This window comes from Fragaria vesca, linkage group LG2 (assembly GCF_000184155.1).
Source record: "Fragaria vesca subsp. vesca linkage group LG2, FraVesHawaii_1.0, whole genome shotgun sequence".
Lineage (NCBI taxonomy): Eukaryota > Viridiplantae > Streptophyta > Magnoliopsida > Rosales > Rosaceae > Fragaria > Fragaria vesca.
In genome coordinates, this window is record NC_020492.1 from 5,537,505 (window position 1) to 5,607,337 (window position 69,833).

The window sequence follows — 69,833 nt, forward strand, 5'->3', positions numbered from 1 at the left end:
TTTAGCAATGCAAGAGTACCTAAAAACTAGAACCACACTCCTGTATTGTAGAGTTAGGCCGTTTTCCTAAATACCACACTTATGTACCACAAAACTATGATGTTTCATTTCCTGTAAGTTTTGGAGAAAAGAATGGTTACCAATTGCATATGGCTTTGCTATGTATCTGCCATACTCTAAGTTTGGACAGAAGAAACATTGGTACCACTTGCATCTGCCTGTTATATGTATCTATCATTTTATTTAGTTTGATCTCTGAGAAATGTTTCAAGAGAAAATTATCATCTACGTGTTTTCATTCTAGGAATATCTCATATATACAGTTCGTTTTGAATGATAAAATAGAGGTCCTTCGAATGAAATACTGTGTATTACCATAGTTCTAGCGGCATTATGCAAAGTTGCACATGTAAAACTTAGTTCAGAGTTTAATATAAGAATATATGAACTTACCCCTGGTTATTCAAATATGACTTTCAGAGGAATTCAAAATATCCAGATTTCAAACACAGAGACACTGGAGAGGCCTTGTGGATTGAAGGCCGGAACAATCCACCATGGGTGAAGTCCCAGCTTGCTATACTAGATACTAGAATGGGTACCGCTAATGATCAAGACAATAAGACGCATTCAAACCTATTTACTGATGATAATTTTTTTTAAGTGCTGGAAGAGCTAGCTATAGGAAACAGTTATGAAGGGGGGTGATTGTTGTATATTATCACTTTTTGTTCAAGATACTGACAATTTTCGCTTTGGTTCTGTAGTATGTAGATTTTCCAATTACTCCATGTTCTGATAATTGGTTCTGTTGTACTAATTGAAAGTTTGGGGCTTCACTTAGGGTGAGGTTCCAGATCATTTCCAAGTGTTGTGGTTCTTATGCTAATCTTAATTGCTCAAACATATGATCTTTCAACCTCTGACAACTATACATTGTTATTAGCTTATGATTAACAAGGACCTAGAACTGAAATTTGTAGAAGGGTTTGATGCATTTTGAATACTGATTCATGCATGATATAGGAGTCATAGTACAATTCTTGATTGGGAAATCAGATATTCTAGGTACTCGATCTTCTGTATCGTCAATGGTGGTGAACTGGCCTCAAGGGAAAGTCTGGGCAACAACTAATGACATTAAGAAACATACATTTGCATGTATTTGAAATTTACACAAAAATTGATGTGTATATATCATATCTTATTCATACATAAACTTGGAAAAAGAGCGTACATGTAAAATCCTCTGTACAATTGGATCTCAACTATATATGTTTCTCTTTTTTCCTTTCAGCATTTCTTACAAACATATATTGAGTTTGAAACGGAAAAAATGAAACTGTATTCTGAACTAAATATGTGTTTCTTTGTTTTTGTGTCGTAAATCTCGAATTCTCGGCAAACTTGGTGGAGAATTCGAGCCAAACAAGGGAGTCTTGAGCGTCCTCAATGTGTTTGTTCTTTGGTAGTTTTGTGTTACTTTCAGAGACAAGCCAGTCCTCTAGCTTCAGATCCTTTCATGATTCTCAGCCTTTTGCAGGAAGAAGAAAACATACTCCATGGCACATCTCCGACTAGCATCCAGTCACCATCTTTGTCTTGATAAGTAGGAGCAAACTCAGATCCATTGTAGCCTTCTCTCTCTGAGTAGCTACCAATAGTCAGCTTGAACATTTCCTCTAAGGCCTTGAGGAGTTCCGGGTAGCTCTTGTAAACCTTGATATCAATCTTCCTCAGGTAAGGAGCTCCGTCTACGCTTACTTTCACATACGCTTGCATAGCGTTTTTCCGGTAAGATCTGATCGGAGGCCATCCAACAACTTGTGTCCTGCATAACATTAACATAAGAGAATTAGTCATCTGCTTTGGAGCATTTATATAGAGCATCTCAGATTAAGAACGCTAAAGCCTTGCGTCACAAGAAATAAGATATGGGGCATACTTGGATGGACGGGAAGTCAAATCTGGTGTCTCATCGTCGGTAGTAGACGACCTGCACTCCTCATTATCGGCCGAGTCTTGCTCCGGTGAAGCCCTCTTCTTAGTACTAGGAGGAGGTGATGCAGCTGATTCTTCAATGCCGCTTCCGGGCAATCCCAATCTGAGCTCAGTTGCCTTGAAGTTGAGCTGCTCGTCATGGCTTTCATAGCTCACCGACCCTTCCATGTTAATCGATTTGGTGTTATACACAAACTCTTTGTTCACCAAACAGCACTAGGAGAATAATTACGATTGAGAGGAATGAGAATTGAGTTCTTGTGTTTGTATGTTGTGGAGTTGAAGTTTTGGTTGAAGTTGTTTGTGAAGAAAGAGGTGATGGTGCTCAAAGTTTTATAGGATGGAGGTTATGATTGTGAGGGAACACTATTTTAGGCAATAGGATTTTATTTGCAAAGGTGCGTGGCAACATGAGATTCACTCATTAGAAATCCTGACACCACATCTTGTCTCCCACGCGTTACTTCAATGACCAACCAGAGGTGGACAGTTTGGCCAGAGAAGAATTTCAAGCGGGGTCCTACTCCACGCTCATGAAAAATGATTTCTTCTTTTTTCTCATTTCGGAAACCCGAAATTTCACTCAAAACTGCTTTGTTCAATCTTGTAGAAGAATATACTAGCAAACTAGCTAATCAGTTCAAAGAGAAATTTAACACCTCATTCCCTTAGAAATAAATCAGGTTTAACATCAACTTATACTTGAGACAAGGACAAGAAAATGTCGTCGTGCAATTTTGAACCATTTGGTCATTGAATTAGTCTGACAGTTAAGTAAGTGTACGTCTAACGAGTAATGAAATATTCGTGAACAAAAGGCTACCGGTTCGCGTCGTACTTAATAGTAATATTGATTGTCTAGTTTTGCCATTATGCAACTATGTAGCTTAAAACATTAAATTTCCAATTCAAATGATGATGAGCATTTTCTCATTATTCTGTAAACTTTTTTTTTTAAACAAATACGGACATATAACCCATTGTATGCCAAACTTGTGTAGCACATTCCATAACAAAATATCTGATACTCACCTAATATAAAATCAATAGGTTTGATACTGAATATTATGATTTAGATATGGCTTAACACACTGTCATCTGAATAGGGTTCTCTCTTATTCTAATCTATTTCTTGATCTGGAGCTGGGACAGATGCAGATACGGATGCCACTGACCCGAGGAACACCGTGCAGTCTGGTGCCCAACGGGAAGGGGACAAACCAGGGACAAATAAATAATCCCACGGTATTGAAAGACCGTGGACCGATATTGGACGGTAGAGATGAGCCTTTCGGTTGCGAAGAGTGAATCCAGGAGCGTTGGATCTCGACGACCGGGACGGGAACAGTCCATGTGACGGCACGGTCCCACGTGGATCATTGATTGGGGTTGGCATGGCCATGTGGGTGGGAGCTGATTCCATTGGCCTGTGGCTGCATGCCATGTGGACTTCATGTGGGTATGGTCAGCTTACTATTCCCTCCCAAAACCCTAATCGTTGACTGTCGATTTCATAAACCAGTTCATAGCAAAACACATTTAGATTCGAAGTAATCGCAAGTTAGTAAAGAAACAATTTGTTCGACTGACTTCTTATAGAATCTCGTAGACTTGGTCATCGGACTTGGTTAAAGTTAAATAATAGTGAAGAAGTTATCGGTTATACAGTTTATGTCATATTCTCGGTTTTTAGATTAAATGTAATGGCGTCGGATACCGAAGCGAAAGAGTATCATTGACTTAAAAGAATCTCTGGTCATATCACATGGAAGGCGTGTTGACTTTACATTGCTGCAAGCATCCGATGAACATATATATCACTATGAAAATTGGATCTGTTCAGTCTACGAATAGAGTGTTCTTATAAATATCATCTAGTTGAGTTCTTGGTACTTGAGTAATTGAAAAGGAAAATATAGAGTCAATGTATTATAATTAAGATGGTAAGGGTGGTCGATCTCGATCTTATACGTTAATACGTGCATGTATTTAAGAACACTAAGTAGCTAATTTAGCTTCTCGAGTTTTTGATATTCTTCTTCAATATATTCAAACAATGTACAGAATTAAATTTTGATTACAAAGAAATTAGGAAAGTAGAAATTTGTCGTGTATGTGAAGAAACCTTTTCATGCATGGATCTCTATTTCTCTTAGTTAATTTTCAAAAGTTTTAAGTCGACATTTAGCTCCAAACCCTAGGTATATATATATATATCTAGCTACGTACATACGATCATAAATGTATATATAGTTATACAATATACTCAAATCATATGATACGGCACAAGAGTTGGACGTACATGCATGATAATGCTTAGTTTACTGTAGATTGAATCTGATATGTAGCTGCAGGGGTTTTAGAGAACAGCGCAGTTTGTCCATGAGGCTAAAGAGATACAGATATACAGGAAACCCTACAGACACCAACGTCGAAAACTAGCTAAGCTTGTCTTGCTTAATATCAGAGCGCAACTTTTCAAATTGGCCGGTCAAATAAGTTCTGCGTTTTGAACAGCTTGCGAGTTGCGAGATATGAACATGCACACAGCAGGAGACAACTCACAGCTGAGAGAGCCATGGCCATATGCGAAAGGAAGAAGCTAAACTAAGCAAGATATGCCAGCAACAGACAAATAGAAGTGTCGACACAGTACGATCGGGTCATCGAGGGTGCCTCACCCTAATGAATTATATATCTTCTTGCAATAAAACCATGACATTGAGGGCCATGAATGTGCATGGATGCATTGTTCTATGAACAGTGAATCATGCCGCCCCAGATCACAAGCTAGCTAGCTCGATCGACCTTGCTTAATAATTTTTCCAAGGACCACAGACATGAACATAATGATCAAAGGGTCTACCACCTTCCATTATATGAAGCTTCAAGGACTCGGGACATTCGATCATTTCTATGCTACTATGTATGTCTCTGAGTCTCTCTGTCAAATCTCTATGCCCTTGTTCATTCTGATCGATCGAGAAGTTATCTGACATATCTGATCGATACACGTAGCCGAATTTGGTGCATCATTTCAATGATTTCTAGTTACCTACCTACGTTTTATTTTGAAAAACAGTAAATTAAACCCTTGAATATTTAGAACTGTAATCTTACGGAGGTATGATCCATCACGAGCCGAACTAACTCTAAGCATTAAGGTACTCATTTAAATCTTAAGCTCGAGTCGAGCTTAGATCATTTGGGATATATTAACGTGATATTAAGTTATTTAGTTATTTAACAAGTTAACATATATATGCAAAAACTTGAGGTCGTTTTGTTTTATACTTTATGATTTCTAGGTTGCACTACTCCTTTATTCTTCAAGATTATATTTTTGTACTTCTTATCTCTCATATACTACTCTATCTAATTATTTAGCAGAAAAATAAATTAGCATTGATAATTCTAGCTACACACCCATTATACAGTACAATTTCACGAGTTCTACAAATTGAGCGCATATGAACAGCAAAAGTCACACACGTTGTGTGGCCTTTAGATGTGTTGTATTTTTTCAAAAGTGGGGCAAGTGAGGATATTAGTGGAGTATGAAAAGGAAACACCACACGTGTGAATTGCAACACCTCTAACCATACATATTGTTGTAGTGGAAAAAGCTCAAGCTTGAATTTTCTTCTTATAACCCTAGCTATATATAAACTCATGATCTACTACATCTATCTCTCACGAGCTTACCAAACCGAGCATAACAAAGCTCAAGCTCAACTTTTCTTCTTATAACCGAACATAACCGAACATGGAATATGAATAACTGCTTTAAGCCAAACAAGTGCAACATCATCCTTATACACCACCCTGGCTGGCCACCTTTGTTTTGTTGACAGGACCCACCCCGAATTTCACCCTGAAACCCAAGGTAAATCCTGCGGGGTCCACATTCAAGGAAAATTTACCGAAAATTCGGCATAACCTTCCCTGAAAATGGACAACCCTTACCTGAAAAATCCAACTTAACACTTCTATAACCAAACAAACCAGCCTCAACACCTGGAGCCTTCCTGCTCCCCAAGATCAACACATCTCCCAATAACAATTACTCAACTCTAATAATCCCTCAACCAAATATAAGGACTATTAATAATTTACTATTGGACTTTCAGAGCATATCTAAAGTTGAACGAAAAACAACAAATAAAAAATATGCGGAAGCAGCCTCTGACTATGCCTCGACTCCATGTACGCTCGACCTCACTTAGACTGAGCCTGCAATCTGGGCATTTAAAACCAAAGGGCCCAGGGGAAAGTAATTTAAAAACGTTAGAGTGAGTGGACGAAAATAAACATAAGATAAGAAACCAAAATTTAAATACTTTCCCACTTTCCAATATGCCATAAATTCGTTGCATGCAAGTGTTAACAAAAATCTTTCATAAAGAAAATCCCAAGAAAACGGACTAGCCCCGCTAGTCAAATTAATGACAAAGATAAATAATAACCTTCATAGAAGAAGGTACCAAAACAAGGGACTAGCCCCGCTAGTCAAATCAACAACAATAAATAAGAAAGAGATATAGCCATACAAGTGAGTCTCCCAGACTCGGTTGCCTCCCAGGCAATAGTACTCTCATACTCCCTACACCTTCAGGTTATGATAACAGAGAGGATGTAGGGCTTGCGTGATGTCGTCGACTACATCACATCACCCGAAGGCGGAAAGGGCTTGAGTAACCCCACTTAAAACGTGGAAGTTACATCGCCTCGAAAGGCGGAACAAAATGCTAGCATGAATAATAACGATCCAAGAAGTATGGTATAAATAAAGAAACATAAATCCATATGAGTTTCCCCGAAACTCATAATTAAAGCATAAGTACAATTCCCAACCGTACTCAAAGAATTCATAGAGCAAAGAAAATAATTAAATTCAATGACGTGTCCCACATGTTAAAATGCTCAATGAAATAAATAACTTAAATAATTATCATCTTTCAAAAACCAGACAATATGCAAATCTGTATGAAATCTCAAATCTCATATTATTAATCCGAGCTCAAGTCCATAAATTATAACCAACAATTAATCCATGCATCAAACTCAAATAATTTCCAAGATCATTTCATAAGCCGAAGTTATACTATAAGCTCGATAAAAATGATAACGATAACTTATAAAGTCATGCATGCATATTTAATAAAAACCAAAATGTCCACTCACAGATTTAGGCCTAAGCCTGACGAATTCCGAATCACTACTCAAGCGAGGTTCCCTTCGTATCCTGGCACAATAAATATGCTTAGGACCAAACTTAAATTCTGGAAAATTAAACATTTGAAAATAAACACCCAAATCTCTTCCGCTTCACCCACTACTCTAACTAGGGTTAAGCTCACCGGATTTCCACCAAACTCCACCATAACCTTAATTCCTCAATTCTAACATTTTAGAATAAATACCGAGGAAATCCAACGGCCGGATTTTCATTCTAATAACCGGCAAAAACCTTAATCTTTTAAAATCCCAAACCTTAACAAAACTCCTCCAAAAATTCCAAACTATACTTCATTAGACTCCTCTCACTAAAACAAACCCAAAAACCTGAAAATCAACCTCTAAGTGGCGGCGCCGCCGCCTGCTCCGCCGGCAGCGGCGGCCAGCGGCTGTACTCCGGTAACGTCCAATGCCTCCCAAAATTTAACAGAATAATCCTCTCATCAAGCACAACAACTTTCATAACTAGCATTTAGTCCAATTCTAAGCTTAACTAAGGTAATCGAATCAAAACATCCAAAAATCCCCCAATTCAAACCCTAGCCCGAAAATCCTCTAACACACTTCGAATTGGATCATTACCTTCTAGGGAATTGTTGCACACGGAGAGCTCTTCCTAACAAGACCCGAATCACCGATGATGGCGGCCGGAGGAGCGATTTCCGACGACCGGACTCCACAACACAGTCGGAGCTTCCGGGCGCTCTCTCTCCCTCATGGCGGCACTAGGGCGTCTCCCACCGGTCCAAGAAGAGAGTTAGGTCGACGGCCGACCGTTCGGGACCGGTGCGGTGGTCTGTGGCGGCCGGACGGGACTGGGTTATCCGGCGGGTCGGGAAGAGTTCGGGAGAGAAAGGAGAGAGAAGGGAGAGAGGGAGAGAGAATGGGGTTTGGGCTCTCCAAATCCTACCCGGTCCAACTTAAAACCCACAACAAATAAAACCTACTAGAATTTACCTCATTTTACCAACATAGAAACTTTCGTTATTAGACCATAACTTCTTTATACAAACACCGTTTTAAGCGTGCCGCATGTCCACGAACTCTGTTTAACGTCCTCTACAACTTTCATGAAGAAAGTTTTCCCAAATTCCAAACAGAAGAAAAAGTCAACTTTAGGGTCCTTAAGTAGTAAACGGTTACTCAACACGGTAAAAGCCAAAGTAATACCAAGAGTAAATAACCGTAAAATAACTCAAGAACCGGGGTGTGACATTTGTGCCCCAAAAAACAAGGAAAAATGGTTGAAACAGTGTCCGACATTTTAGGAAAGCTAACTTTTAGTATCTTTACTTTCAAAAATTTCAAAACGATATCCCACATTTTTATCCTGACAGAAGAATGGTATACAGAACTGTTTCCTTCGTTAGAAACACTGATTGTAGAGTTATTTTATTGTAAAATGACCAAATTAGCCTTTACTTGTTGTTTTTCAATGTTTTTTTTGGAAAGCTGATTCTCAGATTGAGCAAAATGATATCGATCTTCATATTGACCAAAAGTTAAATGTATACTTTACTCATCCCCACAAACCAATTATGCTAATGAGTTAATTCCATTATTTACAGCTGCATATGATTGATCCAATTCCATTATCGCTGATTAATCATCAGCACCACCATGATGGTTGTTGCTCCGCCGCCTCTCGTTTTCTTCTTCATCTTTATACTGGGCTTTTGTTTCAACCCGACCCATCAGAAGCCTTTGGTGACGCTAAACACGAGGAGGTTTTCCAAATCCAACGACTTGGTTCTAATGGTCCAACGTAGACTCGCCATCCATGCTCGAATGCCTCGGCATCTACTCGTTGTCGTCCTCCTGTAACCACCACTTCCTCGGGTACAAGTACCTCTCCTCTAGCCCCAGCCACCTGGCAATCCAGTTGGGCTCCATATAGCTCCCCTTAATCAACCTTTGATCCTACCATTCTTTCCGTCCGGATCTTTCGCTGGTCGTAGTCCGAGGTCAGTCTCGACCACCACGACCACGATAACAACCCATTCCCCGGCATCAAACATTTGCTCGCCACGTCGCCAGTGTTGGCGTGAGTCACGCACCCTTGTGATGCTAGGAAAGTAAATATTATATTAGTAATATTAGTTTCCTAATAGGTTACTATGTATCTTTCCTAATAGGTTACTATGTATCATGTAAACCTATTCTTAGGGATGAATGAATTATCAAGAAATTCCAATCACTTCTGTTATTTGTGACTTGGTATCAAAGTCAAGATCATCTCGGACTCGGTTTGTTTTTTCCACTGTGAATTTAGTTTTTTTGTTGATTTGGTCCTTTTGATTTGGTTGGCGTGGTTCGTTTGGTCAAGTTGGTGATTTGGTTTCTTGAAGAAAAAAAAAATAGTAGAAGAAGAAAGATGGTGGACTTGAAGATTATCGATGGTTTAGAATCTGACGTTACTTCCAACAAATCTGGTTGGAGAGGAAGCAATAACATTGAAGGACATGGAGGTCGTGTTGGTCCAAGTGACAAAGCGGCAATTCGATTGGTGCAAGAACCTAATTTCGGTGGCATTAAAAGGCAAGATCCTTCAAACGGGTAATGTTTCCTTGACTAAGGAAACTCGAGGTAAATTTGATGTTGCTTTACATGTTGCTATCTTTACTGGTGGAGATACATGGATTATTGATTCCAGTGCGTCAGACCATATGACCAATGATAAATCTTTATTTGTGTCTATGTCTTATCCTCTCATTTCTCATGTCTCTAATGCAAATGGTGCATCTTTTCCGGTCTTAGGTATTGGGTCTATCCAGGTAACACCGTCCATTGTTTTACATGATGTCCTTTATGTATCCTCATTGTCTCATCATCCATTATCAGTATCTCAGTTGAGTTCACAAAATAAGTGTTTTGTGACCTTTTATCCAATGTATGTTGTTATTCAGAATCTGTGCACTCGGGTGATCATTGGCAAGGGAGACCTAAGGGGGAGACTGTTCACTTAGATTGCATATATGCAAGACAAGCACAAGCACCAGAACAACCTTTGGCCCTGACATTGAGTTCTGATCGGTTGAGTGAGTTATGGTTATGGTGCAGGCGTCTGGGACATCCATCTTTTGGGGTAATGAAAAAGTCCATGCCTTTGTTGTTTTTTGGAGTGAGTGAGTCTAGTTTGCATTGTTAAACTTGTGCTTTGGCTAAGAGTCTTAGGTCTAGCTATCCTTCGAGTTTTCATTCTAGTAGTTCTCCGTTTGAGTTAATCCATTCTGATGTGTGGGGTCCTTCCAAAAATTCTACTCTTTCTGGAATACGATACTTTGTGTTATTGGGTAGTTTTGCTCAAGTCGAGAGCATCTGTTTTCTCTGCCTTTACAGCATTCCATAACCTTGTTCGTACTCAATATGATGCACATATTAAGGTCTTTCGTTCCCATAAGTGGGGGGGGGGGGGGGGAGTTTGTCAATCATTTTTTTCGTGAGTGTTTCCAACACCACAGCATAATCCATCAAATTTCATGTCCACAGACACCTGAGCAAAATGGGGTGTCTGAATGGAAAAATCGTCACCTTCTGGATATGGCTCAGTCTCTTTTGCTAAGTGCTAATATGCCGAAGTACCTTTAGGGAGAAGTTGTTTTATGTGCTTCTCATCTTATTAACCGCCTTCCCACTGCCCCTCTTCAAGGTCGTGTCCCACTTCAGGCCTTGTCTAACTATGTTTCTATCCTTTCTTAAACATCAGTGTGGTAAGGTGACAGCCTTAATTATTTATGTAGATGATATGGTTGTGACAGGTGATGATAGTGAGGAGATACAGAGGTTACAAGTACAATTGTCTTCTGAATTTGAGATGAAGGATTTGTGGTAAGGTGACAGCCTTAATTATTTATGTAGATGATATGGTTGTGACAGGTGATGATAGTGAGGAGATACAGAGGTTACAAGTACAGTTGTCTTCTGAATTTGAGATGAAGGATTTGGGTAGTTTAAAGTACTTATTGGGAATTGAAGTTTCTAGTGGAAAAAATTGCATTGTTTGAGTCAACGAAAGTATGTTCTAGACTTGTTAGCAGAAATAGGTATGTTTGCCTGCAAACCTGTTGATACTCCTATTGAGCAGAACCATCGGTTAGCAGAGTATTTATATCAGGTTCCTATGAATAAAGCAAGATATCAAAGGTTAGTTGGTCGGTTGATTTATTTGTCTCACACTGGACCAGACTTAGCCTATGCGGTTAGTGTTGTCAGTCAATTCATGCATAATCCAAGTGAGACTCATATGGATGTTGTGTTTCGCATATTGCGGTTTTTGAAGTCTGCTCCAGGGAAAGGATTGATCTTCTCCAAACATAGTCACTTGGATGTTTCTGGGTACACAGATGCAGATTGGGGTGGTAACATCACATATCGTCGGTCCACTTCTGGTTATTTTACATTTGTTAGTGGTAACTTGGAAGAGTAAGAAACAAAATGTGGTGGCTCATTCTAAAGCAAAGTATAGAGGGATGGCTAGAGGACTGTGAGATGTTGTGACTGAGACATTTGCTGAGAGACTTGGGGTTTAAACAGAGGAAGGCTATGCCTCTGTATTGTGATAATAAAGCTGCAATTGAAATTGCACACAATCATGTGCAACATGATCGTACTAAGCATGTGGAGATAGATCGACACTTCATTAAGGAGAAATTAGATGGACAAGTCATTTATTTCCCTTTTGTCCATACAGAGGAGCAGTTAGCTGATATTCTTATAAATGCTCTCTCAGCTAAAGCCTTTCGTGACTTACTTGACAAGTTGAGCATTTGCGATTTGTATGCGCCAACTTGATGGGGAGTGTTGGCGTGAGTCATGCACCTTTGTGATGCTATGAATGAAAATATTATATTAGTAATATTAGTTTCCTAATAGGTTACTATGTATCATTTATATTAACCCTATTCTTAGGGATGAATGAATTATCAAGACATTCCTAATCACTTCTGTTCTTTGTGACTGCTGGAGCTCACCTTTGAATCGGGTCGGATCCCGGACTAGATCCACTTATCCTACACTGATCGCCTATACGAGATGCTCGTCATGTTCGTTGCCTCGAACCGTGCCGGCTTCCCTCCATCCACACCGAAGACTTCCCCAGCTCCCACTCAGCCCACACTGATCGTGTACGTGTAGCGCCTCGGCGGAGTCTGGGTTTGCTGGGCTTCACCGGAGAGAGTAGAAAAATAACAAAAAAGATGTTAAAGTATGAAAGGACAAAAATACCTTTTATTTGTCAATGTTTTTAACAGATGAAACGGTTATAGATACTATTCTTCGGTCAAGATAAAAATGTCAGATACCGTTTTAAAGTTTTTGAAAGTTGAGATTTTAAAAGTTAGATTTTCTAAAAGGTCGGACACTGTTTCGACCATTTCAAGAAAGAAGAAAAAAAAAAGAAATAAACAGTCCTGCCGGTCACCTCAGAAGCCTACAGGCAGATAGAGCAGGATGAATTGGGATGGGACTGAAACCGATCAGCAATGTGGACACACGTGCGAGTCTGTGACACAATAACAGTGATGTTGAGATGTGGGCCTGGGGCAACATGCACGTGGGTGCAATTAAAAGTTGGGGAATTAGTTTTGGACTTTTGGATCTACAAGGCCCATTAAGCACAGGAGTTGTCTCCATGCCAACTTAACTTGCCAGTACTTATACAGTACCTCTACTCCTCCTCCTGTCTTTGTTTCCCATGTATACACATACTGATTGCTACATGCCAACTCCCTATACCATCATGCATGCTTATCCTGCTTCATGCCCATCATACAATATATACACTGAATATATATATGTAATTCTATATCATCACTCAATACATACATACATGTACATAACATATCGGGTAAAGCTATATCTATCCATATGTCTAGGTATAGGGCCACACTTAGACAATGTATTGAATGCCAATTTGTACATTACAATGCGAACACACTATTGTTAAACGTGTTCACAATTTGTACCAATTATTTTTATTAATGATCAACATACTATAGTGATTATTTGTCGAATCCAACGAAAGATTCAAGCTTTAAAATGTCTGTTGTATTGTGTTAACATATAGTCGAAACTCGGAACGACCTTCACTTATGTCTGCTCTTCGTACATCATTTTAATTAAGATACTTTTAGGGTGGTGTTAGTAACACACTTTTTTTCTTCTGTTTTACATACCTCATCTATCTTTCTATTCTTTTATAATGAAGGATTGTGTTATTAACACCATTTTTCTCTATTCACATACACCATATAAAGAATAAAACACTTGACATACAGGATATGTGAATAGAGATTTTTGGTGTGTTAATACTTAATAGCAACACCCTCTTATGAACATTTCTGCTTCTCTTCAGCTTTTTAACCAATTAATTAGCCACACATAGAACTTGAAGTTTATCTATGATTTTCTAAGATCATTTGTCTACGTATGCCTCGATACATTCGCATGTATTTGTATACTTACGACGAGTGTATGAAAGAGCATTGGCAGCTGCATATCCACCTATATATCCATTTTCTTGTCAGAAACTAGCTAGCTAGGACGAGGCATTTGCTACCAAATATACGAGTGATTTGCAAATCTTATATTTTGGCATGTTAAACAATTGCTTTGATATCCACAAAAGGTCTAGCAGGCTCCTCTCTAGATATAACTTAAAAGCAAAAAGTGGGATTTGTTTACATTGTGTCGAGCTTGTTGTTTACCATGCCCTTGCTGCTCTTGTTGCTCCAAATTAAGAGCATCTCCAACAGTTTTCTTAAAATTTTTCTAAAATGGGGAAGCAAGAGCTAAAATCTCCAAAAAAATTATGATCAAAATCTAGCAGCTTCTCCATTTTGGAGATTTCAGCATTTAATACAACAATAAAATATAATATATCATCATTAATTATAACAAAAAACATTATATATTTCATTGTAACAATAAACTACCCAATAAAATATTTTATTGTTGTCTTAAATTCGTTGGAGCACGTGAAGAATTTAATTTTGGGGAAGGAAGGCTTTGCTGCAAATTTGGGGAATGAAGGCTTCTTTTCTTCTTCATCTCCATTTTGAGGAATGGGATGGAGAAACTGTTGGACCTAAAAATAGCTCTATATTCCCCAAAATTGAGAATTTCAAGAAAATGAAGAAGCTGTTAGAGATGTTCTAACCCCAACATTATTTGACTTCTCTTCTTTAATCCCCTAACAGAACACCACCGTCCAATAATGTGCCCATCGATCAACTAGTTCTGAATCTTCTAAAAATTTAAAAAAAAAAAAAAAAAAAAAAAAAAACTAGACTTAGACTAAGAACTATATCTATGATTCATAATCATTGCAACAATCAAACTAGACCAGTATAAAGAAGAAGAAATCCGATCGATGATTGGCCTATAATGATTAACCCTGAGCATTTTGGCAGATGGGGCTCAATAATCTCAGAAATCATATTCTCTGCATGCAGAAACCCAGATCTTGTGAAGGTTCTCTTCTCTTCTCTCTCATGGAGCTTCGTGAAGAATCGAAGGAGGGTGATATGCATGGGTCAAATAGTCAGACGAACCATTTTACCGGAGTAGAATAATTGAAGGGAAGAAAGGTCAAGGCGGGTGAGTGGGATGCCCTGCAGCGCCGCACATGGGATCGGGTTTGACGCTTAGGGCGACACCACCCAACACCTTCACATGGTGGCTTCCGTGGTGGCCCGCTTCCAATATCAAATGCACGAGCCACCCTAGCTATCAATCTCACTACAACATGCACTGCCCCTTTGGTCCCAGATTCTCTCTCCCTCTCTGTTTAATTAACCATCTGCTATAGCTTCTCGATCTCTCTAAGTTCCAGACTGAAGTTAACCAACCGAACCAAGAAGAAGACCGCGGCAAAACCCTAGCTAGTCTTCGTGGGGTCTGATCATGCTCGACTTCGTTTTCTCTCAATATTTATGCTCGATCGAGTACTAGTAGATCTGCAAAGTTTCTACTTATTTCTCAGCAATATATGACTGCTGTAATATAGTTCGTTCGACTCTTTTACGCACAAGAAAATCACTCACAAGAAAATCACTGGTCGACAAAGCAGTAATGTTACTTGGTCGACAAAGCAAACTAGTCCTTACGATCAAAGAGGTTTCATACGGTCATCACTAATTGCACCGTCAATTTAGATATTCATCATGTTAGCAGTGACAACATGAATCTCACTGGTCGAACCTTAACATGGTGTCTATTTTTTCTTTAATTTTTCTTTCATTTTCGAGATCATTTGGTTGCCCTAAATATTTTGACATTGTACTTAAGAAGCAGAAAGAGAAGGACGAAGAAGAAAAACAAATTGTGGCCAGCATTGTGTGCATACAAATTTGGAGTAACATCAGACAGATCAACACCAGAAAGACAACAGATATGGTGACCAAGCCTTTAACAACAAACAGTTAAGAGTGCCTGTCAAATAATTGTACAAGTTTTATTGCTTTTTATAGCTTCCAACATTTCGTTTGGTGAAGTGATATGTATACTCATCATAGTCACACACACTGCAAAAGGGTACAACCCAACATTTACTTTTAGCATGTTTCACTACCACAATGGTCGACCATATATAGGAAACAAACTAATACCAGAGCATGGTGGACGGTGGTGGTGTTGGTGTTGGTGGTGGACTGGTGGTACTGTGTACTGAAAATTTGATAATTTTGACAGAAAATTTGAGTATTTTCTATTCCAAATTCATTATTGGAATTGATCTTATGGTGCTCGATCGCATTGATGTATGGTTTTGTCCCAAAATTAACCATTTTATTGGTGGTGCTGAATAAGTTAGACGTCTACATAAATTCATAGCTAGCACACATTTAATTTGATAAGCATTCTTCTGGCTAGAATGGCAGAATTAATCTCTTTCTTTCATTCTTCCTATGAGCTAGGGACCGCGAATGAACATTAATGAATTTACGAACAGTATGGTTAGAGATCAAAACATACATCCTTTGCTAACCATCAAGACATATATAGATGGAGTCGTCACTTATAAATGTGGGTTTAATTAGATATGGAATTTTGGTTCAATCATTAGAAAAGGAAAAGAAAGAAAACAGAATATCCGAGTAGATAAACAAAAAAAATTAATAATAATGAGTATGATCGATCGAGATGAATCTGAAACCACATCGATCATTTTCACTAGAAGTCTAGAATACTCTTGTATTCCAAGAAAGAGTATTGCACTCGTGGAAAAAGTTAGAGAGGGTGCGTATGAGCCTGAAGGTTTTCTCAAATTGGTATTTGATTGAAATGTGATTCCAAAAGCTCATCAACAAAGATAGTGTCAAATCCTCAAAAGTTGGGCAAAAGAAACGTTTAGGGTTAGATAATTCTTTCTGGCTAGCTAGTCTTAATTAGTAATTTATCCCTAACAATTTGTGAAACCCAGTTGGCTCTCCCCTCCCGATAAAGAGAAGAATTAGATTTATATATATAAAGTGGTGAAAAGTGAATTTCTTGAGCTCTGAAACTTACCGATCCGATGCTCTTGCACTACTTATTGCACGGATCATGGACTTTGTACACACTAGCTAATTGATCACCAATATCAATCTTGGGTGAAGCCACCCTCTATGTACGTAGCTCACGAATCATCACTCAGTCATCAGCTTAGTTTCCTTAAATATTTTTAAGATTAATTCATTCTTAGCACCAATAACATACAAGATTAATTATTCTTTTTTTATTTAAGATTGCGGTATCCCTAAGGCTACGTAGGCCTAATGACTAATCCGCTGAGGGCCGGACAGCCAACAGGGCATTGCAGTCTCTCCTCTGACCACTTTTGACAGTGTAGTGATTAAGATTAATGATTCAATAAAATCTATAATCTGACCACTTTTGAAAGTGTCGTGATTAAGATTAATGATTCAATAAAATCTATAAAATTGATCAATTTTTAATTTGATTTAAATCTAGCAAATATGAAATATGATTCCGCAAATATGCTAAGCCAGTTTGATCAAATATTTTCCAATTGAGTAATGATCATATCGAAAACACATCGTACCGAAACAATCCAATGAATCTATATCAAATCCGAAAGCGTAGCAATCTAGTCATGAACCATGACCCCAGTATTAGGTATAGCTATAGCCAACTCTTACGTTTCGAATTTTAGACGAAGCAGGAGGAGAAGATGGGTAGGGGACTAGGATCGCAACATGAAATGTAGTAGTGAAAATGGGGAAGAGAAGCCAATGACGTACAAACTATAGGGGAGGTGTCCCCAAACTATTCCACTCCCTCTTCCACACAACAATCATAGGATAGATAACATCACCCTGTCGTCACAAACCCCAGCAAGGCTGTACATGCCAGCCCATTCAGTCCGGCCACGTGTCACTCTCCAACTCCCTGCCTACAGTAGAGTGCATGCACCCATTCGCATATTAATACCCGCCCAATCCCACATTATAACCCTCCTTCCTTCCTTCCCCTAACGTCGTGTCCATATCCTCCCACTATTATTAGTATTGCACTCAAAGCTATAAGCAATAAGCTAGAGAGATAAAGATAAAGAGAAAGAGAGAGAGTTTTAGAGAAGGAACATAGAGTTGTAGAGACAGAGAAAGCATCGAGATGGAGACAGAGCTCAGGCTAGGGTTGCCCGGAGGAGGAGGAGGAGGAGGAGGAGGAGGTGGTGGTGAAGGAGGAGGAGATCAGGTGGTGGTGATGATGAGGAAGAGAGTCTTCTCTGAAACCGAGAGTCAGATCACTACTGATGATGAGAGCAGTGCTTGTGTGGATTTGAAGCTCAATCTTTCATCCAAGGATGGTAGCAGCACAGCTGAAAAGTCCAAGAGCTTGATGATGAACAAGAACAAGGAGAAGAACGTGGATCTCCCCGCCGATCCGGCAAAGCCTCCGGCCAAGTAAGTTGATGATCTTGATCGAGATGATATATCATTTTTGTTTGTATACATGAGTGCATGTGTGGGTGTGTGGCCGTATAGATATTTATGGAATTAATAATAGGTCTCTGTGAATTATTGAGCACATGAATGAGATATATAATTGATGCCTTGTATAACATGTTGTCATATTATAGGCTTTAGCCTCATTTGGTTAATAATTAGTTTTCCAGAGTATAAACTTCTAGCTCAATCCACCTCTTAATTGGCTAATATTCCTACTCGCATAGACATTTCTCATGTCTGACTATAAATCTTAGAGGCCAAAAATAAAAAGCCTTACTTTTCAGTATGCATGTCTATATAAACTTTCTCATGATTTAGAATTTAGAAAACAAAAGCAACAAGAACACTTGTCTTTCAGATTTGGCTTCAAGTATGTAAGTTCAGCTAATTTTACTGAAGTAATAGGCAGCAACGGATCACCTTTGAATGAAAATTCAGAAATTAATCAGAACTAGCTTGCACCAAATGAATTATTACAAAGCTAATTTCTTCATCATGCAACAGGTTACTAATTTTAAGCTACTTGTCATAATTTCTGAGGATTAATCATCATTGTTTACACAATATTAGGGCACAAGTAGTGGGTTGGCCGCCGGTGAGATCCTTCCGAAAGAACATGTTGAGCGCACAGAAGAGCAGTACTACTGATGAAAGCAAGGCTGGAGGGAATGCAGCTTTGGTGAAGGTGAGCATGGACGGTGCGCCTTACCTCCGGAAAGTCGACCTGAACATGTACAAGACTTACCCTCAGCTCTCTGACGCCCTAGCCAAAATGTTCAGTTCTTTCACCATTGGTAACTTTATAAAAACCTAGCTAGTACTACAGTGTTCATAACTCTATCTGATCTGCGAGGGATGGAACTTAATCATCGAATTGAATTCCTGAAGGTAACTGTGGATCCCAAGGCACAATTGATTTCATGAATGAGAGGAAACTGATGGATCTTCTGAATGATTCTGATTACATCCCCACTTATGAAGACAAGGACGGTGACTGGATGCTTGTTGGTGATGTCCCATGGGAGTAAGTGTTTCATCTGTTATTTCCTCATTGTATGGAAAAAAAAATATACTTGAATAAATACTAATAAAATGTTTCTATTTTATTTTTGTTTTCCAATTACTTTTGTCTCATGAAATTTCCAGGATGTTTGTTGAATCATGCAAGAGACTGCGTATAATGAAGGGCAAAGAAGCTGTTGGACTTGGTGAGCATCTCAGATAACTAGTACTACAATTACTTAAGTGATCGATAAACTGATAATCTTAATTCTAGTTTCTAACTATGTAAAATTTGCAGCGCCAAGAGCCATGGAGAAATGCAAGAACAGAAGCTGAAGAACTAGCAGAATGAATCTCCACAGCCTGCTCCTTTGATCTCGTCGCGGTGGATCTATCGTCACGCGCAGATGGATTGAGCAGGTTGTTTGGATGCATGTTTGATTATTTTCCACGTAATATTTGTTTTCATATGGTTTGATATATGTAAGTAATTAAAGTGAGATACTTTTGAGTTCTTAGTTTTTATCATGGACATATTTGCATCTTAAGTATGTTTGAGGACGTCTTGGTCTTGCTTTTGTTCGATCAGTGCTAATGGCTTGCTTAATAAGCACAATAATGTATGGACCATTTAATAATTTGTTGTATTTAATGTGTGTTTTTCTTTTTTTATATTTTTAAACCCTGAGATTATTTCTTTACACATGATTGGTTATATATATGATATATATCTTTTCCTTCCGGAATCTATAAACAATGGTTTACGGTCACGATCATTTGGTCTACTAACATAAGTATTCTTCAATGTATAATTTTTTTTTCGACCCTAATAGTTGTCTATCAATTGTTGTATGATAAAAGAATAAGAGAAAAACATTTTCTATGTATTGTATGTTTCTTTGTCTAATCACGAATTCACGATTCACATTGAACTTGAAGAGATTGAATCTTCAAAATTTATGGTCAGTTTCTGGCTTTCTGCGTGTTTGAAGGGAGTGAAAGGAAGTATTAATTGTGAATGCTACATGACATGTTTGATTGAGGGAACAAGACTACAGTAGCATGTGCATTTCAATGTAGCATTTATATATGCATGGCCATTTTTTTTTCCTTCCTGAAATTGCTGGATTTATCATTCCAGCCTTGAATAAAATGATTGCTGTTGTCCAGCTCAATTGATACAACTTGTGAAGGAAAGACAAAAAAGAAAAAGAAAAAAGAATGAAAATAGATGAATCGTTTGCTCATTTAGATGATCACTGCAAACTCATTGAGGAAAAGGTGGGGGAAGTCTTTGCAGCCTGTAATCCTCATTTTATTCCGTTTCTTCATAACCGCCAAGCAAAATTGAGTTTTTCAGTAACTACATATATACAGCAAAACTGAAGCGAGGCCTTCGTTTCCAGCAGGGTCACCTTCAGAAGTCGATGGATTTGATTATCAAATCAGCATTCTTCTTTGATTTAATTATGGTCTCTGCATTAGGCCGGTCGTTGTGCTCAATCTGCGGGATGGATTTCAGGTCAGAACTCAACTTACTACTAACCCACCCAATAAGAAAATTTGGGGATCAGAACAGGAATGAAGCTTACCCGCCATTTAGCAACATCTGGGGGTTTCCCTACAGTTCAGAAATGAAAAATACAATCAAACACGCATGTCTTTATATCTTATATATCACAAGAAGCTGATCGAAACTTCAAATTCAGGGATGGTATACCTGTTGCAATATGTCTCTTGAGAACTCGTTGCATGGATTTGTCAATATCGACCTCTATGAACCTTTTAACAAAAAAGAAACATCATGAAATAGTATCAAGTGACACCTCCCACAATCGAAATTTCCAAAATCAGAAGAATAAATTACCAAATTGGTATGCATCTCACACATAGGCTAGTCACATATCAGAAGATAAACAATCACCATTCCGAGAGGCAACACTTTTTTTCGGGAATCTACTAGTTGGAACCTCAAAGCCTTTTTTTATGAGTCTTTGCGATAAGATTTAATAATTCTATTCCATGATAGATCCTATTCTTAAGCAGAATCTAGTCCTACATCTCTGAAAAAGCCAGGTGCACGTTGTATATGCAATTCAATTACCATGTTTGAACTTTGTACACTATGCCAAGTAAGAGCTACCAAGTCAGCCTTATCGGAGAAACCAAATCTATCCCAATAAACTGACCATATCAGGAAGTACATAACCTCAGTAAAATGCAAAGCATGACATGTTTTCTCAACATTGACATCTGCTCCGATGAATATAGCAGATCAGACAATTCCATTACACTGACATACAATTTTGCATAAAAATAGCCAAGGTTCAAAGCATGACATGTTTTCTGAAAGTACATAATCTCAGTAAAGTTCAAAGCTGACATGTTTTCTCAATATTGACATCTGCTCCACAGGCACCAATTATTAAATGGATATAGCAGATCAGACAATTCCATTACACTGACATACAATTTTGCCTAAAAATAGCCAAGGAGAACATAACTTACCACTTCTCGTCAAACATAGACGATATTTCATTCCACACCCCATCATCCAAGAACAAATAATTTCCTTCTACTATGACCACTTTATTCCTGCAAAGAAGAAATTAGAGAGTTACCTCCATCCGTGAAAGATGCCAGAATCAAAACTTCACAATTTTTGGACTGGCATTACAGCTTAATGTCCTTGGCACCCTAAATCGTTCATATCAGCTCATTTGTTACTTATAGATACTCCTGAAATAGCTAGTAGCATTTACTAATTTCAGTCCACTAATGGCAAACAATCCCACCATCAAACTAAAATTTGGCGGATACAAAAGATAATATCTTCCTGACCTACTAAAACCCCGTTAACTTTCATTGTTAATATTGTTCTCATACATAGTCGAGTTCCCAGCTTTCTTTTATTTTCCAATCAGATATGTTTCTCTAAAACATGCCCTATATTTCTAAATGTTTAGCTAGTAATATTCAATTAATCATGTGAAAATGACAGATTACTCACTGAATGCTCACGAAGATATCATCTTCTACTGGATCTCCAACGCCATGGTCAAATGAAGGTGCATATACTGATCCCTGCAACAATCTTTTGTTTAGAATGTATCACAGATCACTAAATTCTTGACAGAGACAAGTAATCATTAGTGAGCATCAAATAATCACCTGACTTCTCAGAGTCTTCAATGACTTGAGTAGTAGTTCAGGGTTGAAGGTCCACGGAGCTGATTCACCAATTCATAACATCAAAGGTTTTTAATGCATACACAAGGTTTCAAAGTATCACTCACAAAATAAAGAAACCTCACCTCCCCTTCTTGCATGAGCTTCCTCAGGATTCTAATATGCAAGAAAATTATAGCAAATTAGAATCACCCCAAAGATGTTCATCAACATAAACGTTCACTTAGCATATTCACATACAGCATTATTTGTCGAAATCAGTGCCAAATTGCTAACCATGTCGTGAAGAAAATAAATGTTGCTTCCAACAAATTTGACTTTTTAACTTGCTAGTACATCACCCAAGAAAAAAAGCACCATGCCATGATAAACTTCTCAAATATTATTGATTTTCACTGTGTATAATCTTATTGATAGGATCAGTATATATACAAGTATGAGAGCTCCAATTTAGGAGTTCAGATCCTTACTCTAAGCACAGCATTAACATAGAATATCCTACTGATCTTCTATACTTAATAGCCTAATATACTGCTATACATAATAGCCTAGTAATCTGCTATGCTAACATTTAGTGAGAGAATCATGGAGGAGGTTTAATAGCATACATTACAGTATATCAACAGTTGAGCATCTCAGCTTCAAGCTGATACACAATCAAGGATGACTGCTACAATAATAAGACTTGGAGCACTTCAAATTTGGTAATTTCTATGAAGACAGGTTATTCACAAAGTGGTTACTTTATATTTAAACAAAATCATGTTTTGTGTCCCAAAGAATATGTTATGAACTTATTTTAAAAAAAAATGGTATGAACTGCCCGTATATTCCTCAGCTTGACTAGATATTTCAAAAAAAAAAAAAAAATAATATATATATATAGATAAATAACAATGCTAGGACTACCACCCGCAAACCCCGAGCAATGCAGATGAAAAAAACAAAATTAATAATATCAGAAGGAGGGCTAACCTCCATTGCATCCAGCTGAGAACGGTAAAGATGATACCCATCCATGGGAAGAACTGCAGCCACCTCTAGAGGCGTAACTTGGGAATCCAATGAGGAAGCTTTCTGAGGCCATAACTTGTTTACACGTCGTACTACTTCAGATGCAAGAGTACTCTTTCCAGCTCCAGGAGGACCAGCCAAACCCACAATATGCCTACACAGTACCTCGGCCAGATGGATAACTTTGAAGAGTAACAATGCAAACCCACATGATAATCGAATACAAATTCAAATCGAGTGTTGTTGCTTTTCTACACTCACATAAAGAGTGAAAATGATAATAGATTGACATTATAGGACTGTTAACAACAACTCCAATCCAAAACGATAAAACTCATACCAATACCATGCCAGGTAACCAAAGAAAGGGATTATAATAGTATAATTGTGCAGTTCATGGTCCCGATTATAAAAATTATAGTATTGCATATTTGCATAGGAAAGACGAGAACCACAATTAACTGAATTAAGCAACATCTGAAAACAGATGCATTCAGAACTTTCTTTACCAGATTGGAAGTGATAACTTACTTCAAATTCGGATTTGACATTGCTGCTGCTGTAGGAACAAGGCGTTCAGCCAAAGCATCATACACTTCTTCTATACACCTTAGAGGAAACAGAAGCAACCAGTCAAACAATGAGATAAGGACACAAACAAAAGAAGTAAACTTTCAGTTCAACCATGAGGAGCTATAGCCATTACAAAACACATATAAAGAAGAGTATGTCAGACATACCTGCCCTCTACTACAGGAGCTTCCCTTTTTTGAGAACATAAAACCTGTAGAGGGAAGACAAGGTATCAACATGAAAAACCCATTGCATGGAAAATTGCAAACGTTAAACCCTTAAAATCCAAAACACAAGGAGCCATTTGCAAACCTTCAGAGAGTTACTCTTGGCAGAGGGAGCTCCAGTTCTAGCAACCAAGGGTTGTCCAACTGTTCTGATGGAAGAGAGGGACAGTGCAGAACAATCCCTATTAGGAAATTTTACTCTTTTGAGAAGCAACGGTTCTGCAAATCAAAAAGAAAATTACTAAGTAATATGAATGTAATCTTGGCACAATAGAGGTCAGTAGCGATTGAATTTGCTTTTGCAACCACGCTTCCTGAATGAAATTTTGATTTCACACCAAAATTTTGAAATTAATTCGAAGTTTGCAGACATTCATAACAGAAACTAAGGGAAAGAAGACCGATTGAGCTCCAACTCGTAGATTCCCAACCATTAGAATCATGCAAGTAACCACAATCCATGGAAAGGAGATGAAAGAAGGACCTGGTGAAAACTGATATAGATAACTCCTCGAGGTTGCTGAAGACAGAGAGACCTCCATGGACGGGTTGCTGCCAAATCGAGAACCAAAAAGAGACACCGGAACTGAGATTAGAAAAGAAACACAAGTCTGTTTCCGTTTTCTCCTCACCGAACTACAAGTGCAAATTCCGACCAGATCACCCCAAGGACTATCTTCTTAAATACTAGAGTCCATGTCATGTTCCCAAACCTCATCAGTTACTGAGAATAGAAATCATCACGCTGATTTTTACAATTTTACTGTGTCAGAATTTTGGTAGGATTCTAATTTCGGTAAGAGGACGAGGATAATATAACCGTAAACAAACATGATCATGTCACGTATTTCTTATATAGTTGTTTTTTAAAAAAAATCCGATACTTTTTTTTTTCTCAAGAAAGAAATTCAATACAAAAGAAAAATGATCCGAAACATGAAATAGTCCAGCTTCTACTGAAACCAAGCTGGTGGGAACATCTCGGATGCACTTACAATTCAGAAATCCAAAGGGTTGAAATATAAAAGTGATACAATTTATTTGAATTGAGTTTATAAATTTTAAGTCTGATATCTAGGGATCTAATGTTTACCTAATTTTGGAACACTAGTTTGAAGCTACAACACAGTTCAGTTTCCACGAGGTGAATGCTATTGTACAATGCACCAGCTTCCTGTAGTGATTAGGATCGAGTATGACACTTCGGCTTACGGAGAAACAAGGCCTGGTGCACCATGTTTAAGGTATAGGAATGTCCCGATGGCATGCGATGATCTAGAAAAGCACATTACAAGGCCGCCGTTCAACCCTTCTTCGCTTCTTATCATCCTCGTATGACTGCAAACTCTGCATATGGATATAAAAACAAAATGTTACAGAGATATAAAGTATGAATCTCTACTACTCTACTCATCTAAGCCTTCGTTCTGCAAGAAGCATGAACGGAGATTTTTCAACAGCCCACAAAAGAAAGGTTTGATAATTACCTGTTCCATCATATAATGTGGAACCCGAATCCTCTTGGAGCCACTGGCTAGACGCTTGCATGGTAATAATAGGCTTTCCATAGTAGCAGCAGTATTATGGAGCTGCAATCAAATACAACCAAAATGTCAGTGTACAATATCCAATGTAATTTGAATCAAAAGCCGGAACGAAATGCTGAAGACCATTTAGTATCAAACTATCAATAGAACAGTGAAAGACATGCAGTGTTGCGAAGCAGTAGGCAAGTTCCTTGGGTAAGTTTCCTAGGTTAGTTATCCAAAATGCCTATATAACCTCTATATATTTAGTTAACATGTTGATAGCGTAATTTGGAGAAGCTCACAAGGAAAATAATATTACCTGACTGTGAATGGCTCCAATCAACATCCGTTGACAACCTGATGCATGCACCTTTTCTAAATTTGGGCACTGAAGTGACAATCTCTCTGGATAAGTGCATACAATAGTGAGTAACTTGAGAGAAACCTTAAAACTGCAAAATTAAACTGCCAAAGAGGACACCTAATATACCTGGATGCAAATTGTTACAAGAATTTAAATTTAGATCACTGAGTTCTGGGCAGCTTAAAGATAGAGCCTGCATTCATATTCAAAAAAGATTAGATCCCTAAGCAAAGAAACTATGAGAACACAATCAAAATTGTTGAGTCTTACATCTAAGCCAGTACAGCCCCACAAGCTAAGTTTTTTTAATCGGCCATGTTTGATTATCAGATTCTGGCAAATGAGGTGTGCTTTGGCTTTTGATGTCATTGATAATTGAAAGTCACTGCTTTCTTCAGAGGTAGGATCTGAAGCATTGGGATCGCATATCGTCATGCCACAGTCCATCAGCTCGAGAAGAGGCAGTTGAGTTGTGGCAAATACTATACCCACTGAAATTACAACCAGCCAGTCAACTAAAGTTTTTGGGAAACTAGGAAATCATGAGCTTAAAACTTGGACTAGGTGAAGTGATTACTTGTAGTGATATTGGGACAAAGAGCAACAAGTAGCCTTGACAGAGTTTCAGGAAACACATTGCAAATGATCTGAATGCCACTGTCACTGATACTAGATCTGAAATCAAAGGGAATCAAGAATTAGATCTTAAACAATACAGAGAAGCTATCAAATTAGATCTCTGTAACCATGCTCTTAGAGATAGTTCAATTTCTGCTTTCTTTTGAAAAGGCCTACATTGTCGATTCATTACATCTCACCTTAACTCCTGTAAAGTCATAGATCATGCCCAAATCATGGCAACTCATCTGAAGTTTGATTAGTCAGTCTATTAACTTTCTAAGAGCAGAGTCTCTAATTTAAGATTCCATAAGCTTACTTTTCTCTTAATCCTAAGCAGAATGGTTAACCTTTTAGGAGTCAGAACCCGGAAGCATAATGTCCTGCAGTATTAAAGTATAATCACAGTACTCATGCAGTAAAGTGCAGTCCTATACTTGAATGCAATACTAGAAATGCTTCTTTATCTTACATGTTCTTAGACTAGATTTACATAACTATTGACATGAACTACTCTTTAGATTGAACTGCACTTAACTGTTGCATTTAGGTAAACACACAAAAGCACAAGGACTACAATTCATTTCAACATGAGACTAACACATACCCGCTCAGATCAAGCAATTCTAAGTAGGGATAGGTTGAAGCTACAGCAGCAACTGATGCATCAGTGATTTGAGATCCAAGAACAAGAGACAGCATTCGCAAATCCCTGAACAATATAGCAATTAAAGAACAGTAATGAGACTTATTAGTCAAGAGTAATTCACTCAATGAGAGTTATTTCAGCTATCATCATTATGTGAAAAAATGCTGTAAGTTGCAGAAGTCTAGTCAGATGAAAGAAAACCTTAATTGAGCATCTGTAAGGGCGAGGACAACAGCATGTGAAAGCCGGACTGATGCAATGTGTATGTTTTGAAGCCTTGGGCAATTCCTTCCCAGACCATCAACCATTGTTATGAGATCAGTATTGTCATTTCCTTGGCGAGAAAAATCAATAGAAATCTCTTTCAAATTAGGGCAGTTGAAAACCTGTGGGAAGTGGATTGAATTAGTGAAAGGGAATTCACTTCAGTTTAAACCAAAAAACAAGAACTAATGAAATAGGCAACTACATGAGAGACAAACGAAAAGAGAGGAAAAATCACCATCTTAGAAAGGGAATGAAGACCCGAAAGCCAAAGTGTCAATAGACTTGATGAACAGAGAGCAAAGCCGCCTATATTAGAACAACCTTCCATCTTAAGGCTTTTCAGTAATCTTCTATCAGCAACAAATCGACTCAGTTCATCACTGCATTTTTTAAAATCACAGGTCCAATTATCAGTCAATACTCAATTTGTTTTCACATTCAGTATTAATCACCACTATCATCCCGTACACACCACAAAACAGTAACAGAAACACACTACACAGTCTACTGATAGCCTAAATCGCAATTGCATAGATCAAAAGCCAGCAAACATTGGAATATAGAAACTGAGAAGAAGGAGAGTGTAAAACCATACCCGGTAATCCGATTGATTGCCTTCCCAGTAGTATAGATCTCCATAGATTCAAGATTTGGGCATGAAAATGCAATACACTCTAGCATTGTCGCATCCACATCACTGCAATAAACAAATTAATCAATATCAATAACCACGACCAAGAGCAATGCATTATCAATAATCATGTGTGAACACAGAGTATTGTAAATGATAATTGCGATATCAATACTGCGTGGATCAAAGTCCCTACAGATCAAATCCTACAGTATAACGTCATCATCTGCATTTCCTTTCAGCTCGGTTAAGAATTAGATTCAAATCCTTGGTTTTTAGAGTGTTTGATTTATAAATCTCATTTGCATATACAGATCCGTTTGATTCCGTTTGCTAAAGCCCTAGATCTCATCAAAAGGCAATAATACCTTTCAATTGTGAGAGAGAGGCTAACGAGGTCGTGGCATTTGTGCAACACCAATCGAACAAACCGAACCTGAGCCCTCGCCGGAACCCTAAGCCTCAGGGACTCCGCTGCCTTCCACAGCCTCCTCGTCGTCTCCCTCCATCCCCGGCACACCATCGCCGCCGATAACAGCCCCGGCGGCGGCAGCCGCCTCAGAATCTCCCACAGACAGCTCATCGGAAGCCCGCCCCATCCCATATCCCAATCCATCTCCGTGTCCTCGATCTCATCCAAGTCCGGATCCGGATCCGGAGCATCGGAGTCTCCGTAACCGGAGCTCTCGACGTCGTCGAAGGACAAAGCTCGGCGGAGGTTGGAGTAGGGCTGACGTGGAGGCGGGGGAGGCAGCAGCGCCGGGGTTCGGGTGATGGAGATGGGAGTGTCGGGGTGAGAATCGGCGCCGGATTCGGCGGCGGCGACGCGGACGTGGCAGACGTGGCCCTTCTTTGGCTGGCCGCATCGGCCGCAGGTGTAACTGCCGCGCGTCTTGGGGCGCTTGTGGCCGTAGCTGGCGGTGGATCCGAACGGGGTGGTAGACCCGGCGGAGGAGATGTGGGGGTGGTGGCGCTGCTCCATAATAGTCTAGGGAGATTGAGAGAGAGAGATTAGGGATTTGAGTGAAGGCTGAGATAAGCGAAGAAATAGAAGATGGGGAAAATGAGAGAGAGAGGAGACAAAGGCGCGGGTGTGGGGTCCACTGGGGAGAAAGCGGGAGATGAAAGAAGGTTTTGGCGCCCTGGGTTTTTAAACCATTAAAATAATAGAGAGGGAGCCTCTGTTCTGCTGATGCGGCGAGCTTTTTTATATGATATTATTGGGGTTAATGACGGGAATGCCCTCACGTGGTTCGGGTGGAGAGTGTGACTAATGTTGGTCTGAATTGGAAGGTGCTTCCCGCGTTTTGAAATTTGTTGCCCCGCCAGAAATTTTCCTTTTTCTTTTTTTTTTTGGGATTATTTTACTTATTTTGGCGTGCGGGGTGGGATTTGAAATCCGGACTGAGATGGTAACAAATGTGTCACCATTTATGACTAAATAAGGATGCTTGTAGTAATTTTTGAATGATTGTTCTTGACTGATTCTAGGAATTGAGCTTTATACAATGGATCGTGAACTCGATTTTCTGTGTGTAATCTGCATTTGTTGAGTTTTGGAAATAATGATAAATATAGAAGATGTCGTTAGGGTGGATGGATCGGTCTTGAATTGTGTACAATGGATCGTGGATTTTGAAGAATGGTAGAAATGGAAGATGGCAATTCAAGGTTGGTTACAAGGTTAGCTTTAATGTCAAGGGCAATGACAAGACTTAAAACTCGGGTTGTTCTCACCCTAAGCATCAAAGTTAATTTGTTTTATTACTTATTTCGTAAACTTATTATATGTACATCAATTGAGGTTTTAGGCAACTAATATTTTGTTCTAGGGAGTTAGGTTGTAAGATTTTTTATTTTCTTTTGCTTCGGGCTCTGTATGATCTTATCTATAATCAACAAAAGTAAATGTCATGGTGCTTGACAACCTCCCTTAACGTATCGGCATATGATGTAAGTGCCTTTTGCTATTGATGAAGTAATACAATTCTCTCCTTTTTTTCAAACAAAAAAAACCACTTATTACTTCTTTTTTGGATAAGGGACGACCACTTACTACAGTACATTTGCATGTTGAGCTAAAATGCTTGACCTTTAACCAAAATTGAAAATTTTGTTATGTGTGTACAATTCATTTAACTGGTTACACACCAACATGTTACGTACAACAGTTGAAAACATGACATTATTTGTATGTTAAAGAATTATAGAATTACGTGTTACATTCAAGAGCTAATAATGTGTCATTCAAACAGATGGAAAAGTACATGAATAAAAAAGAGATCCGAAAACCATAAAATTACAAAAACAAAAAAAGTTATTCAACATAAACATTCGATTCCCATTTGAAAATAACTGAATATTATGTAACCGACGGAAAAATGAACAAGTAGAGCTTATTTCGGTCATATATACTGATATACAAGTAGCTAGAGCTTGGATACATTCATTAGTAGAAACAATTAGGTTTAATAGATCATTATTTTGTACGTTGTGGGGTTGCAGGATTAAATTCGAAGGGAAATTAAGGCTTTTAAAAGTTAAAACGTGCTCGATGATCAGGACCCCTACTAATGAAGTAGTTCGCTAGAATAGATCGATAAAGTTTCTGGAAGGTTCCATCTCTTAAATGCAATTTGTATCTATTTACTTCTACCGATCAACTCTCAAGTGAAGCGATTAGTTGGTGTCGACATAGTTGTCTAAAAACGTCACCCCATCAATCTATTACCTAAACCGATTATGTAGATCAGAAATGTTCACCTTCACATCAATTGATTAAGAAAACAATGCTCAACTACATTGGATTCAAATCTAAATGTTGAGAGAATTATCATTATCAATTATTTTGTAAGCGTGATAGAACATAATTAATTTGGTCGGTTACTGATGAACACTATTGTATGTAGATAGCCTAATATTAATGATCATGGTGTCACGGTGTAAAGTCCAACTTGTTACGAGACACTTCTACAACTTGGTCGCTAGATTCATCTAATGCATTAAGCTGGTTTGGTTTGTATTTATTTTTTTGGTTCTAACTTGACACATACTCGATTTTGTTTGGAACACATGCCCGATTACCTACCGATTCTATGGCATAGAAACGTATCCGTGAATCCCATACCGGGAGAACTCAATTTTGTTTCCCATTCAGTGCACAACCTGCATATTCTATGTTCACCTCCTCATTCTTTTGCATCTCGATAATTATTATTCGTATAATTTTACGTCTCGATAATTATTATCTTTGTTTGATTATAGAACGAAATGTCAAATACAACGGCTAACCAAACTTAGAAACGTGCATGTATATAACATGTTATGTGTTTTTAGGGACATAAATCCCCAAAATGCATCAACTTTCACCGTCGTTGTTGAAACTGGCCATACACGTCGAATCCAAAACTAGGGCAGCCATGATTAAGAAGAAAGCTTCAAATTTAATTTACATTTGTATCTTCCAACGAAAGAAATCAAACAGGAAAGGAGATCGATTGGTGTTAAACCTAGTTGGGGATATGAATTATATGATGCTATGGCATGGGTTGGTGCATGTTTCGATTCGTACGTGTATAATTAGGTTCAATCATAATGCATCAACCCAGCTATACATGGTCTTTAATGGTCCACCCCACGAATTATAGGACCATATATGCACCTTCATCGATCTTCATTCTCCACCCACAAGTCCACACATCAGTCGCTGCAATCAAATTCCATTAATCGTAGTGTGTTGCTGAAACCAATTCCAATTGCGCTTACTTTATTCTTCTGTGGCCAGAATGCAGTTGCGTGATTACGAATTTGTAATTTGTTTCCCAACAAAAGAAGGAACACTGTACTCGTTCTACCACAACTCCAAAAGGCCAGTCGAGTCAAATCGCTAATTAAATGGGAGGTTTATTCTAAAGTCTTTAAATCTGATTGGCCGGTCTTACGTACATTTAGATATAATGGTTTCCTATTATTGAAGATCCATATGATGTTTTCGTGAAATCCAAAAAATAAAATTATGATAGATATCAAAGAAAAATGATTTAGATCGTCGAAAATGACATCTTGTTTTTGAATGAGTCCAAATGAGTCGAAAATGACATCTCAATTCTTAATAAGTATGTGGGTTATGAATTAAGAATCTCGAGTGAATAGAACAAAGTTCAAGCAATCCAAACCATATAACTACATGCACAACGTACCATACATTTGTTTGATGATTGATTGCAAAAATGAATCTAGAGCAAGAGTCGATCATCTTTCATGCCCATTGACAATAGCCAAATTGATTGCCGGATGGTGTTGACATAGAATGAAAAAACAACACCTTTTGGCGCCGATCGACGAATCTCCGATTTTAAAAATGTTTTTGAAAATTGAAAATTCTTTATTCAAACACATGCACTAACGTCTGTTACATAAGTAAATTTTGTTTAATCAATTCACGTCGATTATAGTTTGGTATAGTTCACCATCATAGAGGCATGGAGCTAAGTCGGCGAAATGTGATAAGTTATATACTCATGCACATTTTTTCTGCACATTGAAGAGAAAACGATGCTCCCAGAGTACGAGGACAACCAGAAGTACTCATTCCATATATCTACATCATGCATCATACGTCATTTTCGACAATTGGAAAATTCACACCAGAAATACATATGCATGCCAAAAACAAATTTGCTAGTAAACTAGTTTTGGTGAAAACTAAAAATTACATTTCACCAGGAAACAAATAAAAGTAAACTTAAACTTAATAATCGAGATCTCTTCATATGTGATGATAAAGAGTTTTGCAGAATTAGATACTGGCAATGCGTGGATTTTGCTGGCATAAAAGAACAGAATATATCTTTACGAATCTTATAAACAATTAGAGACATAAACTGATTTCGTTGGTATGTCCAAGATTTAGTAGCTTAATTAATCACACTAAAATATGTATGTAATCTAAGAAAATGACAAGAATGCATGCCCTGTACAGCCAGTACAGCCACCCAACACCAAGGACCAGTTTGTAATTACCAGTTACAAGATACAACCGACGCAGAAAATTATTCTCTTATTTACTCGAATTAAAGAAGAAGATTAAAGAAGAAAGAGTCATTTCCTAAGTCTTTGTTTTTTGTTTTTGGTTCATTTCATACTCTGCATTGTATCATTTATGTGACAAAGCAGCAATGTTGTTGGAACCGATCAAAACCCAAACATACACCATTGACTTATATAATTAGCTATTTAATAACAGTTTAACAACATAACATGTATGCAATATATGCTACTTACTTGTGTTCATATTGTAGATAGCAGAGACCTTCTTTTGGTACTACAACGGAGACGCACTTAGGGTGCACAAAAGTACATTAACTCTTCAAAAACATAAGGGATTATCGGAAATAAACCAGTAAAAAAACTAAAAATGCTACGTATACACAATTCCAACGCAATTATGCGTCAACTAACATCGAATACATGTCACACAGTCAAGAATGAAGGAGATCGTGCCTAATTCCCTTGACATGCATGCATTAAAATTTCACAGATCCCTTACTTGGTAACTTCTGATTTTGAAGCAAACACTACTCGACTATGGTAATTCAGTTTGAACAAATTTATATAGAACTCCATATGCTTTTTCCTCACTACCCACCCATTAGTGATTACCAATCTTTCTCGGAAACTGGAAATACCAGTCAAGACTGAGCTCCCATGACCAATAAAAGCCCACCCGCGTGATTCACATGTAATATAATCATCTCTCTTCGTAAAACAAATATATATAACCCACACTATATATCCAAAACAATAGCTTATATTACCAACTAGCATCAACAAACAAACAACCTAGCTACTTTCTCAATCTACACAGGGACATCAGAAACCCACGTAACATTATATAAGTCCACCTTTAATCTTCCTCATTCTCCATCAACGGTGATCTTCCCTCGATCACTACCTTCATCTCCAATGGCCATTTCCTTATCCCACACAGTCCTCCCTTTCAAAAAGCTCCACCACCACGCTTCCTCAACCCTAAAGTCTCACCCCTTTCGATCAAACCTCACCCTCCCCACCACTACCACCACCACCACTCTATGCAAGGTGGTCTCGAAAACCAGCGACTCCCTAACCTCCATAATCACCGAGCTCGAAAAAGAACGAGCCAGAGTCGACAAAGTGGACGACACTAATGACATAGATGAAATCTATCTCGATGACGAAATTGATGACAAAGCGAACCACAACAACGCCACAGAGCAGCAGCGTCGTCTGCCCGACGCGTGGCGGGAGCTCCACGGCGAGGACGACTGGGTCGGTCTCCTCGACCCGATGGACCCGCTCCTCCGCTCGGAGCTCATCCGCTATGGCGAGATGGCCCAGGCCTGCTACGACGCCTTCGACTTCGACCCTTTCTCCAAGTACTGCGGCAGCTGCCGATTCACGCGCGCAAACTTCTTCGACTCCCTCGGAATGTCCCACCACGGCTACCACGTCTCCCGCTACCTCTTCGCCACCTCCAACATCAACCTCCCAAACTTCTTCAAGAAGTCGCGGTGGCCCAAGGTCTGGTCCAAAAACGCCAACTGGATCGGGTACGTCGCGGTCTCCGACGACGAGACGACGGCGCGTCTGGGGAGGAGAGACATCAGCATCGCGTGGCGGGGAACAGTGACCCGGTTGGAGTGGATCGTGGACTTGATGGACTTTCTAAAACCGCTCTCCAATAATAAGATCCCCTGCCCCGACCCGCATGTCAAAGCCGAATCCGGGTTCCTGGATCTTTACACAGACAAGGACCAAACCTGTAGGTTCTGTACTTACTCGGCGAGGGAGCAGATTCTGACGGAGATCAAACGGCTGATGGAGAAGTACCGTAACGAGGAGCTGAGCATTACCATCACCGGGCACAGCCTCGGCAGCGCGTTGGCGATTTTGAGCGCGTATGATATAGCCGAGACGGGTCTGAATGTTAAGGCGGACGGTCGGGTCGTGCCCGTGTCGGTTTTTTCGTTTTCGGGTCCTCGGGTCGGGAATGTTCATTTCAAGGAGAGGCTAGAGGCGTTGGGTGTGAAGGTGTTGAGGGTGGTGAACGTGCATGACGTGGTGCCTAAGAGTCCAGGGTTGCTGATTAATGAGCACGTGCCGGCGATGATGCTTAAGTTGACGGAGAATTTGCCGTGGAGTTACTCTCACGTCGGAGTTGAGCTCGAGTTGGATCATAAGAACTCGCCGTTTTTGAAGCAGACTAATGATCCGGGATGTTCTCATAACTTGGAAGCTCACTTGCATTTGCTTGACGGGTTAGTCTTTTTTTAAATTTCTTCATAAACAAAATTGAAACTAAATCAGTATAATGTGATCCGAAATATAAGATTAATGATTCCCGGGGTCCTGGAATGGTAGCTCACCCGGTCACCGTTTTTACTAACCAAAAAAAAAAAAAAGATTAATGACGATAAATAACGATAAACTTCTATCTTTTTGTAGAGTATGTATGTGTATTGGAAAACTAAGATATGTCTACGTGTTCCGATTACAACTTGGTTAAAATAATTGAAAACGTCATGTGGGTTATATATCTTTAGGGTTTATTATAGTTAATTAGCTTAAAGTATGTAGCACATCACTGTACAAAGTTGGTAGTGTCAAATTTCTAAGTACAATAATAAGGAAAATGATGGAAGAGGACTATCATATAAGCACTGGCGGAACTATATTGAGACCAAGGGGTGCCATGCCCTTTAATTTTTTTGAACTTGTGTATTAGGCTTTACTAATCAAGGAATTTAACATAATTAGATGTAAAAACTTTCTAATTTAGAGGTTTGGCCCCCATTCCTTTCCTATTAAACTATAAACACCATTTTTGTTACTAAGTTTAATTTATCCAATTTATTTCTCCTACCTTAATCAACTCTTGCCATATCATATTTAATCAACTCACCATAATGAATAATTTCTTTTTTATCATTCTATTATGTACAAATACTTTATAATTGATTAACTTATTTCAGTTATTTCTCTATGTATTTAATGAAATTCTAAATTTCATATTTGTTTTCAGTTTTGAACTTTTTTTTTGAACTGTCCAATATACAAAAGTTAATTATCTTTTGATATTGTATATATTCATATACAGTTATTTAATTTTCGAATACTATGTATTTTCATTTTATAACTCGGCCCCCTTTAATATATAATCCTGGCTCCGCTCCTGCATATAAGATTAGGATTTCCAGCTCATTCACTCATACAATAATGATTTGTACCTCAAGTAGTAAATAGTTTTTGACGAACATGTTCAAGTCTGGACAAAACGATACGATTCAACTCATTCAAGCTTAGTAAGTTTCCGAAAGCAACATCCATGGAGTTTACATCGTGTTTAGAAACTAGGGTTTTTCCTTGACATGGATTCACGAAAATTTCATATTGCTTTCGACAAAAACTAGTAATTATCGATCTAAAGTAGAAGGAGTTGGTAGCTAGTCGATATGATTCCACCATTGTGATACATAAAGCTGTTCCCAGAGGCCAGAGCACTGAAAAACGAATAAAGCTGTTTGATTTCGACTCTGTGTAACTACTGTCTTCATCTACCTTTAAGCATCTAGCTAGGGCACGGGATAAATAGTCACAAAGCCATGAATACTGATGCTTTGATTCCATATACATACACAGGTACCATGGAAAAGGCCATAGATTTGTGCTGGCAAGCGGAAGAGACCCTGCACTAGTGAACAAGGCCTCCGATTTCTTGAAAGATCACTACTTGGTGCCGCCTTTCTGGAGACAAGACGAGAACAAGGGCATGGTGAGGTGCAAGGACGGGCGTTGGATGCAGCCGGAGAGGCCAAAGCTCGACGATCATCCTGAAGACATTCACCACCATCTCAAGCAACTAGGACTTGTTTCCGATCAAGATCAATCCGATTCCGATCGGAAACAGTTATCTAGCTAGCTGGGTTCTTATATACGTACGTACGTACGTTGTGTAAATTATGTATGTGTGTTACTATTGCTATCTATATGATAAATATCTAGAACAATGACTCAATGAGTGATGGGATATTTATGGTTTCGATCAATCAATGATGGTTGCAATAATTGATTGCTTAGCTGATCATTGATTGATGGCTGATCAGTGAAGGTTGCTATATATTGATTGCTTATCAATGAGTTCAAATATAAACTGTTTCATTGGACTTCTACTGCCTCTTGTAACTGGTTTGAACGACAGAAACTCAGAATGACGCACATTGATTCAGGGTTGTTGCTGCCAGATATAAATTGGCTAGAGACAAGAAGCGTGGCCAAATTGATTCAGGGGCATGTTTACTAACCTGGAATAGAATTAGGAGTGGTGTAATTGATTCCGGAATAAGTGAATTCCGGCGTTTACTAACCTGGAATGGAATTAGGAGTGGTGTAATTGATTCCGGAATAAGTGAATTCCGGCGTTTACTAACATGTCAAGGTATTAGAATGGATATGGGTCCCACTTGCTTATCAGGAATCAATTCCTGACGAAACCCCTTATTTGATACCCAAGGGGGGAGATGGGTATCAAAATCAAGGTAATGGAATCAGTTTTTTCTCCCTAAAATATCCTCATCACATAATTATAATATTTCTAAATTACCCTTCCCTAAAAATATATATTTGTTCTAGGATATTCTGTATCTTTCTAGATATTTTTTATGTGTGTCTTGGTCTTATGTTATTAGGATATATAGTTTGACTAGATTTATGTATTCATTATCCTTACCATATTGGTATTGTGTAATTCTCTATATAAAGGGCTCCTATCAATGAATAAGATGATGATTCTCTTGCTATATCTCTTTCTCTACACTTTATACTTCATCATGTTATCATACACTTTGTTCTAACTCTAGAGGCAATAGCCTACCATTTTTTTCCCAAACCCTAAAAACCAAAACCGGAGGTTCTCGGCCCTGCCTTGTCTGCCGCCGTCGTCGCTTCCCGGCCGTCCGCTCCGCTGCTTTCTTTTCATCTAATCAAGCATCCAAGTGTTTACGGTATGTTTATTTTACAACCCTAAAACTCTTCCAAGTTCAATAACCTCGGGGGAGATAAAATGCTTTCTCCCCTTCTTCTACTTCATTCTATGCTTGGGTCGGTGTATTTGCAGGTACCAAAAATCCCGAAATTTTATTCGCGGGTCAAGAGTGTGTTTGATCACTCTTGTTTCCTTATCCGGGTTGTGTATGATCAACCTCGACCTATCACCGGATTGTGTTTGATCAATTCGAGGCCTTTTCCGAATTGTGTTTGATCAATTCGTGGCTTTTCCGGATTGTGTATGATCAATCCGAAGGACAAACCATTAAAAGCATCGTTTGTGACCTCTATCGAGTCTCATCACAGCTTGGTTTTGTATGCAAAAGCAATGTAACATTCTGCTCCTTTGAGTATTGACGTACTCGATGCCTAAGGCGAATCTTCGCTTGGTATCTATGGAACCTTTTATTAGAAAAGATTGAACCACATGTTTTGACCCCCAGGCTAACAGGTCTAAATGCCGAGATTTCACATCTCATGCGCTCAAAGTCTTTGAAGCGCCACATCGACAAAAGCCTTCAATGGTAATCTGTCCAAAAAGTAATGACCACAAAGTACTGTGGAATGCACTCATGGAGCGTTTCTCAAAACGTTCATATAACTCTACTTGTTGAGTTATTAGTCAAGTGAATTGCTTACCACCTTAATTGACTACATATTGTCGATGATCTTTTGTGGCATCATGATCTATAATCTTTAGCGGATTCGATCATCATCATCAATTCAGTTCTCTAGGTCCTCCAAGTTGGTTTGGAATTACCAACGAGACTTAATTTTGATCATACAAACGAGAATTGTATATACGCTAATGCGATAAACGTATTTGGGATTATCCCCTAATGTGGGGACAACAATATGGGTCATGGCAACGGCAGAAAACGTCGTGCCGATGTCTAGAAAAGAGGGGGAGGTGTCGCCAGCTCTAATAGCAACACTCCTGGTCTAGACACCATTTTGTTAAAACTACTCACGTCAGCTCATAACAATGCAACCGTTGTGGATCTTCGGATCACTGGTTCAAGATTGTCCAGCTCTTTCAAATTTTGAATGCATACAAAAAGGTACAGAAAATCAATATGAGGACAAGAACGTCATCCTCATGATTGCGAATTTTAAAGATTCGGATCCTGCTCTAGCTACCTATGACTTTGATGTCATCGGCTAGACATTGATTTTCGTTCCAAGCTATATGTACTAAGGCGTTGTATCGACGTTCTTCGTCTATTTGAGACCTCGATGTACTCACATTAGTAATAATGAATGTCTTAAGAATTTTTTCAAAGTTATGAAACTATTCTCCTCTTATGGTTCGTATTGATTTACAAAAAAAGATGTACATTTTTACATCGTCCTTAGAAGCATGGCATATTTACAATCTACATGGTTAGATTGTGTCGTTTTGGTCTCTTCCAAGTGAAGATGACGTACGACCTTGCATCCTCAAGAAGGATCGCTAACATGTTTCCGGTTAAGTCTTCTACCCTTTAGCGGATTTTCCATCATCAATTGTTCAACTAGGCTCATCCAAGCTCAGTGTGATGTCTTAGAATTGTCCGAAATTAAGAAGATAGTGGTTTCAAGTGTGTCTCGCACTACCGACCCTCCACGGACATGCCTGGTCATACTGACTTGGAGTTACCGAAAACTTTTGATTTTGGATCCCCCTACGCTATTAGACCAATTGTAGTCTTGCAAAAAACGTTGAAGACTTATCAAAACCGGAAAATTATCATTATGATCGAATCCTCTAGGTCCTCTGAGTTAGTTTTTGTCCATGTCAAGGAGCTTTTGCTAACTAGTCATGGAGTTTACGACCTTGGAACGACTTAAAGGACTTGATTTTGATCATACACACGTCACTTTTGGCTAAGGCAAAAGCCTACACGCCACATGCAAGCTTCATAGCTTCGTACATGCCAATTCTGCGAAAAACAACAATCTGTCTCTTCTGGACAGTCAACTTAGTTTGAGCTTTGTGAACAGCTCCGGACGAACCAGATAGTAAGCTTTATATCATTGGAAAGCTCTACGAGTCTAGTTTTCAGAACTTTTTGCGGTTCGTCAATATCTATTTTAACGAAGAAGTTATGGCTATTTTAGTGTGCAAAGGTCATTCTGCGCGGAAATTTTTATGCACTCGGGATTGCAGCTTTTTGTAGCTTATTTCAATCATTCTAAATGGTTCAAGTGGAACCATTTACTCGCCTATCCACTACTTCTTATAGATATGTCTCATAGAGACATTGAGTATTTCGCAGACAGTGGAATTATCCACAATATTACAAGGAACTGGCAACTATCTTTAGATTTTGTGTCTTTGTAAATCTTCTGTGACTATAATGATTGAATCATACCGGTCATTCAGGAACGCGGTTTAACTTGAATCTTGATGTCTCATGGCACCATGATCAATGTCACAAATACCCTCTATGCATTGAGAGGCAATCAAACCATATTGAGCTTTAAAGACATTTCTGCTAATAGTTTTCATTTGAAAACACATTGTGAGAATGAACAAGAATTCTTTTGTGTATACCTTCTCATAAATGCATACTGAAATGCATCTTAGAGAAATTTATGAGTCAATCTAGTGGACTGTATGTCACTACGATTCGAATATCGAATCTCACGTTGTCGCGAAACATGATATTTAGGACACTGACTCATATAGACTTTGGTTTGACCAAATTGGTCAACCTGGGAGAGATATAATGGTCCAAATTTTGAGAAATTCTCATGGACATCCATTCTTCCGCTCAAAACGAAGACATTCGAGATCTAGCATCACCATGAAGCATGGTGGTGACCCGGGGGACATTGACGTCATCCGAACACGACTCCAACTTTCTGGAGGTCGTCCGGTCAATTCCTCAAGCAATTGAGGTGTACCGGCCTTCCCTCGATGTCGCATTGGCCCTCCTTGCAATGCTCATTGCTCGTTTTGAAAGCCTATTCTTTAGCTAAATTAGGAGTAAGACCCTCCTACGCTAAATAACACAAAAGAGAACATTCCATTCTTACATCAAACTATGTAGATAGATACAACCAACTTGCGGACACCTTTTTATGCTTTATGGTGTTGGTTGAAGTGTTAACACACTGGTCACGTGTTACACTATTATCTACTGCTTATGCTGCTTATATCTCTACGAGCTCACTACCCATTCTTTAAAGAAGTTTATCGGGATGTAAGTTGAAGTGTCCTGTACCCCACGTTCATACGCAATATGGTCTCACCGAGGCTACGACTAAGCAACTTTAGCTTGTCGCTCGAACATTATTGATGCGCACCGATCTTTCTATTGCGCCTTAGGGCTATGCAATATTTGCATGCAGCCTTACTATTCTTCTACGACCCACCATCATTGAATATTTTGTACCAGGATTGCAATCCTTGAGCTCAAACAAGATTGAAACGGATCTCCAATCCTTGAGCTCGGCTAAATGTTATTTCTAGGTGCCAAATCGCATTGCCACTGCGTACAATGATGAGTCATTTGAGATGAATAAGTATTTAGGTTGGATGTGAATCTCCACCTATAATTCGCATATGTAGAAACCTTGTCAGGCAATCTCATTCACCGCTAAATTGCGGATTGTCACTTTGATGAGACAATATTCCCGCCGTTAGAGGGAGATAAGAACACAAATGTTCAAGTGGAACGACGTGAATTGTTGTGGTTTGTCCCCACTAAGTCTCATCTTGATCCCAAATGCTTAAAGTGTTAAAATGACGAGATCACATGCTGCAAATATGTCTGCAAGGATTAAGGTCCCATCAAGAGGACATGGCGCGCCAAAAGGTGTTGGTCTTGACGCCATCACCATGGATGGTGATATAATGACGTCATATAATGGAAAAATTGGTGTCACAAGGCCGTATGGCTCCCCAAAAGGAGGGAGGCCCTTAGGTTCGATACTTTCTCGCATTAGGAAGAAAGCGAGCTTGACACAACCTGATCCATTGATCAGTGATACTCAAATTCGTCTCATGGAGTCTGAATTGTGATTATCGTTAGGGGACGCCTCAATGTCAAATCCAATCCATATAGAGATCTTTACAAGTATTACACTAGTGTAAATGAGGACGTGAGATAATGAGTCTACTATCGAATCACCTTTTGTCGATGGATATCAACTTAGTTGATTGGCCTAATGGAAAGATGCGATCCAGCATTAACAAAGAGATAGGTTCTTGGGCAGGTGATGCCGACACCGCAAGCTAAACCCTATCAACTATACCTTTGTTAGATAGCGTAGTGAGAACAAGAGCTTAGACTCACCTTATGGTGCAAGGTCTCTCACTAACACGCACTGAGATCGACTACGATGAGAAATGCTCTCGTAATAGATGTCATTGAATTCCACTACTTTGTCAGTTTGGTAGTTTCCTAATAACTGAACATGCAGCCTATGAATGTGGTCATAATAACATCTTTACGGGATCAGAGATATACATGAAGATCTTAAACGGACTTCATTCATCCAAGTCAAGTGGCCCCAGACCACAGGAGCATGCGTTTGCTAAATGTATTGAAACACACATGGACTTTACTTGATTTGGAAAGGATATGGTGAATTATGCCTTTGCATGTTCATCCCGGATTTACATGGATTCTTGAATCAAGAGATGCCAATATGTATCAACATCCGAAGAAAAAGATCTTGGGAAGACACGGTCTCGATAAGGCAGTCGATGACTGTATTGATGATGATTTTCCATCAATCGGCTTAGACGCTCTAACGAAAGTAAGGTCTACATATACTCCCATGATTAGTCAAGGTCTAAAGAGAGATCCGTTGTTTTATCTAAAGTAAGATGACAAATATGTGTTAAGAGATGGAGTTCTCATCTAAGTACAATAAGACGCATCAATGTACTCAACACAATACGAAAGACTTGACATCTCATTCGCTATGAAAAGTTGTAAAGCTAAGTGTAGCTATGCGCCTACGCAACGCCAATGTAATGACAGTAACTCCTTTTTCAATACTTAATGGTATGAAAGGTTGAGGCTTATTCTATCCCTACATAAGAAAGACACATCAAAAGCGAAATCATAATCTACCAAGTTTTGTAGATCAACTTCTAAGGGACCTATAGGAAATCTCACTCATTGGAAAATGGTGAAATTGGTACCATTGGAAAGGTCTATGTGTCTACTTTCCAGGGACACCAACCATTTGATCATAGCTATCATATTGAGTGAGTTATGGCCATTTTAGTAAAGTAGGACGAATCTGTCCGAGAATCTGATTTTGGCAAAACAGTCAACTTCGACGGGATGTTGTGAATAGCTCCTGACGAACCAGAACGTGTGTAATATACGGTTGGAAATCTCTATGAGTCTAGTTTCCAAAACCGTTTACGGTTTGTTCATATGTATTTCCTAGAGGAAGTTACGACTGTTCTAGTAACCGAAGGTCATGCTGCGCGGAAATCTGATTTCCTGCACGAACTTATGTTTTGAGTTCACAAGCGGCCTTCTCCTCAAGATCTAAGTGTAAAAGATCATTTGAGGACAATACGGCATGATTTAGTTAATCATTGCCCAATGCTACATTTGAAGACATGTTAAAGAGCATTGACATGCTAAGTTGTTGAAACTTCCGTGATTAGTAAGAATCAGGAAGAGCCATTTGATTGATGTAAATATCAGGGGGAGGTGTGAACTTCATGGGGAGTTTAGCACATACATACTTGTCACTATCAAATGTGAAGGGTGCGTTGTACTATTTTTCTCCTACGATCAAGGTTCAGTTTCTCCCACAGGGTTTTTATGACTTGACGAGGTTTTTGACGAGGCAACAGATCAGCATCATTGGCATATCAGCGCGCGGCACAAGGGGGAGTGTTCTAAGATATTTTGTATCTTTCTAGATATTCTTTATTTGTGCCTTGGCCTTATGTCATTAGGATATGTAGTTTGATTAGATCTATGTATTCATTATCCTTACCATATTGGTATTGTGTAATTCACTATATAAAGGGCTCCTATCAATGAATAAGATGATGATTCTCTTGCTATCTCTCTTTCTCTACACTTTATACTTCATCAATATTGTATTTTAGGGGTATTTTAAATTCATTTCTTGCAGGGGTATTTTAGTAATCAAACTAGTTTTAATTCTGATTCCATATGGTAAATAAATAACATCAATCGTAATTAATTTCATTCCTATTTTGGTTCTTTATGGTAAGTAAACAGTAGAATGAAACTGATTCATTTCTCATACCGATTCTTATTGATACCGATTGTTGTTGATACCGATTCATGATAATTTTCATTCCAAGTTAGTAAACGTGCCCAGATGTGCTGGTGAGGCAATACTAGCTATCAGCGGATCAGCCTATGAGATTAACATGTAGTCGAGTTAATTATACGATTGAATTGATTCCTTATGATCATCACGTTCTTACTATCTCTTCTTTGTTCCAAGCAAACAATTTGAGATGTCCTAAACATGTTCATGAGTTGCCAGGAGTTCAACTTCCATCAAATGTGTTCAACAAAATATGAAAACTCGATTTTGTAGAGCAAAGCTAGGAATTGACTCCCAGATATCCATTGCAAATCAGACAGAGACCCAAATGTGCATAGACTACGTACTCGTGTGTGAATCGCTTCCCAAACCTCTATAAGATTATGAACTTAGAGGCTGAAAGTCTGTCTAAGTAGTATGTATAAGATTGTATATAATGTAAGTAAATGTGATGTGATTGAGTTGGTTAATTTAGAAACACGAAAAATATGAACAAAAGTCGAAAGATATAATGTGATCATCAAAGTCATGCTCGATCAATTCCTTTCTATTGACTTGGTATGATTTATTACCATAAAATCAACCTCTAGCTTTGTTGGTATTGATATGTTAGAATAAGTGACAGCTTCAAATGCTACCTACCATCGAGTGGAATAAGCGTTTTCATTTGTCTAAGATATTGGAATAAATTAATTAGTAGTAACCCATTGAGCTTGAAAATCAGGAAAAATATGATAACTCTGTCTTGCCTCCGTTAGGCATCTCCACAAACAAAGCTATTTCTTTAGCTAAATTTTTCAATAGTTAAACTCAAAAGTATTAAAATTTGAAGTTTTGGTTTAGCACTGTATAGCTTTATAGCTAACCTAGAAAAGATATAAAGCTAACCCAGAAAAGATTAAACTTCGGTGTTTATCTTTAAGATATTTTCTCTCTCCTATCCTTCTCAATTTAGCTAGATTTTTTAGCAAAAAGATAAATTTAGCTTTTATTTGGCTATTCTATGTTGAAGACGCATGCATATACCTAAATTTTTCAATGTTCCTTACTTTACAGCTTATGATCAACAAAAATAGAATATTTTCCTTTATGATTTTCTATATGGGTAAGATACTGTCATACTGAACATATAAATAGTAACAACCATATATATGAGCTTGAAACTAAAAGTCATATGTGTAGTTCATAATAGTAAATTTTTTTTTATCGAAATCACACGGTTTCTTCAAAATCTTTATAGGTCCGTAAAGTAATGCATAATAGAGGATTTTGTCAAAACGTTTCCTCTCTCTTACCGCCAATGATAAATTAGGAGTTAACAAGCTCCACTCAACGTCGGTGGGATTCAAACATGAGTATTAGGGTTTCACACTAGACTCTTACAAACTCAATCACTTGTGATGGATTAATTACAATATTCTTGATCAAATATCAAACCAACATTGGTAAAGTTTATACATTAGAATTTGAACACCACAGGCACGGTCGAACCAATTAATGTTAAAGTTGGACTCCAGATAAGACATATAAACTTCATAATTTCCTTATTCCACATAGATGTTACCCAATTTTTTTTTTAGAATGAAAGAATTGCATTTATACACAATTTAGATAGTTACAACAGATATAAATACATCGGATTCCCCACTATGGTTCATCCTCTAGCCAAAAATTAGAATGTAGAAAAGAAAAACGCGATCCTAACAAAATATGCACTGCCTAAATACATTCCGGAGAAGAACTATGTAAATATATCTGCATAAGCGTAAGCATGGCCACAAATAGTCAAAGAAGGTCCACACACTTCTTGTCACTTGAAAAAAGGATGCACTTCTCTTTCTCATGTACGATCAAAAGATTCCCCAAGTTGCCGAAAGCAAACCATTTGGGAACCCATCAATGCATCAAGAGGAGAAAAAGTGAAAAACAACATGACTCTTCCTCCAAATTTTTTGCTACCACTACCGCAACTATAATTTTTGCTTGAGAATGATCAGTAGCACAAACCAATTAGCCATATGGAGCTTTTCAATTGTAAACACATTACCGTTTGATTGGAATTACACAAAGGGTGTTGCTAGATATACCCAGCAAACCTCTTAGTAGACTCAGCAATTAAAAATTATCCTGTATTTTTCAGTTTTGTCCTTGTTATAATAAAGTCAGCAAACATCATCTCTAACACTACGTTGCGACCAGAAAAAGAACTGATATGGGGGAGGAAATCAGGAAGAGCTTTCCTATGATCTAAGTATAGAATCTTGAGAAGATTTGATGTACGGGATATCGGAACCGATTGCCTTCAAAAAAAAAAAAATTCTAATTCAATGATCATCCCATTACATATATCTCACCCATATCAATACAGGTATGGAACTTCGATCATCTTAAAACATATAATTGTAGAATATATTTCAGGTAATGGAGAAGAAGAACAAAATCGGCTAAAAGTCTCTTAATCAAAGATTGACACTGCAGATGAGTAGATGACTACGCAATTAATCACAAAATTTCAATTCAACTCAAAGGCTCAAAGCAAAGCAACGATAAAATGGTATGACCCAGATCCCACTTTAGCCTCCTAAATAGGATGTTGTGTTTGCGCAGTCGTTGCCACATCTCTTCTTCTTAATTTAATGCCTCTGATCCGACTCTAAGAGAAGAATTTGTGTTTGCTGGGTTTATTATAACAAGGGCAAAACTAGAAAATATAGGATAATTTTTAATTGCTGGGTCTACTAAGTAGTTTGTTGGGTACATCTAGCAACACCTTTACACAAACGGTGGTGACCTGGTTAAACCTTATTCTAATAAAACCTATGGGGAAAATTCTGAATCGAAGAAAGAGTACCACCAATGTCATTAGTGACATCCATTATAGGCTGTAAGGTAGCTTGCATATATAAGACCTCCATCAAAATAGATTTGTAGCGCCTACATAGTTGGTATGAAATAGGCTTAGAGAAGACTCTTGTTAGGATTTTAAACTGTTTAATCACTGGTTAACTGTAAGTGTCTTAGTGGATGAGCATCAAGTAAGGAATCCCCCAACCCGAGTTCGAATCACGAAGTTGTCAGAATGGTAAAACACTATGTTGCAATGCAATTAAAGCATTTCACTTGTGGTAAGGGATGAAGTGTTGGTAATTGATGAAAGTAAATATATGATTGGAACCAAATAATACTGCACATAACATCACTCCGTATTCTAAAACAATTGTAAGAGGTAAGTGCTGATGTTCAATAGGCATCCATGTATATATAATATCCAACCTACAAGCAAATTCAAACTTGATAACCACATCCATCACCTTCAAAGTTCAAAGTTCAAAGTTCAAACACACCTCTCTTCAGATTTTTCGATAGCAATAAACCCCTCAAATTTCTTCACCTTGATCAAGAGGTACAATAAGAAATGAACTCCATCTCTCACCGTTGACCACCGGACCCACCATAAAGTCAACTTTTTATACACTTGGTGCAGAAGCGGAGGCTCTCACTCTCCAAAACAGAAACAGAGCAAAAATGGCGAGCTGCTCTCTCTCCACCACCCCAAAGCTCACCACCATCTCATCCTACCCAACACTCCAAACCCTCCTCTTCTCCAAAAAGCTCGCATCTTTCCTCTCTCTCCCCCAAACCCTAACCTCCCCGCGCCTCCTCCGCTCCTCCCGCCACGCCGCCTTCCGCCGCCGCGCGTTCTCCACACGCGCCCAGTCCGACAACGGCGCTGGGGACCCCTCCCGCCACTACGATTTCGACCTCTTCACCATCGGCGCCGGCAGTGGCGGCGTCCGCGCCTCCCGCTTCGCCGCCAATTTCGGCGCCAAGGTCGCCGTCTGCGAGCTCCCCTTCGCCACCATCTCCTCTGAAACCGCCGGCGGCGTCGGCGGCACGTAAGCTTTCCAACCCTACTACTTCAGCTGTCAGTTTGTGAAATAAAAAAAAAAAATCTTTTTTTTGTTTTGTTTTGGATGATGATGAAATTTTCAGTATTGTGAAACGTGGTTATTGATTGTGAATGATTTTTTGTGTTTTAAGGTGTGTGCTTCGTGGATGTGTGCCCAAGAAGCTAATGGTTTACGCTTCGAAATATTCACATGAATTTGAGGACAGCATTGGCTATGGGTGGAAGTATGAGACTGAGCCAAAGCATGACTGGAGCACATTGATGGCCAACAAGAATGCTGAGCTGCAGCGCCTCACCGGTATCTACAAGAATGTGCTCAAGAATGCTAATGTCAGTCTGCTCGAAGGCCGCGGCAAGGTATCCGAAAACTGAAACTAAACTCTTTTTATTTGTAATGTGATGGATGCAATTGTGTTGGAGTATTGAATGTTTATGTTAAATGTGGTGTTTTGTATAAATGGATTAGATAGTGGATCCCCACACGGTTGATGTGGATGGGCAGCTGTATTCAGCTAGACATATACTGATTTCGGTTGGGGGGCGACCCTTCATCCCTGATATTCCGGGAAGTAAGTATGCAATAGATTCTGATGCTGCTCTTGATTTGCCTGAGAGGCCGGGAAAAATTGCAATAGTTGGTGGTGGATACATTGCCTTGGAGTTTGCTGGTATCTTCAATGGTCTGAAGAGTGATGTCCATGTGTTTATACGTCAAAAGCAAATTTTGAGAGGTTTTGATGATGAGGTGAGAAACCATTTTTCTGGCTAGTCTGGGTAAATAACCATGATAGAAGTCTCTCTTAAGTGATTTAATATGTGCTTTTGTATTCCTGCAGATTAGAGGATTTCTCGCTGAGCAAATGTCTCTGAGAGGAATCGAGTTCCACACAGAGGAGTCTCCCCAGGCTATCTTAAAATCATCTGATGGTTCATTTTCCCTGAAAACTAACAAAGGAACCGTTGAAGGCTTCTCACATGTTATGTTTGCAACAGGGCGTAGACCTAATACAAAGGTTTGATCTTGGTACTTTTTATTTTGTTGTTAGATTGCCAATTGTCTTGAGGTCCACTGCCACAAACCAAAGAGTTTCCCATCAAGGCAGGGTTGTACCCATCCGTTGGTGAAAACTTTTTAAAATTTTTGATTGGGACTTTCCAGCCTTGATGCGGCTCTATACTAGTACATATTGGCAAAACTGAAGAGGCCATATGCAATGATATTAATCTTTGAATTAATGTGAATTTTACAACTGCAATATAATGGGTTTATTGTAGATGGAAGTAATTGAACTTCTTCTTCATTGCAGAATTTGGGATTGGAGGCGGTAGGGGTGAAGATGGCCAATAGTGGAGCGATAGAGGTGTGTTCCTTGCTATTTTATAAGTTTACTTTATAGTTTTATTTTATCAATTATTAGATGCCTTCAGTTAAAGATGTGAGTTTATTTACAGTAATTTGTTTTTTGAGATCCTTTTATTTTTATTTTTTTTCAGGTTGATGAATTCTCTCGTACATCGGTTCCCTCAATTTGGGCTGTGGGAGATGTTACAGACAGAGTAAATCTGACTCCAGTGGCTTTGATGGAAGGAGGCGCATTAGCAAAAACACTGTTTCTGAATGAGCCCACAAAACCTGATTACAGGTGACCTACTACCTTGTTGCTCAGCTGATAATACTTATATTCTAGGCTAGGTACTCTGCAAATATATATGCTAGTAGAATAACATGGAAAGGATTAATCATTATGTACATAATTAGTGTTACATTATAGTCTTTCTATCTCTTTTCCTATATGAGGTATGAGCCTATGAGGTACTTAACAATTCAAAAATAATTGACCTGAAGTACCACTGCATATGTTACAAGGATATTTACATAGTAAGGTGAAAAATAACCTGTGTGTATATCTATAGAGGAATTGGGGTTTATTATTGAGTGCACTATGTTTAAGTTCTTATTTTTGATATATTTTTTTGTATAGGGCTATTCCTTCTGCTGTGTTTTCCCAGCCACCCATTGGGCAAGTTGGTCTTTCTGAAGAACAGGTGATAAACATTATTTCGGATTATCTACAATTGCTGGAAGTGGCCTTTCTCTTAAAATGTATGTTATTTTTGCAGGCTACGGAACAATATGGTGATGTTGATATTTACACGTCAAACTTCAAGCCCATGAAGGCCACTCTCTCGGGGTTGCCAGATCGAGTCTTCATGAAACTTATAGTGTGTGCAAAGACAAACAAAATTCTGGGCTTGCACATGTGTGGAGATGATTCACCTGAAATTGTTCAGGTTAATGCAATTGTCCTTTATTTGTTATTTCAGTCAAAGCAGAAATCGAACTTCTGAAACTTAAGCAGTAGTGCAACTGTTAAATTTCAGGGATTCGCAGTTGCTGTTAAAGCTGGCTTGACTAAGGCAGACTTAGATGCCACGATAGGTATTCACCCGACAGCTGCTGAAGAGTTAGTAACAATGAGGACTCCTACTCGGAAGATCAGAAAAAATCCTCCACCTCAGGTTTGTAAGGACATTCTTGTATTTTCACTTTAATGATAAAACTGTTATTTCACCATGTTTCACAAAGCATCCAGACTTATTCGCACCTTCGCAGGTAGCACATAACTGACCTCTTTTACTGCTTGAGAAGTATACAAACCTTTTAATATGTAGTAGATGCTTTGAATTTGAAAGTGTTCTTCACTCTTTAAATGTTTGCTACTAGAGTGGTTTGTGGATTTCTTAACATTTTAATTTAATGAACACAAACTTGTCCAGGAGAAGACAGATACCGATGTGAAAGCTGCCGCTGGTGTTTAATCACGGTCAATGAATTTTCTGCAAGACACAGCTTCAAGGTGTGAACGGTCTTGTGAGTTCCTAAAACAACAGTATGTTATTTTTTAGGCAAGAAGATAAAATTGTAATGCTAATAGTAATAACTAATAATGGATAGAAATAGCTCTCTGACTGATTGGTGAAAATTTTATTGAGCAGGTTGTCACTCCCAAAATTTGTACATGAAGCCTTTTTGAACAGAGAGCGGCTGAGAGGTTCTCAGCAGCTGTTGAGATGCATGTTTCCTCTGGGGCCAGCGATTGACTTGAACATATCTGAAAGCATTACTATACTGTGGTAGAGCGATTTTTGGTTAGTATGAGCTTATGATCCAGCTCCCTTAACAGAAATTTAGTTTTGCATTAGTCGATCAAGTATAACTTTCTCTTCGCTGTAGCTTTGCTTTTTGCATCTTTTTATGTACAATATATACACGTAAAGAGAATAATATACATAAAGAAATGCTTATAATTATTTTAAAAAAATAAGTAGATGTTTCTCTGTTACTCTGATCAGCCATTTAACCCCACAGAACAGAGTTGTAACGATTTCTTCATGTCTCTACGTACGAACTTTTGTCGCGAAAGTAAAATAAAATGAATGAAAAGACACGGTAACAAATTGGCTGTTGAATAGTTTGTTGGGTTTGTGGAGGATTTTAATGAAATTGTTTGATCATGTCCTTTGGAACGGAGAACTTAGAAGGCTAGGACTCAACCGGAAGATGATGAATCAACATCAACGTACTCAGGAGAGTCCAATATTAGTTCCAGAGTCATTAATCTTTGCAATTTGAGTCCATGTTCATCCAACTTTTTTCTTCAATTTTGATCATTATGTCCATCTGATACATGAACGTGGGTAAACCCTTTTCGCAACATTGAACGTGGGTAAGGACTGATTTTCAATTCCTCAATCCTCCCTCTTTTGGAAAGACCGGATTTTAGAGCAGACAACCACTCTTTCCCCAGAGTTATTTGATGAGATTTTGATACTTCCTATGGAGCATCTGGAGGAATAGGAACGATAATGATAAATTGTGGAAGTATAAGCAAGAAGCATACAGAGTTGGTAGCAACTAGCAAGTGCTATGGCGTGCTATGAGGAGTTCCAACTTCCTACAAGCTACACCTTCGACTAAGAAAGCTGGTTCAGCTCGTCCGAATCGGAGGCCTCTCACAACTCCACAAGTGAGTCTCTTAAGCTCAATGTGGATGGATCCTTTCTGCACTCCGTATATCTTGGTGGAGTGGAGGTGTCCTCCGGAGCAATCAAGGTCAGTTTGTTGCTTGTTTTGCTCATAAATTGGACTTTATAAGTTCCCACATTACACCCTGAACTAAAGGCCATGAGATATGGCATCGATTTGTTGCATGTCAATAACGCTACTATTGAAAGTGACTGCATGGTGGCAGTGCAAGCCATCAACTCTCGACTCTCGAGCTAGTGATCTTTCTCCCTTGGGGGGTGCTATTGTTATGGATAATTGGATATTCAGTTTTCCATGGCCTGACAATATGGTAGCACACAGATTAGCAGGTTACGGTTATGATTCAAATGTCCATCTACACTGGTTATGCCCTGATGTACGATTTGAATCGTATTTAGTAGGAAATTCTCTCTTTATTTAAATAAATAAATAAAAAAACGTGTGCATCAAGGGGGTGAAGCAACTTGTAGAGCATCAGTTATCTGCAAAACCCTCCACCGGGGAAGAAATCCAAGCACCGGAGATTATGCAGGGTCTTCTTTTCCGGTGGCCAAGTGTAAACACTGTAAACCACTGAACATGCATGTACCAACTCCAAGCTGTTCCTCATGCATGCTCAAACAAAGAGCCAGTATCTAAGAGACTAAGACAATACTGAACTTGAGAAAATCTAATTTGGTTGTGAGATGCTCGATTGTCATGATGAGTTTTCTCATGCACTATTAAAGCTCCTGTTGTCAATGGTGACAATCACACTTTCTGAACCAGCAGCAAACAATGTTCCATTTGGAGATGTACGAAGAGTTACGCCCTTTGGAGATTGCAGTAGTGAAATCATGCATGGTTGGTACTAGGAAGATCATCATCACTAGACCAGCTCGATCTGTGACTAGCATATCTTCCAACTGCATGTACCATGTTCATCCCTTTTCACTGTTCTGATGATTATGTCATTTTGATGAGGTTGAAAACAAGAACACATCATCCATCCAATTAAAAGGGAAGCACAAAGATCACAAATGCAGCTATCCCTCACGAAAATTAAGTAAAACCTGCCAGTACGTGATGAGGTGATGAAGATTAACTACTCCCAAACTTGATTCAAAATTGGTGCAGCATTAAATTAAAAAGAAGAAAAGTAGAAAAACATACAGGTGTTTTCTTGTAACAAAGAAAACCTCAACAAACAAGACTGCAATAATACAAAGGAAAGTACAGCTGAATCTTATAAGGAGCCTTTCACAACATTCACCCTATGCATCATGGTAGTGGTGCAACTTGTACAGCAAAACTTTTCCAGCAGCATTTCCCATGGCCATGAAACCTCCACCAGGACTGAAATCCAAACACCGGGGATAGTGCAGGGTCTTCTTCTGTGGAGGCCAGTTAGAGAACACAGTCAATGATGGAACATGTACCAACTTCAAGCTGTTCTTCTTCATGCTTGAACAAATAGCCAGTATTTGAGAATCGGTATTGAACTTGAGAAAATCTACTTTGGTTGTGAGATTCTCGACTGTCTTGATGGGTTTTCTCTTGCCCCCTAAAAATTCTTCTCTGTTGTAGATATTGACAATCCCACTGTCTGAACCAGCAGCAAACAGTTTTCCATTTGGAGATGTACACAGAGATGTGCCATTTATACAGCCTTCATCAACAGCCTTATGGAAGCAAGCTCCTGTTCTCAAATCCCAGTGGTAAATCTGTCCATCTCCACCAGAGCTCAATAACTGCTTCCCATCTTCGGAAAAAGCTAAAGAACGTGCAGTTCCATTCATCTTCAGTGTCCCAATCAATTCCTTTGTTTTAGTGGAAACCAACAAGATATACCCTTCATTGCCCACAAAGGCAATTGTACTAGAATCAGGGGAAACCTCAAAAACTTCCAAGCTTTTCTCCTCTCTACCAACAAGGGGTCCTATTCTATCAACTTTGGCCTTCACTAAATCAAAGCTGTAAAAGAACTTCCTCCTTCCAGCTATAATAACCTGAGAGCCATCAGGCAAGAAGGCTGCCTTCCGAATTGGACAATCATCAATGAAGATGCTTTCAATTTTAGCATTCCGTTTTCCATCAATCTGGAAAAACCTAAGCCTTCGATCCAATCCAGCAGTCAGAAGCAACTGAGCATTTCTATGAAACTGCACTGAATTTATAGGACCACTAGAAGGTTCCTCTGCGTTAGCATCTGTCAGTATTGAGTATTCAAGAAGCCCAGGCAACAACTTTGAACTGCTCTTCACAACAAAATCCTCATTTGTTCGAAGGAGATCATCAACAGCTCCAACAGCCTTGTAGCCATGGGCCACTACTGCCCTATCTTCATCATCTGATGATTCATCGTCAGAATATTTATTGTTCCTTGGCTCTGAATCAAGTTGAGCCCACTCCGTGCCGGGATTCAGCTTAACATGTTGCGCCCTCAATCTTGAAACATACTCAGAACCAGAAATCAAACTCTCATCCTCTTCCTTCCTCAGCTTCCTTAATCTATTAACTTTGGCAATATTCACATTGGCCTTTGCCTCTTCATCATCCTCCCAGACAGCTTTCCTTTGCTTAGGTTCCTCCTCCAATACTTCTCCATCATCTTCACCAACAGAAAGCACACTATTTGCAGAACGATCCACAAAGAACAAAGAAGAGTCATTATCCACTGCATCTCCCTCCTCAACCTCCTTCCCAAACTCCACCGGCGCATAAATGTTTCCAAACAAAAAACTCTCCAGCTTCTTCATCTCCTTCTCTTGCTCCACCGCGTCTTTCTCATCAACCTCATTGCGCGGTTTCTTCCTCTTGTTCACCCTCATAACCTCCAAACTCATCTCTTTCCCATTTCCATTCTCATCATTTGCTTGCATAAACGCAGGCTCATCAGGAACCTCCCTTTTGGTCCTGCTTGATTTAAAACCAGACGGGATATTCTGCGATATTAAACTCATCTTTCACACGACAACAATGCTTCAGTTTCTGCACAACCAAATCAAAACTGAACTTAAGGCGACAACATGACACACAGCTAATGTCTTACTTGGATTGATCAACTACAAAATGACATTTTGGTGAACTATAACAACTCCAACACTACTAAACTCTTGCAAGAACACTTCTTTGAACTCTACCACTAACCTAGTAACTAAGTTCTACACTTGAAAGGTTATTCTAAGCAAAATGGAACCAGTTTTATATGGATTGCAATGAAGCTATGTATATTAACAGTGCATATGGAAATTCAACACAAAAATCAATGAGTAGAACTGTACAAGACAAATTGAGCAGTTGGGTTGTGTGAATAAAACCCAACATAACAAACAAACAAATGACGATAAGAAACAAGCCATAAACATTGCTGAAAATCTAACAAGTACTGACCAGAGAGATGGGCTCATCGGCTTTGGCGGCGCGAAACGGCAGAGAACCACAAGCAGAGAGCAAAGCTTTCAAGAAACAAATGAGAGGAAAAGGCACCTACACGACGTCGTATCGCATTTTTGGCGTTGGGGTTTCGGTTAAACGACGTCGTTGGTACAGAATTTAATTTTTTTTTTTTTTTTTCTGAGATTAAAATTTTTTATTTAATACTTTACTCTTAGAGGACGTTTGTTTCTGGGACTAGGAGTATACTGCCTGATTTTATCAGGAGCTTCTTGAAACTGAAATTGGAAGCAAGCATAAAAAGCATATTGACTTCCCAATTCTTGTTAAAACACAAGTCTTGCACTAGTAGAGGGATCAATAGAAAATCATAGCCGTAAACCCAAATCAGACCACATGTCGGTTCAGAAATGAGCAGAAACAACATCTCAAATCCTCAAGACAAAACCTTGTCTAAGAAGAAGATAAGCCCCAAACCAGACACACTTGACCAAGTGCTGAAACAATTTCTTGGTTTTCAATAAGCATTGAGAATATTATCATCGATTCTTCAAGTATTTGTTTTCAGATGTTTACTTTTGTCCAGACATATCGATACCATCAAGCACAGAAAGATGTATAATGGCAACCTTTCATGTTAAGATGTTGGTATTTCTTTGTATGTTCAAACTCCGATTGAGACGTTGGGAAAATCTCTTCGCGCATTAGTGCATAAATGTTAGCATTCTTAGTATGTTTGGTTTAACAATAATCCTTTGCTATTAGGAGATAAGTTCTACATGTATGATCCAAGGAAAATGCTTCGCATTAAGGAAGAAATAATAAAGAGAGATGACTGGTGAATAATAGTTGATAATCAAGTACACAAGTTGGATCCATCCAAAGAAGGAAGCTTTTCAGTACTAGAAATAACATGAACATCAACAGCCAGACTCCTTGAACTAGAAATTTTTACATTCTTCCATGAGGAATAATGAGGTTTTTGGCTTAATCCAACTAGAGGGATAGACCTGACTCCTCATCCTCTTCAAGACCTGAAGTGTAGGTGAAGTAGAAAGTCCAGATGAGAGCGAACACACCAAGAAGGATCCACCCGAGAAGATTGTTGCTCAAACCAAAGGGAAGCCCTGTTCCTTCTGTGCTCAATCTATCATCCACCAATGCCATGGCTGCTGGGCTTGACATGGTTGCAGCCAAAGCTGCAGCTACCAGAGATGCACTCATCCCAATGTTTGAGTTGCTCTCCTTCATTGGGGGCTTTGCCTCCATTGAACATCTCAGCTTTCCCTTGTTTCCAATTGATGGCAAAGCTGTAACCATATGCTTAATATTAGTACAGAATTTATGTCAGAAATCTAAATTACAGTCACCCTAGCTAATAAGTTCGATGCATTAAGGTTACTAGGTAACATACAGTAGCACCTTGCAAGATGTCTAACATATTAGGTTTCATGTTAATCTAAATCATATGCTCAATGAACCTTGGAACAAAATTTAGTCCAAGTAGATTTTCACAACCTAACATTTCCAAGTGGAACTTCGTTGCGAGGAGATTGATAATTTAGAAGCCATATAGTAATCCGATACGACAATCTAACGACATAACGTACCAAACTAGTACCTTTGTAAGATGAGACCGAGGAAGAGAAAAATCTTACCTAGAATAGTTGAGGATGGAGCCCCAACAGATGGCTTGTGCACAAGGGCTGCCCTGGTGACAGATGAGGTGGGAGTGCTAGCTGTGAAGGAGGCCATTATCTTCAATGTCCAAAGAGAATTGGTGAGAGAGAGAATCTGCAGTGAAACTGATTCTAGGACAGAAGTTGCAGTCTAGCTTACTACTTCATATGCATTGCCATTTGCCAGTATTTACAGATTAATATGATTGGGCTAAAGTGTGACTCCTGCACCACTCAAGTTGGATAGATTAGCATCTGGCTACCCCTCATTAGATATCCCCTATCTGCAAACTTCCAATCGCCTCTCTCCACCTGTCACAAAATCTATTGAAAAGTCCAAGCTGCTGCTCAAGGAAGACTAATGAGAACCATCATATGATGCTGCAAAATTTACATGGAGCAGATGTTCCCAGAGAGACACATTTACAATCCTGCACTACCTTTGTAGTTATTTGATTTCAGTCTGGTGTGGCTTTCAGTTTTAATCAATGTAAATCATAAAATGAAGTTACTTGGGAATGCATGGTGAAAATATAGCCACTTGTGAAATCAGCTCAAACAAAACACTATCCTTTGTATTGTACGAAGAACAAGTACATCTGCCTATGTTGAAAAATTGGGAGTTGGAACAAGTTATGTACATACAGACCACTGATACAGAATCCCCAGGGGCACTTATTAAAACCGATTATTCCTATATCTTTGACTCAGCTCAGCTCCTACAAGATTTTTAGGCCCAGGTAAAATTGGGGAAAGAATGGGGAGGAACTTTACATCGAAGAATCGTTAAAAGAAAGAATGAATAGAGTGAACCACTGCAGTTCCATCATCCAAATCGTGTGGTACAGGTCGGCTAATCACACTACAATAGATGACTACGCATGAATGTTGCACCGCTGCAGATGAGAGTGATCATAGTTGAGATATTTGCTCCAATACCCCTTGTACCTCCCAATTGCAATATCTAACCACGGCTTCATAATTCCATCATAGTGTATCACTGCTGCTCGCTCCACATCGCCCTGAACCACACCCGATTCATAACCCAGCCCGAGAGCATGCCATCGTCTGTCCAATGCCAATGTCTGGTTATAGAAGGTGATCCAACCTAAAGGCAAACTCCCAGCCACCCACAATGGCCTCTTCGAACCCTGCAATCAACACCCAACAAAACAAGCGTTACTATATGATTGCAGAATGAACTTCATATTTTACAACCAAGCAAAAATTACAGTAGGACTAAGGTAAACAGATTCATTACCAATTGCATGTATTTATGGTATAGAGTTGTTAGCTTATGCCTCCTCCAATTTTGAAGATTGAACAAGTTCATGCCAAATGCCCATGTGCACGCATTAACATCAAACCTATTTGCCACGTATGGATCTGAGAAGTTAATAAATGTATCCATCTCTAAAAATGATGGTTCACTATCCCGGCAAGTCTCAACTGCGGCATTGACTTTCCCCTTCATATTAACACTCCACAGTCTAGATAGATCCCTTTGAACTACGACATCATGGTCAAATAGCACGACCTTATTCAGTGCAGGGAAAATGTCAGGCAGATAGAAACGGAGGTGGTTGAGTTCAGATGTATATCTAGGGTTAGTGGACTTCTGAATTAATGGTCTCTTATGCTTGGTAGACAACCATTCAAAACTCTCTATGCTCTGGACTTGGATAGTGGCTTTTCCCGGAGGATTCAACAAGAACCACATTGACAAGGCTGGAAAATTGAGCAAATCAGTCACCACATGGAAAACAATCTTCTCTGGTTCCTGCATAACATTATCCCAGAAGTAAGAAAGTCATCAAGCTTTTTTGCTACTACTTAGGATCGAGTGTACAAGGAGTCTGTCTGCATATGTAAATCCTAGAAAAATGCAACTATTTGGATGGGATCAACTGGAATGGTTTTGGTTTTGGCTTAGGCTTGACAGAATCATGCTTAGCCCAAAATATATTCTGGGAATTAAACAACAAAAGTTAGAACATATCCTTAAGAAGGCTGGTTGAGAATACCAGGGCAGTGGAAACAGTGGAGTTCACAACCACGGCACATGCCAGAACATTGTCGGAGAAGACAGCATAATGATAGAGCTGCGGATCATGCAACTTGTGTTGGTTAGGAAATTGCCTTTCCTTGGACTCCAAAGCGAAATACTCTGCAGTCAACTGCATAGAAAGACAATGAAGACCTTTTGGGGTAGTGCTTCCAGCAAGGTGATAAAGAAATGTGACTTGCTTCCTCTGCAACCCAACTTGCTCTTCAGCACTGTGAGTCATTGAACGTAGTTTTGTGGTCATGGCAGAGCAGTCTGGGAAAGCACGGCTGGCTTTGGATAGTGAGGCCTCCAAGTTTCTCATTTTCTGCAAACCGCTGCAATATCACGAATTTTTGAGAATCAGAACAAAACAAATATCAGCTTACAGTAACCTCTTCCTTTGGGAGACTAATTGAAAATAAATTAGTACAAATCATTTTTACCTCCGAGATAAATCAGAATCCTTGTGGGTTCTACCAACCACACGTTCCACCTCTTTAGTTCGCAGTCTCAACTCCTTCACCAATTGTGAGTTAGGTGGTGCAAAAGTCATGTATGCTTTAGCTCTAATCATCTGATCTTTCATCTCATTTATTTTGTCTGTCACTCTCTGGATATTTGAATTCACTTTTTGAACAGGATGGTTTGATTTGATCTCTCTTATTCTCTGATCTATCACTTTCCTTGACTGAGACACTACACTCTGTTCATGTTGGACCAATGCTTGGTTAAGTTTCCCCTGTAACCAAAACCATATCCATTACTATTGAAGATAAAGCATGCTATTATGATCAGAAAAAATTTGTGTGCCACCAACTCTAGCAGTCACCAACCTAAATCATGATCCTTTACAATATGTTCACAATTCACCCATTGTATAGGAACAAAATATCTTCAAATGCTCCTAAACTTATAACCAACAAAGTTTTAGATTTAGTACCTTAAATGATCAACAAAAGTCTTTTCTGAATGGAAGACTATCATTTTACCTACTCAAATGGCAACTTAATCGAGATGGGATGCCGAGTTGAAAATTCCAATATAGGTAGACATACCTCAGATCATGTGAGCAAAATCCTAATCATAACCATATGACTACCCAGTCTAAGAACAGACATCATATGCATAAAAATGAGTCCTCATAAAATCATATATGTGGTGACCTCATAAAATCATATATGTGGTGACCTCAGCAACATACAATGCAGCTGTATATACTTACATAAAAGCATATAGTCGTAAGAATACATCTACACTGTTGTGATAAAATCATTTCTATCCATAAAGCGAAGACACAAAGCAAAGATTGGTAAAATATATAGGTCTACAGTGAGATGCATAACCTATAGGGTTGAATCCTTATGAATTTATATGCATTTAATCAAAACTTCATAAAGCATGAACTTCAGTACTAAACATGCTGTTTCAGCTCGATCTACATTTCATTCACATTGTGAAACTTCAGTTACTTTCCTTTTCATTTTTTTTTTCTCTCAACCAAGATTCCACGAGAATGTAAAAAAGAATGCCTTTTTGCTTTTAAACCTTCTGACCAAACGATAGATATAGAACTGATACCTTTTCACCAGAAGCAGATGACATTTCTCTCTGCTGAAATTGTATATCTTTGCTCCCATCATTGGTTCCTGAAACTTGAAGGAAGCACACTCACAATAAATAATGAGAGAGAAAGCAGCAAGCGAAGAAAACAACACAAAGTCCTGTCACTATACACCAACCATTTTCAGTTCTTTCCGCAATATCAGTAGTGCCTCCAACATTTCCAGATCCCTTACCATCTTGATTCTCACCAAGACTGTAACTAACAGCAGAAACTACATCCTTATCTTCATACAAAACTTTCCTTGGCTCTTTCAAACCCTCACCCGCTTCCTAAAATCACAAAACACAATCGAAAATCAAAACATAATCCGATAAAACAAACATTGATTAACTTGACTGGAAACAAGTCATCCTTCACCTACCTGCTCAACAGCACTAAGCTTCAAACTATCAGTCCTGTATTTCTGCACTCAAAAAAACCAAAACCCACCTTAAGTCTCCACTACAATACACAACACCATCAATCCAATAGCACCCAAATCACAGTAAGCCAATTAGCCAAAAGCTTTGATCTTGAACACATCCCATTCATAAAATATATATGTATATATCAATTTCTCTCATTTTCAAAGCAAAGATTAGAAGATTCAAATTGAAATATAAAACTGAGATTTGGGGAGCAAAGATTCATACAATATTGGATAAATCTTCAACGAACTCCTTCCGCCCTGCCACAATCCAAAACCAAACACAAAATCACTCACTACACACAAATCAAACACATCCCCAGATCAAACATACGATCAGAATACGTATAGAAATACCGGTATAATTGAGATTCTTGAGCCTTTGGGAGACGAAGAGGATTGGAGCGAAAACAGAGAGCGAGAGCAGAGCGAGGATGAGGATCCTCTGGCATCGACGAAATGGCTTCATCAATGGCTGAACTAGGGTTTCGCCTCCTCGTTCCGATACCGCATTTCAATTGGGGCTTCCCAGATCACGCTACAATTCGATGCTTCGATTCCAAGAAACACCAAACAGAAAGATAAAGCAGCAACCTTTATTTTTGACCAAAAAGAAAAAAAAATGGAGGGAGATGAGAAAGCTAGGGTTTTCAGGTAGAGAGTCCTTTTGGTACTTTGGTTTTTAGGGAGAGAGAGAACAGAAGAAAGAAGAGGGAGAGTGTGTATAAGCTTGTTCGACCATGTTCTTGGTCTGTGAGGGAAAGGTTGGTTTTTTTCTTTTTTCTTCTAATTTTTATTTTCCTTTTGGGGTTTTGGGTAAATACAGAAAAGGATTTTGGTGTCTTTTTCTGATTTGGAGAGGTGAGATAGTTTATGGGATTTTTTTGGGCATCGATCCTGGCCGTGGATCAGCTCGTTTGGGGACACGTGTATGATTGTGATGGTGAGTTTGGTCCTTGTAAGGAAACTAAATTGTTTATGCGATATTAGTCCATATCAAAGGTTAGATTTTGTGAGGGGGTAATTCTATTTGTGGGTTTAATAGTGACTTGAAGAATTCTGTGTGTGACTATATTTGTGAATATTGTTAAAGAGGGTCCATGTTAGGGAGTGAGAGAGAGATGGAATAGAGTAATGCCCTATTGTTGAGGGGGTTGGAGTATATAGTAAGATTTTGCAGAAGATTATGATGGTGCTTTTAATGAGATTTAGAGGTCAACTTCCCTGAAGTTATGGATCAATATTTACTCATCATGTGGACTAGTTTGCGTATGCTTTGGTTGTTCCAAGTTTCCAACAATTATTGAAAATCCAAAGCCAACCAATGATTGGAAGTTTTTAGCCATGAAGTATGCTAAAGGTTTGAAATTTGAAGTTGGAAATGAGATCGAGTGAATATCATGCAAGCTCTCGAATAACTATTTAGATGATAATCTTACATATGAAAATTTCAAATAAGATCTTAATATATCAATCATACATTCATTAATCGATTCAATTATCTTGTATGATACAATATAATCAATATGTCAGTAAAACCATTTGACGATCGATTAGGGAATATATCATATGCCATTGTATGCATCACATAAAAGTTATCCCAATTTCAAAGTTGTTGGAGTAATGGGATTAAGGTGTGTTTCTCATGTCATGAGGTGCTTGCTCTACTAGCACCTATTTTTATTGACCGGTTCAAATTCCTCGGAGCAGGTTGAAACCGCCTAAAAACTGAAGCATGATTTGTCCATTTCTCTATCAATTATTCATTCCAAGTGCCTTAGCATGAAAACGGGTTCTTTTTTTCCTGTCATCTTCACCAGCAAAGAGTACAGCTTCACATGCTTAAGTGATCACCTTCATCAAGGCCCGCCTCAAATCTTTCTTTCTTTTTCACATATGGAATCTAGACAAAAGAACATTTAGTGAAACCTTGAGGAACTGGGGTGTTCCCTAGAGTGCAGGCACGAGTACAGTAAGTCGATAATGATCGAATAGCGTTGAAAGGTAGGCAAGAAATTTCGATTTATGTAGTGATCCTATTCCCGGCTACTATATGAGGGAGAGTTCTGAGAATGTGATGGTGTTCCCTATACGTACATTATATATTGCTACATTGCAGGCAGTTTGATAAAGAAATTGACACTCATTTGACTTGTAACAAATAGTGAGGGAATGCACGTTTTATACATTTTGTTAATCCTGAACATGGCAGCATGCCACGTTTTATACATTTTGTTAATCCTGAACATGGCAGCATGTCATTAAGACTGTTAGTGGGGGGGGGGGGGGGGGGGGGGAGAGAGAGAGAGTACTGTTAGTAACAATTTCTGAGACTATTTCTCCCTTTGATTTTAAGGTCGATGGTCAGTTGGTTGGGGCTTCTCACTTTTCGTTTATGTTTACTTTCGTTGTTTTGTTGCGGGTTATAGGTTTATTTTTTGTTTTCGGTGGAAATTGAGTTAGGTCTAAACTACTACATGTTGTAGTTCCCTTTTTTCTTTTTTCTTTTTAATAAATTTGGCTAGCCGAACTAGGAGGCCGCTCTTCTGGTTCAGCTAGGGCAGTGCTCGGAGTGGGTGGACAAACGGCGATTGTAGATCGTCATAATTCGTATCTCGTGGGACGTCTGCTAGGTCCTAAAACCCTCTTTCCTGGATTGAAAGGTTCGATCTCTACTATATGGTATATGGAGAATCAAACGAGGTTTGTCTGTTCACGATGTCGGAGACAGGTTTTTGTTTCAATTCAATCAATTGCAAGATCGGAATAGGGTTTTAAATGGAGGACCTTGGTTCTACAGAAACAACACTATGCTAGTCATCGACGCCTATTGATGGTCAGAGCCCGGTGGAAGAGGTTCCTCCTCTCTTCCATTTGGAAACTTGGGTTACAATCAAGGGGCATTACATTGAGGCACAAGGAAGTTCTGACGTGTTGGGGAATCACTAGGTTCAATTGAGGGCTATGATTACACAGCGCTCAAGAGAAAGGAAGCTGAACAACAAGTTAGGGTTCGGTTCGATGTGCGAGGCCGAATTCGGTGTTGTATGCTGCTTGAGGCTTCTCAGACTTTGAAGCCAGAACTGGAACTGATTTTTGGGAAGACGAAGGGTTTTTGCTGATCTTGTGGTTTGTTCATGCATGATACTATGGGTTGTGATCAGTTTCTGATCAAAGAGAAAGATGAGATTTTGCGTGAAGTTTTTGGTGCCACTACTACTCCGTGCCATGCATGTTGTGTCGTCTCCTTTAGACTCTGGTGTTTTTTTTTTCTGATGGTGTTATTGACTTAACAAAGAAGCCGCTGATAGGAGCATAAATATGCGACGATATGATGGTTAATTCCCCTATTTACATTGTTAGTTTATCGTATTTTCTATTTGATTTAGTTATTTTTATGTTTATTAGGTGTTTCGGGGCAAAGAAGAGAATATGAAGCAAATTAGGAGAAATCTTAAAGGAAAAGGAATCCATGTCATGCAAGGAAAGAATTATGAAGATCTGCCAGAAATTATCATCTAATTCGACAGAGGATTGTGATCAGCTCACAATGATCCAGACGATGAGTTATATATCAATAGAAAGCTACAAGAGTCTACTTTCGAGAGCTTTTTACGGATCGTCAATACCTATTTTGGAGAAGAAGTTATGATCATTTTAGTGGCCGAAGGTCAGTCTGCCCGAATTTCTGATTTGGACCGAAACTTCAATTTCAAGGCCCAATCCAAATCAGCTGGCCCGTGGACGGAAATTGAGGCTTCTCTAACCCTAATATCATCAGATACACAAGACGAGAAGAGGGAGAAGAAAGTCGAGAAGAAAAAGAACACAAGAATCAGACGGAACACGATCGATCTCTTCTCAAGGATTCTCCAAGCTCGGTTATTGTTGTCTTCCCCTTCCATGAACTCTTTTGTGTTTTCAATTTTCATTATGTGTAACTAAACTCATAGTAGCTAGGGGCTGTTGAAGCCCCTAGACATGATTCACAACATGCTTTGATTTTCAATTTGTTTTTGCAACTAATAAGATTGAGGTTTTGTTTACCGATTGTTCATCGATGAATTCTTTGTGTGTGTGCTTTGGAGGCCTACTTAGTATACATGCTAGGGTTCTAATACTTTGATTATTTGATGCCTGGGTCAATATCGGATCCCTCAAATTGTCTAGAGAAGTAATCGGTAGTTTTCACTAGCGAGTAGACGAAACCCTAGGTTTAGCAAGGCGCTAAGTTTATTGCGATGCCTAGTGATTTCTCAAACTCTTTTCATGCTTATTGATCTCTGCTTGTTTAACCTAATAAACGTATCTTTAAGTTATAATGTTTGAGAATAGTTTAGGTGTAGAGCACTTCTTGCCTAACGTACAAAATAAGAAAGAGTAATAGATTGTGCTCAAGCGTACCGAGTCAATCTGAGCATCTTCAATTGAGTTAGTTGGTCACAAATTGGACAAAGTGTGTTGTGTGTGATTGTCGGGGGTGGATACTTCCTCCCTAGCTAGTCTCATTATCTTGATTATTAACTACTTTGAAATCAGTTTTCAGTTTTCTTATCTTCTGTCTGTCATCTTCCCGTATTTTATTTTACTATCAAATCAACTCCGAATCATCTCAAATTTTGTATGCTAGACTCTCTGTGTGTCTAGTACACCTCTATAAATTTTCGTGTTTTTCTGAGCATTCTAGATTAGGTGTTTCTTTTATTTTTCGACTGCTGTTCAATAGGAGCTGCAGTCACGTTTTGTGACTTTTGTTGAAGCTTTTAGTTTAACTTAATCCTCTGCGGGAGACCCTTATTTCTCTATATTACAATCGACAAATTTACAGGAGAATAAGAAAAATAAATAGCTTTTAATTTAGCTATCAATGATATGGCGCCGTGTCGCCGGGGATTACTTTACATCTAATAGCTTCTTTTGTTTTGTGTTTGTTTCTTGTAGTGTTTTAGTTTTTAATTAGTGTTGTTTGTTTCTCTTTTCAGATGAACGCACACTCGAAGGACTGTGCAAGGAGAACTTACCCGTTTGGATTTGGAGATAGAACGCTCTTGTAAGTTGAATAAGAAGCAATCGAAAGACTCTCGGTTGCCAATTGAAGACATAACGGCGGGTTCTACTTCTTCACAAGAGGAGGAACATGAGCAAATACCATCATCACCTACACATTCAATTCACGAGGACGAGGAAGAGCAAGTAGAGGAACCGCTAAAAGCTAAGATGGCATTGAAGGATTCCTTTGTCCCAACCGCTACGGACTCTCCATCATGCATCGATTACACACCACCGGGCAATCATTCATTTTCAATCCCTGTGCAGTTACTTGGATAATTGCCCAAGTATACGGGTTCACCATTTGAGGACCCTAATGTTCATATTAGGGAGTTCTTGGACATATGCAAATTGCAAACTATAGCAAATTTGCCTCCTGAAGGGCTTAAGTTGCTTTTGTTTCCCTTTTCTTTGAAAGATGATGCTAAACGTTGGCTTTACTCTTTGCCTGCAGGTATCATCACTACATGGGATGGAATGGTTAAGAAGTTCCTGAAACAATTCTTTCCAGCCCAACTAACAAAGAAACTGAGGAGGGAGATTCAAAATTTCACTCAGAAAGATGGTGACACCTTATATGAGGTATGAGAGAAATTCCAGGAGCTACAAAGGAAGTGTCCCCATCATGGTTATGACTTGGATGACTTGGTTCAATTTTTCTATGATGGATTGGACACGAGTAATAGAGGCATGGTGGACTCAGCTTGTGGATGCACATTCATGAACAAGACCGGTCAAGAAGCATACAATCTTATTGATGACTTGGCTGATAATAACATGCAATTTAGCACAAGGGACAAGCGACCTAAAGGTCATGGAGTATATGAGGTTTCATCATCATGGAATCAAATGGTGGTAATAGAGAGAAAGATTGACATGTTGGTTAATGCCATAGGCAATGGCTCTAAAGCATCTCCTCAGGTATGCTCTATTTGTTCTTATTCTGACCATACTACTGATAGATGCCCTATGTCTTCTTTGTCTGAGGAGCAGGTGAATTATGCGGGGCAACAAAGGCCTAAATATGATCCTTACTCGAACATGTACAATCCCGGATTGAGAGATCACCCTAACTTTCGTTGGAGTAACAATGACAACGTGCTTCAACCCCCTCAAGGCGCATACAATGGACCACCTGGACTTCAACAAGCTTCACCTCAACAAGCTTCAAGTGAGTATTTGGAGGATGCGCTTAAGGAGCTAGCTCTTAACACTTCATCTTTTATGCAAGATACGAAGGCTCAATTTAAGGAGCAGGGGCAGTCTATCAAGAACTTGGAGAGACAAGTTGGGCAACTTGCAACGGCATTGCAAACGAGACCTTAAGGTGTTCTTCCTAGCACAACAGTTCCAAACCCTAAGGATGGGAGCATGGCTGAGCTTAATGCAGTCACTTTGAGAAGTGGGAAACAATTGGAGGAGCCTACCCTCACAAGATGTCCAAGAGTGGTCAAGATGAAAAGGATGAGCTGGAAATAAAAGAAGGCGAAAAAAGCAAAACTAGGCAGAAAGAGATCGATCTGTCTGACCCAAAACAACAATTTCAAGTTTCTTCTCCTTCCAAGGTAAAAGATAATGCTTATCCTACTTTAAATACTTCATGTATTCCTTTTCCTCGCAGGTTCATGAGCTCTAAGAAGGAACAAGATGAGAAGGATGTCTTGGAAACTTTCCAGAAAGTCCAAGTTAACATCCCTCTTTTGGACGCTATAAAGCAAATACCGAGATATGCCAAATTTCTCAAGGAGCTATGCACCAACAAAAGGAAGTACAAGGAGAAAGAGACCATCGCTCTAAGTGAAGAAGTGTCCGCTGTCCTATTGAGGAAGTTGCCTCCAAAATTGAAGGATCCGGGAAGGTTCACTATCCCTTGCACAATTGGGGGTAAAAAGTTTGGTCAGGCTTTATTAGACTTGGGTGCTTCAATTAATCTAATGCCTTTTTCTGTCTGTGAGTCTTTGAATATAGGTGAGCTCAAGCCAACACGAGTGACTATCCAATTAGCGGATCGCTCAATAGCTCTTCCTAAGGGTTTTGTGGAGGATGCGCTAGTTCAAGTGAATCACTTGATATTTCCTGCGGATTTCTTTGTGCTTGACATGGAACCTGAACCTATGCCGTATGATCTTCCTCTCATCCTAGGTCGTCTATTCTTGAGAACGGCACGCACCAAGATAGATGTGTTTGAAGGAACTTTGACAATGGAGTTTGATGGAGAAATTATAAGCTTCAACATCCTTGAAGCTATGAGGTACCCTTCTGATGTTTACTCTTGTTTCTCTATTGATGTCGTAGATATTTTGGTGCACGATACCTTTGATGCAAGTGTAGGGGAAGACGCACTCAAGAAAACTTTGGAACTCGGTTTGACTTCTCAACAATTAACGATCGATGGGAATCTAAGGATGGATCGTTGGTCGTCTACTCAGAAAATTTCAGATTCATGTTCTATGGTTTTCCATGAGGATGTGCTTGAGATGGCTACTTTCCTTGATGCCTCACCTTATGTACCAGCTAAGTATACTTCAAATTTCATTCCTCTTCCTTTATCTAATGAAAAACCTATCCCTTCTGTGATTCAGGCACCCAAATTGGAACTCAAACCTTTGCCGGAGCACTTGAAATATGCTTTCTTGGGAGAGAATGCGATGTTGCCGGTCATTATTGCAGCCAACCTTTCGTTGCAGGAGGAGGAGAAATTAATAAAGGTTTTAAGGGAACACAAGTCAGCAATAGCATGGAGCATAGCAGATATTAAGGGAATAAGCCCTTCCATGTGTATGCATCGTATCCTTTTAGAAGAGGGCACAAAACCATCAAGAGAGGCTCAAAGGCGTCTTAATCCGCCTATGATGAAGGTGGTGAAGAAAGAGGTTCTCAAACTCCTTGACGTGGGTATTATCTATCCCATATCTGATAGCCAATGGGTGAGTCCGGTCCAAGTTGTACCTAAGCGTTCTGGCATCACAGTTGTGAAGAATGAAGATAATGAATTGGTTCCTACACGAGTTCAAACCGGATGGAAGGTTTGCATTGATTATCGTAAACTCAACACTACTACATGTAAGGACCATTTTCCCTTGCCTTTTATTGATCA

The 69,833-nt window shown here is 38.9% G+C and overlaps 10 protein-coding genes and 1 pseudogene across 10 annotated transcripts in view; 5 read left to right on the top strand and 6 right to left on the bottom strand.

The window, feature by feature from the left end:
- The window catches only part of LOC101298664 (protein OSB2, chloroplastic-like), a 1,975-nt gene extending 1,133 nt beyond the window's left edge, over positions 1-842 (top strand). The window contains exon 5 of the mRNA XM_004289853.1: positions 481-842. Coding sequence (XP_004289901.1) covers positions 481-663 — 183 coding nt within the window. The 3' untranslated portion in view covers positions 664-842. The remainder of the gene's footprint in view (positions 1-480) is intronic.
- Positions 843-1,163: 321 nt separating this feature from the next.
- On the bottom strand, positions 1,164-2,306 carry LOC101298952 (auxin-induced protein 22D-like). The gene is made up of 2 exons (XM_004289854.1): positions 1,946-2,306; positions 1,164-1,831 (listed from the first exon to the last, which is right to left on the bottom strand). Exons 1-2 carry the CDS (start codon positions 2,167-2,169, stop codon positions 1,486-1,488), a joined length of 570 nt encoding a protein of 189 aa, XP_004289902.1. The 5' UTR covers positions 2,170-2,306; the 3' UTR covers positions 1,164-1,485.
- Positions 2,307-17,707: 15,401 nt separating this feature from the next.
- On the top strand, positions 17,708-19,834 carry LOC101298379 (auxin-induced protein AUX28-like). Its single transcript, XM_004289852.1, has 5 exons — positions 17,708-18,143; positions 18,759-18,982; positions 19,077-19,212; positions 19,335-19,396; positions 19,489-19,834. The coding sequence occupies exons 1-5, from the start codon at positions 17,851-17,853 to the stop codon at positions 19,524-19,526; spliced, it is 753 nt and encodes a 250-aa protein (XP_004289900.1). The 5' UTR covers positions 17,708-17,850; the 3' UTR covers positions 19,527-19,834.
- A 421-nt stretch (positions 19,835-20,255) lies between these two features.
- Positions 20,256-24,898, bottom strand: LOC101296050 (putative uridine kinase C227.14-like). The gene is made up of 12 exons (XM_004289845.1): positions 24,678-24,898; positions 24,279-24,412; positions 24,134-24,177; positions 23,925-24,002; positions 23,355-23,547; positions 22,505-22,535; positions 22,362-22,420; positions 22,201-22,274; positions 21,699-21,785; positions 20,911-20,972; positions 20,783-20,811; positions 20,256-20,694 (listed from the first exon to the last, which is right to left on the bottom strand). The coding sequence occupies exons 1-12, from the start codon at positions 24,733-24,735 to the stop codon at positions 20,608-20,610; spliced, it is 936 nt and encodes a 311-aa protein (XP_004289893.1). The 5' UTR covers positions 24,736-24,898; the 3' UTR covers positions 20,256-20,607.
- A 189-nt stretch (positions 24,899-25,087) lies between these two features.
- On the bottom strand, positions 25,088-29,233 carry LOC101313769 (F-box/LRR-repeat protein 17-like). Its single transcript, XM_004292135.1, has 11 exons — positions 28,620-29,233; positions 28,216-28,317; positions 27,856-28,000; positions 27,555-27,739; positions 27,312-27,416; positions 26,664-26,761; positions 26,357-26,577; positions 26,213-26,279; positions 26,042-26,127; positions 25,681-25,782; positions 25,088-25,540 (listed from the first exon to the last, which is right to left on the bottom strand). The coding sequence occupies exons 1-11, from the start codon at positions 29,231-29,233 to the stop codon at positions 25,469-25,471; spliced, it is 1,797 nt and encodes a 598-aa protein (XP_004292183.1). The 3' UTR covers positions 25,088-25,468.
- A 4,963-nt stretch (positions 29,234-34,196) lies between these two features.
- On the top strand, positions 34,197-37,312 carry LOC101297789 (phospholipase A1-Igamma1, chloroplastic-like). Its single transcript, XM_004289850.1, has 2 exons — positions 34,197-35,549; positions 36,931-37,312. The coding sequence occupies exons 1-2, from the start codon at positions 34,216-34,218 to the stop codon at positions 37,208-37,210; spliced, it is 1,614 nt and encodes a 537-aa protein (XP_004289898.1). The 5' UTR covers positions 34,197-34,215; the 3' UTR covers positions 37,211-37,312.
- Positions 37,313-48,110: 10,798 nt separating this feature from the next.
- On the top strand, positions 48,111-51,747 carry LOC101295765 (glutathione reductase, chloroplastic-like). The gene is made up of 11 exons (XM_004289844.1): positions 48,111-48,494; positions 48,640-48,865; positions 48,975-49,253; positions 49,345-49,521; positions 49,816-49,869; positions 50,003-50,151; positions 50,491-50,554; positions 50,630-50,800; positions 50,891-51,028; positions 51,287-51,366; positions 51,506-51,747. Exons 1-10 carry the CDS (start codon positions 48,124-48,126, stop codon positions 51,326-51,328), a joined length of 1,671 nt encoding a protein of 556 aa, XP_004289892.1. The 5' UTR covers positions 48,111-48,123; the 3' UTR covers positions 51,329-51,366; positions 51,506-51,747.
- A 1,906-nt stretch (positions 51,748-53,653) lies between these two features.
- LOC101296620 (U3 small nucleolar RNA-associated protein 18 homolog) lies at positions 53,654-55,943 on the bottom strand. The gene is made up of 2 exons (XM_004289846.1): positions 55,929-55,943; positions 53,654-55,526 (listed from the first exon to the last, which is right to left on the bottom strand). The coding sequence occupies exon 2, from the start codon at positions 55,496-55,498 to the stop codon at positions 53,810-53,812; it is 1,689 nt and encodes a 562-aa protein (XP_004289894.1). The 5' UTR covers positions 55,499-55,526; positions 55,929-55,943; the 3' UTR covers positions 53,654-53,809.
- Positions 55,944-56,779: 836 nt separating this feature from the next.
- On the bottom strand, positions 56,780-57,828 carry LOC101299249 (photosystem II reaction center W protein, chloroplastic-like). The gene is made up of 2 exons (XM_004289855.1): positions 57,590-57,828; positions 56,780-57,241 (listed from the first exon to the last, which is right to left on the bottom strand). The coding sequence occupies exons 1-2, from the start codon at positions 57,684-57,686 to the stop codon at positions 56,928-56,930; spliced, it is 411 nt and encodes a 136-aa protein (XP_004289903.1). The 5' UTR covers positions 57,687-57,828; the 3' UTR covers positions 56,780-56,927.
- A 357-nt stretch (positions 57,829-58,185) lies between these two features.
- Positions 58,186-62,473, bottom strand: LOC101295471 (probable galacturonosyltransferase 6-like). The gene is made up of 9 exons (XM_004289843.1): positions 62,045-62,473; positions 61,914-61,948; positions 61,643-61,684; positions 61,397-61,550; positions 61,236-61,303; positions 60,101-60,396; positions 59,635-59,992; positions 58,872-59,390; positions 58,186-58,761 (listed from the first exon to the last, which is right to left on the bottom strand). The coding sequence occupies exons 1-9, from the start codon at positions 62,154-62,156 to the stop codon at positions 58,486-58,488; spliced, it is 1,860 nt and encodes a 619-aa protein (XP_004289891.1). The 5' UTR covers positions 62,157-62,473; the 3' UTR covers positions 58,186-58,485.
- A 5,699-nt stretch (positions 62,474-68,172) lies between these two features.
- Positions 68,173-69,833, top strand: part of LOC101314055 — a 4,078-nt pseudogene continuing 2,417 nt past the window's right edge.

Coding starts and splice junctions, on each gene's coding strand:
- LOC101298952 (XM_004289854.1), bottom strand. CDS start 2,169: ATGGAAGGGTCGGTGAGCTATGAAAGCCATGACGAGCAGCTCAACTTC. Junction 1,832..1,945: donor TTGACTTCCCGTCCATCCAA/GTATGCCCCATA, acceptor AATGTTATGCAG/GACACAAGTTGTTGGATGGC.
- LOC101298379 (XM_004289852.1), top strand. CDS start 17,851: ATGGAGACAGAGCTCAGGCTAGGGTTGCCCGGAGGAGGAGGAGGAGGA. Junction 18,144..18,758: donor CCGGCAAAGCCTCCGGCCAA/GTAAGTTGATGA, acceptor ACACAATATTAG/GGCACAAGTAGTGGGTTGGC. Junction 19,213..19,334: donor GTTGGTGATGTCCCATGGGA/GTAAGTGTTTCA, acceptor TGAAATTTCCAG/GATGTTTGTTGAATCATGCA.
- LOC101296050 (XM_004289845.1), bottom strand. CDS start 24,735: ATGGAGGTCTCTCTGTCTTCAGCAACCTCGAGGAGTTATCTATATCAG. Junction 24,413..24,677: donor TCTATATCAGTTTTCACCAG/GTCCTTCTTTCA, acceptor TTTGATTTGCAG/AACCGTTGCTTCTCAAAAGA. Junction 23,548..23,924: donor ATGTCAAATCCGAATTTGAA/GTAAGTTATCAC, acceptor GGTACTGTGTAG/GCATATTGTGGGTTTGGCTG.
- LOC101313769 (XM_004292135.1), bottom strand. CDS start 29,233: ATGGAGCAGCGCCACCACCCCCACATCTCCTCCGCCGGGTCTACCACC. Junction 27,417..27,554: donor CTTACAGATGCTCAATTAAG/GTTTTCTTTCAT, acceptor TATATTGTTCAG/GGATTTGCGAATGCTGTCTC. Junction 25,541..25,680: donor CACATTATATGATGGAACAG/GTAATTATCAAA, acceptor ATCCATATGCAG/AGTTTGCAGTCATACGAGGA.
- LOC101297789 (XM_004289850.1), top strand. CDS start 34,216: ATGGCCATTTCCTTATCCCACACAGTCCTCCCTTTCAAAAAGCTCCAC. Junction 35,550..36,930: donor CACTTGCATTTGCTTGACGG/GTTAGTCTTTTT, acceptor ATACATACACAG/GTACCATGGAAAAGGCCATA.
- LOC101295765 (XM_004289844.1), top strand. CDS start 48,124: ATGGCGAGCTGCTCTCTCTCCACCACCCCAAAGCTCACCACCATCTCA. Junction 50,555..50,629: donor TTGGTCTTTCTGAAGAACAG/GTGATAAACATT, acceptor TTATTTTTGCAG/GCTACGGAACAATATGGTGA. Junction 50,801..50,890: donor ATTCACCTGAAATTGTTCAG/GTTAATGCAATT, acceptor GTTAAATTTCAG/GGATTCGCAGTTGCTGTTAA.
- LOC101296620 (XM_004289846.1), bottom strand. CDS start 55,498: ATGAGTTTAATATCGCAGAATATCCCGTCTGGTTTTAAATCAAGCAGG.
- LOC101299249 (XM_004289855.1), bottom strand. CDS start 57,686: ATGGCCTCCTTCACAGCTAGCACTCCCACCTCATCTGTCACCAGGGCA. Junction 57,242..57,589: donor TCCATCCTCAACTATTCTAG/GTAAGATTTTTC, acceptor ATATGGTTACAG/CTTTGCCATCAATTGGAAAC.
- LOC101295471 (XM_004289843.1), bottom strand. CDS start 62,156: ATGAAGCCATTTCGTCGATGCCAGAGGATCCTCATCCTCGCTCTGCTC. Junction 61,949..62,044: donor CAAGAATCTCAATTATACCG/GTATTTCTATAC, acceptor GGATTGTGGCAG/GGCGGAAGGAGTTCGTTGAA. Junction 59,391..59,634: donor CCACTGTTTCCACTGCCCTG/GTATTCTCAACC, acceptor AATGTTATGCAG/GAACCAGAGAAGATTGTTTT.